This window comes from Emydura macquarii, unplaced genomic scaffold (genome assembly GCF_026122565.2).
Source record: "Emydura macquarii macquarii isolate MOO-44397 ecotype Brisbane River unplaced genomic scaffold, CSIRO-AGI_Emac_v2 contig_383, whole genome shotgun sequence".
Taxonomy (NCBI): domain Eukaryota; kingdom Metazoa; phylum Chordata; order Testudines; family Chelidae; genus Emydura; species Emydura macquarii.
In genome coordinates, this window is record NW_027130520.1 from 3069806 (window position 1) to 3141894 (window position 72089).

The 72089-nt window shown below is 40.8% G+C and overlaps 1 protein-coding gene across 2 annotated transcripts; it reads left to right on the forward strand.

The window, feature by feature from the left end:
• Positions 1-1869: 1869 nt before the first annotated feature.
• On the forward strand, positions 1870-30037 carry PLEKHF2 (pleckstrin homology and FYVE domain containing 2). Of its 2 annotated transcripts, none has more exons than XM_067536824.1 (2): positions 1870-2009; positions 26661-30037. In XM_067536824.1, exon 2 carries the CDS (start codon positions 26675-26677, stop codon positions 27422-27424), a length of 750 nt encoding a protein of 249 aa, XP_067392925.1. In that variant the 5' UTR covers positions 1870-2009; positions 26661-26674; the 3' UTR covers positions 27425-30037. The 2 variants fall into 2 exon arrangements, with proteins under 2 accessions (XP_067392925.1, XP_067392934.1); XM_067536833.1 differs by lacking the exon at positions 1870-2009 and adding an exon at positions 7622-7767.
• The last annotated feature ends 42052 nt before the right edge of the window (positions 30038-72089 follow it).

Sequence of the window (72089 nt, forward strand, 5' to 3'; positions counted from 1 at the left end):
AAAGCAATTTCAGGATCTATGAACATCCCATACTGCTTGCACAATTACCCTATAAAAATGGTGAGGTCCTAGAAATCTTAAAAATAGATGGTAACCCTACAGCCAAGGGACTAGCGCACATGGGTTGCTTAAAAGGTTGAAAATATTGTACTGGAAAACTTGGGTAGTCTATAGAAATAGTAATTTTTAACAGGAGTAAAGGATTCTGTTGTGAAAATGAGATTCTTATTTATCACTTATATAGCATTTTTGGTATACAGGGTGCAATACAATAGACCAGATTGGAGAGTCCTTATTTAAAGTCAAAATATTTCAGGACCCTCTTAAATTTACTATCAGAGTAAAAAGTGTATAATTGACAACGATTCACCTATATAATCTGTGTGTGTTTCAAGAGACTGACAGAGAATAGTTGAAGTTGAAGGATAAGGGTGTGCAGGGAGTGGGGGAACAAGATATTCTTTGCTCTAGATTTGCAATAAAATTTGCAATGCTTCATGCTCCATCCAACTCCAATTGCCTTTCATGACCTCCCTGGGGACTGCACCCCACCATGAGCAGAGAAACACAGCAGTAGGTCAGGAGTTCTTAGTTTGGGGATTTTGACTAGCTGTCAGGGTGATGCAACTACTCTCTGCCCTTCCCATATTGCAAAATAGGAGGAGGGTGCCAGATAGATCCTGGCTAGATTAGAGCAGGATCCCAGTATGGAAAAGGCTGAGAAACACTGCAGTAGATGAAGTGTGCTGAACAGTTAATAGATCTCTACCTTGAGGATCTTACAACCTAAGGGCTCAGTTAGTAAAACACACAGAATTGTGTGAGTGCTTCACAGCACAATTTCTCAGGGAAGGTGGATGCATCATCAGAAGTTTTATTAAAGAGGGAGCTTGGCATACATTTAGTATTAGGCTGTTGCAAGCCTATGCAGGTATGCAAGGAGTCAAGTCTAGAGTGGCCAAAAGAGACAAAAAGAGCAGTCAGAAAAGAATCACAGGAATCAAAGAAAGCAGGAGGAGACGAGGACAGGGTGAAGAGTCTCATTAGACTTAATGAGGAAGAAGCCAGTATAGAAAAGAAGGAAGAAATGTGTAGAGGAGCAGAAGAGGCAATCAGGTTTAACTGCGTCTTGTTAATCAACATAATCCACTTCTTTCCAAAGTTTAGAACTGACTGAAGTTGTTCACACTGTTTTGATTTGCTCCACATCAACATCCGGCTGGGATTCAACTCAAACGTGACGTTTTTCAATCTCGCCGTATACAGAGCTGTGGGAACAATGTGACTGTGTTGATGTTACGCTAAGCGTGGCATTCCACGGTACAGATTTCACTGCCACACCCGCATCAGGAGGCACCCTCCCTCAAGGAGTCTTTGAAAACGCTCCTTAGTTTAATAACCCACAACAAGGAAGCATGTGCATCAACCAGGGAGGAGACTCGGAGCAAGTCTCTGCAAGTGGCGGGGCTGGCTGGGGAAAAGCAGTTCCGCAGGGGGGAAGCCTCTCCAATGAGTGGGGGAGGCAGAGCTGTAGGGGGGACTTCCCAGTGAGTGAGAGGTCTGGGGGGAGTCGGGACGACACTCTCTCCAGTGAGGGAGGGGGCAGGCAGGTCGGGGGGGGAGGGGGGGAAGAGAACCGCTCTCTCCAGTGAGGCCGGTCTGTGGCGGGGAGGGGAGGGGAGTGACCTCGCTCTCCCTAGTGCAGAGCCCGGTACGAAGCGCCTGATCCTGCCTGAGCTTCCCTCGCCCCACCCCGCGAGCAAATCCTTCCCTGCCTCTCCCAACATGGCGCCGGCCCCTCCCCCTAGATCCCAAGGGTTGGGGCAGGGCGGGGTCCCGCGGAGCACGTCCTCCCGCAGCTGCTGCTGCTGCTGCTGCGCTGGAAGTGCGGGACGGTTGGCGATAACGTGATGTGAGCGCGGGACGGGGCGGCGGGTGGCAGGAGCCGGAGCGAGCGCGGCAGGGGCCCGAGCGGAGAGAGCGGCGCGCACCGGCCGGGCTCTCCCTGGGTAAGTGGCTCGGCTCGGCTCGGCTCAGGGCGGCGGGTCTCGCGTCCTCCGGGCTCCAGCGGTGGCAGGAGCCAGCCGGGCGGCGAGGAGCAAACTTTCCCGGCGGGCTCCCCCTGCCCGGGCTCCGGCTGCTGCTCCGCGGCCATGTTGGGAGCCCGTGCCGCCGCCGCCGGGCCGGAGAGGGAGCTGCCCCTGGGGGGTAGGGCAGGGCGCGACCTCGGGCTGCGGGGTCTCGGCCGACGAGCTGCGTCCGCGGCGGTTTGCTCCCGGGGGAGATCGGCGGGTCCCCTTCCCCCCTCACCATCTCCCGGAGCCGGCCCAGCCCGGTGCGGGGCGGCAGCGGGGCCTCGGGCGCGGCCGCGCTGGGAGTTGTAGGTGCCGAGTGCCCTGACCCCGGCCGGGGTGGCGGTGATTCCCTCTCAGCCCTGCTGCTGCGGCCGGTGCCCGTGGGCGGGACTCCAGCCCTGCCTCCCCGTAGCCGGCCGTCGCGCCGTCAGTAACCGGGAGGGGGCGTATCGGAGTCAGATGCCCCTCCGGGAGCCCCTGCCCTGGCCGGGATCCGGCCCCGAGGTTCAGCGCAGCGGCGATGTGACTCTTGGGCGTCAGGGGGGAGGCGAGTCCCTGTAAACAGCCAGCGTCAGTTAAGGGAGTGGAGGCTGACTCGAGAGGAGCGAGCAGCCCTGTGCTTATTGTCACTTTGAAGGGACCCCGTGGTTGTGACAGCCACGGATAAACCTCTCACTGGGAGCAGGGTGGGGGTCCAGAGGCTTTATCTGCCTGGTTTTGTTGTTTCCCTTCACTAGAAACCATCCTAAATACCCAAAATCTTGGCTACGTGCGTGGAAACAAATGTTTTGGGATTTGTGTGGGGGTTTGTGTGCAGTATTTCGCAGGCCATAATTTTTTCCTTGAAAACATCGTTAAATTTGTGTGACCTTGTTTTTTTCAGGGTTGTGGCAATCATGTAGGGATTAAGGTGCTTTTAAACTATCCTGCTAACTCTTTAAAAAGAGAAATTGATTTGAGCATAGTGTGTAAAAGTCCTGATGAATGTTGTAACATATCCCTAGAAGCAAATATATGTTCTATTGCTCAACAAATGCCAGCTGCCAGAAGAGGGATTTCTTGGGATCTGCATATATATATATATTGATATACAAAGCCTCAGTCCTGCAGCATGATCCATGGTGATGGACCCCTTTGCAAATGTGGAGTGCCCTTGAATTCAGTGGGTCTCCAAGTGAGTGTGGGGGTCTGCCTGTGTCATGTTGCAGCATCTGAGCCTAAGTATTATAAATACAAGGACTTCTAGACAAATGCAACAACATATAGGATTTATACTGGCATTCAGTTATGGTCACATTCTTCATGAATGCCTTTACTGTTAATATATTGAAGTTTCATAAAAGGAACAGATAGATGTTGGCTTCTCAACCTAGTATGAAGTTTCTGTTAAATACAGTCCTTAATTGGTATGCTAGTTATTGTTACTCTTCTCTCTTGTGGGATTTCATGAAGACATTTGAATAAACAAAGAAAATAGAAGATAAATGATTAAATATTTTTTACTTATTTTGAGGGAATTTACATACTTGTGACCTGTTCAAAATTTTCAGTGTTGTAGCTATGTTAGTCCTAGGATTTTAGAGAGACTAGGTGGATGAGATAATATATTTTACTGGACCAACTTCTGTTGGTGAAAGAGACGAGCTGCAGAGAGGTCTTTTTTAGGTTTGGGAAACATTGTAGGGCTTTTCTTCAGGTAGACTGCTACAGGGCACAGCTGCAGTGCATTAGCTCTTCTGCTAATCTCCCCGAGAAATGATAGCTATGTTGGCAGGAGAAACTCTCCTGTTAACGTAGCAGCCTCTACATGGGGGATTAGGTCGTTAAAACTACTTTGCTCAGGAGTGTGGATTTTTCACACATCTGAGCAACCTAGTTATACCGATATAGGTCTGTAGTGTAGCCCTGGCCTGAGAATATGGGTTAACTACTTTATTCTAAACAATCTTTTCCACTTTGTATTTAGTTGTGATGCTCTGAGTACCTTTCCCAGATTGGAAGAAGAGCTCTGTGTAGCTTGAAAGCTTTTTCTGTCACCAGTAGAAGTTAGTCCAATAAAAGACATTCTCACTCACCTTGTCTGTTTAAATTTAACCATTTGTTCATAGATTTGATTAGAAGTAAGTAGCTGCCTTGCATGAACCTAAAGAGGTGTGAAAGAGTTTGATACTATTACTAAAAAAAATTGTAAAACTGCCTGAATCTTCGTCTGTCAACATGACTGTTTGTTAGCATTTCTGTAATTTATATATTGGCATATATATTTGATCTGTTAAACCAGTCTCATTTTAAATGTGATAAAATTGTTATTCTGAAATAATTCAAGAAAAAAGACTTAACCATTATACATTTAAAATAGGCAAAAGAAAAATAGAATATTACCTTCAATTGCTTTTTTCTCTTTTGCTTTTGTAAATTCTTAGTGATGTTTTTCCATATTAGGGAACAATGAATTACACTCTTAGTAAGTACTACTTGGCCACTTCTTTAGTCTAAAATGTCCCATTTTATTCAGAAATGTGGCTGTTATCCAACTACTGATTTTAATCCTTGACTTCGTAAGTATTTTTAGTAAGCAAAGCTACTGCATGTACCTGGAACTATGGATTAAGGATTCCTTTAATACATTGACCAAATTGACCATAATGGTCCAGAAGCATCCTAAGACTTCATATTCATCCATTCAATTTGTTTGGAAGTATTAGACACTTGAGTTTGTAGTCCATTTAATGTTTTAAATTAAAACAAGATGAATTAACACAACTGGGGAAGTGAGACAAAAAATTAAACTGACAGGCTAATTTTTTGCTAGTTCCTCCCTCTTTCCAAATAAGAAACTCAAATACTTGCTCAATTTCAGTCTCCTTTAAGATTCATGCAGTTTAATTGGGTTATTGTTAGTGATGGATTTCTGAGATGGGGGTTTCTTTGAACATTGTTTTGCAGGGGTCTCATTAGTATGTAGTGTTGCTGCAGATGATCTGTAGTGCTTGGGCACTGCAATATGAGGAAGTGACATAGTTTAAATCCAGCGCTAACTATCTTATTTCCATTATGACTGCTCACTTCAATGGCTTCCTGTACTCTGGCTCGACTCATTAAAATTATATATTTCCAGGAGCATAAATTGTGTTTTGAGCATTAAAATTACTGGCTCTAACTGGCATGTAGATGGAATCCAGCAGTCTATGGTGTGCTGAATATGAATCACTGTAATCCCATCAACCCTAAATTCTTTTTTTTTCTATGTGGAAAATATAACCTATGGCTCTTACAGGAGTGTGATGGGTTTAGCCCCCATCACCTGCAAGTAAGGGATGAAACTCCAGTTAGTCATGCTGCACCTTGGGGCTGGATGATTATTTCTGTCGGCCAGAAAAGGTGGAGCTAAGCCCTTATAAGTAGATTTAGGGTATGTCTACATTGTGAAGAAAAACCCACGGCTGCTCTGTAACAGCCCACTTGGGCTTGTGGGGTTTGGGCTGCTCAGAATGAAGTTCTGCTTTCCCATTGCAAGAAAAAGAGCAGTACTGTAAATAACTACATTCCATGGCAACATGCTGTTCGTCTTCATTTGATTTCAGAATAGTTTTAATGCTTAAGCTTATATTTTTGCAATTACTTCATATGATTTGTAGTAGCTGTCGCAATATCCAGATAGGGCACTGTTGTCTACTGCATGCACAGGTAAATTAAATAATTTAAGTCTGATTAAGTTTTCAGAGTTTATTTTGTTTGAAAAGAGAATAAAGGTTATTGTATATAATTTACTTTTGAAATGGAATCACCTAAGCTTAAAAAATTTAAAATTTTATGTTTGTTGTGATATTACTTGTACTCCAAGTAATTTAGACAAGTACTTGTTTTCACAACCATAGGGGAAGGAGAAGGAGATCTGTAGACAAGTGTGAAAGAATATATTTATCATACTGAAGAACGTTGTAATGTTTTTATAAGTCATGATGATAGCTGTACTAACAAGTCAAGTCCTGCAAATTCTTATTCACATGAGCAGTCCTATTGAAGTAAATGGGACTGCTTGAATGAATATGAATTGCTTACTTTGGGCCTTGCAAAATAAGGGCTGCAGTGCAGTTTTGCACAGTAATGCTTTTTTTTGTTAGTGTTAATACTATTTTTTCTCCTGCATGGCCTCAATACATCTTTAATGTCCATAGTGTTAAAGTAAATAATTAATTTCTCTGTAGTGTGTGTGTTTTGGCTTTACAAACTTTTACATAACTTTAAAAAGCTAATTAAGTTTCTAATACAGCTGCCCCAGACCTAATGCCTTGAACATTTGTGGTACATCATAGCATACATTCTGTTGATAGTAAAGATACACCCACATCTGTGAATTTTAAAAACCTTTCTTGAAGTGAAATACTTCATTTATAGAAGTAGTTGTTTGTGTGAACTTTTCTTTAAATCTGTAGAGCTCATTATTTAGCATCTAATTCAGTAGAATGTGCCAGGATTTCTGCATATTGTGTAAACATGGAATTCAACCAGTGAAATTTGTGGACTTCAAATACTGGGATTTTCATTTTTCCTCCATTTATGGTAACTTTAGTGGGCAAGACATAGAAAAAGTTTATTGGAACATTGACATGTTGCCTCTTCACTTCAATTGAGTCACTTGATTGTACCCGTTCAAATAACTTTGAGATCTTAGCAGTGTCTTACAACTAAAGTTAGTCAATATTCAAGTCATTGTTTGTCAAAATGTTGCTTCAGGTTGTTCTCTAGTGACAAGTTTACTAAAAATGAGAGAAATCCCCTTTCCACTAATCTTTTTCCAAAAAACAAAGTAAATGTAATGAGAGTGCAATATAAACCTGTAGAAATATTCTGACAAACAACTATTGTAGTGTCAAGATACCGAGGATGCTCAAGAGCATGAATCCCATTGCCACTGGTGATGGAGCATTCTGTGGAAGTGGGAAGTGTAGATCTCGTCTCCTTTTCATCATCTTTCCTAATACACATGCATAATTTCATTAAATGTAATTAGTTATTTGCATATGTTAAGCAGATGAGAGGATGAAATGCAAGACAATTATGCTGCATTCCATGTCTTGGAACTTTTCAGAAAGCAAATTCCTAGAACAGAAGAAGACTGTGCAACCTCTTATACAACTAATTGCGTGAAAAAGGAAAGTTAAAACTTACCTCTAGCCTTCCTAATGTTGTAATACGGGAAACAAAACTTGACAAATTTTTCCTTGCCACCCATTGTGTCTGCATAGGGAGTGAGCAGGACAGACTCAGCTGTGTGAGTATGGTTGTATTATGTATAGCAGTAGCACCCACAAGCCCCAATTAGGGTCACAGCTGCACTGTATTAGATGCTGTACAAACACACAGGAAGATAGTCCTGCTCTAAAAACCTTCAAAATAATTTGAAATAAGATACAGCAAGTGAATAATAAGTGGTAGGCTGGAAGATGAAGATGATAGTAAGAAATATGATTAGAAGGGCTAGCTGTCTGCCTATTGTGAAGGTTCAAAATTATTGACGTTCTTAATTTTTATTTATCCCTGACCTAGCTATCATTAGCTGTCAATTGTAAACTCCCACAGACTGCCTTTCATTGTACACCTGTGCTGGAAATCCATATGGAAGTGATCTTAAGACTCCTACTCTAGACCAGAAGCACTGTGATGATTGAGCTATTTTTCCAGGAGAGAGGTAATAACTACCACTGTTTAAGCCCCTTCCTTATTTTGGAGGCACAGTCAAGAGGGATTGGCAGCATCATTGTTAGAGCTACCTTTTCAACGGTTGTGAATATTTGTAGCAGCTGTGTATGTGAAGGACTGGAAGTCCCTGCAGTAACTCGATAGGGTCTTTGCTTTACATTGATGATTTTGAGCTCTTTTATCAAGATAGAGCAGTACAGCATTTACATTACATCTTTAAAATGTTGCTGAATGTTCTCATAACTAGGGATTATGGGGTTTTGTGGTTGCAGCACTTAGACATTGGCCATCTCACTAAAGATGAGATATTTTAATAGTCTCTGTTTAGAGGTCCAAAAAGTGCAATATCATAATATGTGATATGATACCACTAGCAGTCAGCTCAGTCATGACTTCACTATACAATCTCTTGCCTCCTTGCCTACTCTGGTGGAGTTTTCTACCTGGTTCAGTTGAATTGGTGGGAGCCCTGGTGTGATGGCTTTTGTAGTTAGACCTGTGTGTTTACCACTATTTCAAGTGACCTGCTTTCAGCTGGCTTAACTAAAATAGTGATAAAATGGGATTGGCCATAAGAACCTCTTTATATTATGTCTCTTACCGGTGAATTAGTTTTAGCACTGGTAGGAGGTTTTTGGTTTTTTTAAACCCATCCCTGGAGTAGACAGCCACAAAGTCCTGTCCACACTATAAGGCTAATCTATACAAAGAGAGTAAATATGATTGCAAAAGGAATGACCTGGTAATCACATAATACTGCTTTGAAAGTGTTCTGCAACAATTCTTCAACTCTATTCCAACCCTGTTAAGCAGATGATTAGACTGGCCATGTTGGCCATCTAACAATATTGTAGAACTATTGTACTATGGCTGTTTTTGAAAGTAGAAATTTTTATTATACTGGTTCAGCGTTCTGTTACTATTGGCTGGTCTAAAGAGACTGATTCCACCAGGTCAGAATTGAAAGTTAAAATTGTGTCTGTTAGAGCATTCTTGCTACCGCACTTGGGCTCAGTTTAGATCTGTGGGAATGTGTGGAATCATGGGACAGGTAAGGTAGTGGTATCCTCTGATTATCATATAGTTCTGCACCCTGAATAGGTATGTGAATGGCCGGAGACTTTTGCACACTTGAAAAAAAATTCTGCGTGTGCACTGAAATATGCCCAAATCACTGGTTAGACATGGCCTCTCAACTTGTATTTCTTAGTGTTCTCATTATGTGAATTGTGGAACTGCCTAAAAGGCTGAATTAGTTCTTCAACAAAGTACGACTGTTTACCAGGATGAGCCCTTCCAGGCTACAACTCTTTTTATGTAACCAGTTCATGACTCTGATCTGCTTACAACAGACATGGTTGAATTTTGACTACACAGCAGCTTCGTAACACAGCTATGTTGAATGAAGTCAGGTGGGTCATGAGATGATTACAGAAACACTCTTGAACTTGTAATGTAGCAGAGAGCTTACTGATGAGCAACCTTCATTTGTCACAAAATTGAGTTAGGCTTCCCTGGCAATCCCACATTTTCCACAGCATGGCACCAAAGAGTGCGAGCCCAGTAGAGAAAATCAGAAGTGTAAGTCTGAAGATCTAGGCAATTCATAATGTTGAGAGAAAGTGAAGATTCTCTACACTGCATTGACCAATATAAATAACTGTATTATTTAAAGTATTCATTTACTATTAATTACTATGGATAAGAGGTCAGTTCAGGTGTGTATGGGAAATGTGTTCTTTTGGAGGTAAACATTAAAGATGATAGAGTGTTTTATTTTTAACATACAGGAAGCTTAGTTGAATGTAGGTGTGTATCGTTTAGAAGTGCCAAAATAAATAAGTATCTTCCTTGTATTCTAGATTCCAGAGTTTTATGCATAAAAGTAGAATGAAAAGATTTGCTGTAATAAACATTAGTATAACCGATCCTCTACATGCATGGTACTGTAGAGAGATTAAAGACACTGTTGTTGCTTCAAGCATACTGTCAAAGCAGTATTATCTTTTATTTTGTTCATTTGGGACAGACTTCTGTTTTTCAATAACTTGGAGTCACTGAAGGCCGTTAATGCATTTAGCCAGTTTTTGAACTGAAGTATGTGAGGGAGAACTTTAATTTGGTTTTTACTTAAGAGCAAGTTTTATGCTAGGCCTTCTATTGAAACATACTTGTATTGCATTAATATTGTGATTAGTTACATAACATAAATTGGTACATGTATCAAATCTGATTAATAAATGCCTACAAAACGGGCCTGGCAGATTTGTAAAGATAAATTCAATCTAGATGTTGCATTTTTATTCTACGGTTCAGAATGTTATGGCCATTAGCGTTGCTGTGATTCTGCAAAATGCTGCAAAAAGTAAACTTATTTTAGGATTTAAAACAAGTGTCTTGACTATGAATTCCCTTTCCTTAGCCATATGTTATATCAACATTTAGGCTTCTGTTCTGCAAATATGCATTTGGGATGCCGTCCAACTTGCAGTGAAATTCTTTCCATTTACTTTTAATTGGGTTTGGGTCAGGTCCATTTGTCACAAGAATGGAAGCGCTTGCCTGTGTAAAGTTGATCACTTGCACAAGAGTTTGCAGGACTGGGGTCTTAATTAGCAAACTTCCCATACTGAGCCAACATTACTGATGCTAGTTCAAAAGCAAAAAGACTACATTCGTTATACGCTGTTTACCAGATGTGGGCTGTTGAAGAGGGTTGTGTAAATTATCTATCTATGCTTCCTGGCTACTGATGGAATCACTAACCATCTCAAAAGATAATATTTTAAACAGAACTGTTCAGATTAAAACTTCTAACTTGTTCAGAGAAATTTTATGAAACTTGAGAACATTAAAATTGAGTGTAAAAGACATCCCATGCATGTACATTTTTGTAAAATGTACAAAATGTGCATCTGAGCACTGGCTTTAATTTTCAGGACTCTCTTCCAGACCTTGAAAAATCTACTTGCCAGTGGTGAGTAGGAAACTGTGCTCTTTTTTTTAAATTCAGCCTTCTCATCACTTCATTGTTTATAGTTCTGGTTATCCAGCTAATGTTTAACGTTCCTTTATAACACCAAAACTGGGTTGTCTTTGTGCTTCTTAAGAGTCCAGCTCTCACATTCATGAAGAAGCACTTCAGCAATCTAGTGCAGATGTGCAATTTGAACTTTCAAAACTTTGGAAGTAGTTGAATATATTTGCACAGATCGATGCAGCGGGATCGATTTGAGTGGGCTGTGGAGACCGGCTCAATCGATCCTGGAAATGCTCTCTGGTCAACGCCATTAATCCATCCCCTAAAAGCAGTAAGGCTGTGTTGACCAGAGGGCATCTCCCATCAACGCAATGCAGAGGAGATGCCACGGTACAATGTAAGTTGTAAGTAAGTCAGTGGGAGAGATGCAAGCAACATTATGTAGTTTCCTGCGGCAGTGTAGACCAGGCCAGAAATGGGATGCACACTTTTCTTGATGTTGCAATACTCGGTTCAGAGTTTGTTTTTGGCTTGCTGCTTTTGGTCCCTAATATAGGCTTTTTATTAATTGTAGATTTTGGAAATCAATATTACATACATATTTCTGGAGAATCTTCTTGTGTTGGATTTTCTCAAATGCCTTCTCAAAATCCACAATGCATGTATAAATTTCCTTTGCATCTCTGTTGCATGATTGCAGAATATCCTCAGGGCAAAGATTGCTTCCCTTGTGCCTACTCCTGAGTGGAAATCAAACTGACTTCTGCTAACTCTTGTCTCAAGATGTTGATGTATCCATGCTGACAACTTTCAACAAAACTTTGTGTGGGGCTTAGTTATCAGGCTTAAAGTTCAATGTTGTTTACGTTCACTAACATTATTAAACTTTGGTAGTGGAATTAAGACTGACCTCTTGAAATCCTCTGGAATTTCTCCTTGTGTGCATATCTGAAAAGTTTCAGCAGAAAAGTTTTTGCCTCTTTATTTAGGGATGGTAGCGTTTCAAACAGAACACCATCCTCTTAAGTTGCTTTTCCTCACTTTATACTTTTCAGCCGTTTTTCTAGCTTTCACATTGTAATGCTCAATGCTTGTTCTTCTGGTCTTGCAATGTCTGTATCTCCAATTTATCAGGATTGTCAAAAAATTCCTTCACGTCTTCCATCCATCTGGAATACTGTTGGTTTTGTGGCATGCTTTACCATCATTAGTTTTAATGCAGCTAATTACTTTTCTTGACTTCTTGATTTGTCTCATGGTTCTTTTTGTGATGTGCTGTGAATCTTTGTGGTTGTCTAGTTTCATATTCTTTGGCTTCATTGCTTTCCCCCAATACAGATTTCACAGAAAGGAATTTATACTGGATTTTGGTGACAGAGTATGTTAGCGCTTTCCTGGACAACTATAAAACTCCCTCTTCCCTTCTCAGAGTATGTTACTATAATGAGATCCTCGGGATGCGACCTGGAACTGTGGTACTGCTGTGCCCTCTGTGCTGTCTCTCACATTGCTATGCCAGTGACAAGCAGCCACACCCATCCAGGTTCTGTGATCACTCAACCATCAGCATGTGGAACCCCACACTCAGCTAAATTGCAGGAATGCTCTGAGCCATTTATGGATCCTACAGTGAGGTGCCAGCCAGTTACCCCAGTCCCCAGCCTTGCACCCCAGAAATATACCGTTTTACATTGCTCAAGACTCCCTTAGACAGTTCAAGCTTATTAACTGGTTTGGCACTCTGACAAAAGGGAAATGGACATGTAACAGCCTTTGTTAACCTGAGCTGAGATTCCCCAAGCACTTCAACCAAAACCACACTGTTTTAGGTAAAATATAAAACAGATTTATCAACTACAGAAAGATAGATAGATTTTTAAGTGATTATAAGTAGCAGGAATAGAAATCAAAGTTGGTTACCAACAAATAGAAATGCAGTATAAATTCTACAGACTAAGCAAAATTTCTACAGACTAAGCAAAGTCTCTCACCCTAACAGACGTTATACCCTGGCTGGGACCAATTCCCCAGTTCAAAGTATTTGTATTTCAGACCCAGATGATCTTCCAAGTGTTGAGATGGGGAAGGAGAGAGGCCAACTGATGTCACTGTCCCTCTTTTATACTTTCTTCCAGCTGCTAAAAAGATCCTTGCTGAGACTGGAGTCAGACAGTCCTCATTACAAAAGTACCCTCTCTGAGAAGTCTCTGGGATAGTGCATTTTTGATGGGCCATCAGCACCTGTGTGGCCAGTGATTGTTGCTCCTTTGTCCCTACTGAAAGGCCTGCTGTGTCTCCCAGCCTCACATATTTCAGTAACACATATAGCAATGCTTCACATACAATAGATAGTATATACAATCCAATAGAATATTAAGATTCAACAGATCAAGACTTTTTAAATGATACCTCACAAGGAATACTTTATACAAAATAGATCATAATCCTATGACAATAGTGAATATGGTGGTTCCAGGGTGCTACTTTGAGGTACATTATCAGTTACTACAGGCATATTTCAGTGAAAACTGTATATTTCCTCTTAAATAGATTGTATATATTACTAGACATATATACCTTTTACTGTAAAAGCGGAAATGGGATGATGATGGGTATCAAGATCTACAAGTGGGAGCAAGGGGAAAAATAGTAGTTTCAGGATATTGGACTACTAAAGTATTCCTCTGAAAAAAGTATTTGGAACCTGTGCTAACTTAAAGTGCTGAGTAGATGTAAAATAATATTCCTAATGATATGACAGTAGAAAATGGGGGGCAATATGGGTGAGGTAATGTCTTTTGTTGGACCAACATCTGTTGGTGACAGAGAAGATTTCAAGCTTACATAGGGCTCTTCTTCAGGTCTTGGAAATGTAGTCAGGTCTGGTATTCATTAGAGAGTTTTGTTGACCAAAGTCAGCTTTGGTCGCCAAAACAGAGGTGGTGTATACACTGCAATCAACTCCCTGCTGGAAAAACTGCCTTGTGTTTTTGACAAAATAAAACCACCTCAATGAAAGTTGTAGGGCCCATCCCACATTCTCATTCTATTCACTAACATTCAGTGATTAAAGGGTATGGATATTGAAGTGGTGTTGTTGAGCTTTAATGTTAAAAACAGATTCGGAGGAATCTAACTTATGCAGGTCATGTTCTGGATCTTAGGCACTGTTTGACATCCCTGCTCTGTAGTCCTGATCTCCAGCCTGGAGCTGATTTTAGGTGTGATGGTGATTATCTGCAGCAGGAGCGCTGTATAGTTCTCAGTTAGGAGGACAGTCAGAATTCAGAGACTTGAGAGGGCCAAAGTAGATAAAATTGCAGGGATGGATCTTGGGGCTCAAAACTCATCTTTGCCTCTTTCCTCCTTCTCCCTTCTCTCTCCCACCTCCACCCACACACACAGAGGCAGGGAATCCTGAAAGCTTATATGTAGAAGGATAAGGAAAGAACCTATATATAGCCATTGGCTATTATCTTTGAAAGCTCGTGGCAATTGGGGGAGGTCTCTGATGATTGGAAAAAGGCAAATATAGTGCCCATCTTCAAAAAAGAGAAGAGAGATGATCCAGGGAACTACAGACTCACCTCAATCCCTGGAAAAATCATGGAACAGGTCCTCAAGGAATCCATTTTAAGGCACTTGGAAGAGAGAAAGGTGATCAGGAACAGTCAACATGGATTCACCAAGGGCAAGTCATGCCTGACCAACCTGATTGCCTTCTATGAAGAGGTGACTGGCTCTGTGGATGTGGGGAAAGCGGTGGATGTGATATATCTTGACTTTAGCAAAGCTCTTGATACAGTCTCCCACAGTAATTCTTATCAGCAAGATAAAGAAGTATGGGTTGGATGAATGGACTGTAAAATGGATAGAGAGCTGGCTAGATCATCGGGCTCAACGGGTAGTGATCAATGGCTCCATGTCTAGCTGGCAGCTGATCACAAGTGGAGTGCCCCAGGGGTCAATTCTGGGGCCGGTTTTGTTCAATATCTTCATTAATGATCTGGGAGGATGGGGTAGATTGCACCCTCATCAAGTTTGCAGATGACACTAAGCTAGGGGGAGTGGTAGAACACCCTGGAAGGTAGGTATAGGATACAGAGTGACCTAGACAAACTGGAGGATTGGGCCAGAAGAAATCTTATGAGGTTCAACAAGGACGAGTGCAGAGTCCTCCACTTAGGGTGGAAGAATCCCATGCATAGCTACAGACTGGGGACCAATGAGCAAGGCAGCAGTTCTGCAGAAAAGGACCTGGGGGTTGCAGTGGATAAGAAGCTGGATATGAGTCAGCAGTGTGCCCTGGTTGCCAAGAAGGCTAATAGCATTGCCAGCAGATCAAGGGAAGTGATTATTCCCCTCTATTCGGCATTGGTGAGGCCGCATTTGGAGTATTGTGTCCAGTTTTGGGCCCCCCACTACAAAAAGGATGTGGACAAGTTGGAGAGAGTCCAGCAGAGGGCAACAAAGATGATTAGGGGGCTGGAGCACAAGACTTATGAGGAGAGGCTGTGGGAACTAGGTTCGTTTAGCCTACAAAAGAGAAGAATGAGGGGAGATTTGATAGCAGCCTTTAACTACCTGAAAGGGTTCCAGGGAGGATGGAGCTAGGCTGTTCTCAATGGTGGTAGATGACAGAACAAGGAGCAATGATCTCAAGTTGCAGTGAGGGAGATAGTTTTTCACTAGGAGGATGGTGAAGCACTGGAATGCGTTACCTAGGGAGTTAGTGGAATCTCCATCTTTAGGGGTTTTTAAGCTGCGGCTTGACAAAGCTGTGGCTGGGATGATTTAGCTGAGGTTAGTCCTGCTTTGAGCAGGGGATTGGAACAGATGACCTCCTGAGGTCCCTTCCAACTCTAATATCCTATGATTCTATAACTGTCCTTTTAAAATTTTGCTGCATAAATGGATTTTATATAAATAGATAATGAGTGTCAACAGTTGCATGAGATGGTATATAAACCCCCTTGCTTTAGGCATTAGATAATTACTAACTGCTATCGGAACAAATTTCCCTTCTGAGAAGGTTATTCATAATTGTCTATTCCAAGGGTTCTTGCATCTTGCTCTGAAACATCTGGTCTCTGCCACTCTTAATCAGAATAGTCAACTAGATGCCATTTGTGATCCAGAGTGGCAGTTCTTACATTCCTGAATCTGCAGACATCTTTAAGATGTAGCTATGAAAGATGAACTGTCCAATTCATGTAAATAGATTAACCTTGAATTATTTAATGTCAGCATTAATTTCTTCACTGCTAATCAGTTTAGGAGAAATATCCAGCTGATGTACACTAAGACAGAGTTATCAAGGTTTGCTCCCTCCAAACATGATCTCCCTCATCTTTGCCTAAGAAAGTGAGGAAATACCCCTCAGCTACATTATGAAAAAACCCCTCATCCTCTAGAAGAATTAAGCCTCAACTTTTCCTTAATCATTTGATAAACCTGTTTACCCCCTAATAGTTTCTATAGTATGTGTCTGTATTATCAATACAAAGACATGCTGCCTCCAAGTTTTTAGTGCTGCAGAACATTAAATTTTATATCAAAATAGACAAGGGATACTATACTGACAGGACTGGGGAGCCAGGTCTGAGAGAAGTGGGGGACTGTTGCATAATTCACTGGGCCTTGTTGCATAACTTAGTTCTAAAATGTAGGATATGACATGAGACACTGAATAAGAAAAACATGCTGATTTTGTTATGTTGTTTTTCTGTAATAGAATAGTTCTTTGTTTTAACTTGTAAAACTTAACTATTCTAATTTGAGGCATGAGGCAAATTGCTTCTCTCATGAATTGTCAACTATGTAAAATATTAACATCTGACTAGCTACTGATAACCATCAGATATTGACTTTCTTTCTGGTTTGTGTGAAATGGGCTGGATGATCTGAGTCAACCAGCTGGTAGAGAACAAATGTTCACATCACAATTATTACTAATTGACACATCTGTTGTTTAGTCCCAACAGAGAGGCCAAGGATGTAGTGGACATGGAGGATGAGCCATTCTTAACCTTGTAGGTGGTTCTCTAGATCAAGATTGAGACAGTTGGGTCAGTTTGATGGCAGTTCTGTGTCTGCCATTCCGGTTTCTGTTTGGTAGATAAATAAAGGATTTCAGGCTTAACTGCTGTCAAACTGGTATTTTTCTAAAGTATTAACCTCACTCACTTCTAAAAATTAGTTGCATGCATGCTTAGTTTGCTCTTAGTTCAGTTCTCCAGTTACTGTTTCATTGCAGCAGCATTTCTAATATAGCATCCTTTTAAGTAAAACAGTAAAATTCCCATTATGTAAACTTCTTGAACAGCACCACATACATTTGGTAATTGAGAGTCAGAACTGGAAGTCAGCTGGCTGTTGGTTGGAAAGGTAGATCTAAACAGTTGAATTTTGGATGACTGGGTTTTTGCTGTGTAACAAGACTTTTCTTTATTACCCTTCCCTCTCCTTTTTGGTATTACTTTTGGCACACAGAACAAGCTTTAAATGGCAGGCTGCCAACTTTTTGGTAAACTGGGTGTGTTACCTGAAAGCTTTTGTTGGAATATTTTCACAGTGGGAGTTGGATAAAATGTTTTGGTGTCACTCATCTTAAGAGTGGTTCCACTTTTTGTCCTTTCCTGCTCTTCCCAGTCTGAGTTAGTGGCAGAACATAAGAACGGCTGTACTGGGTCAGATCATCGGTCCCTCTAGCCCAATATACTGTCTTCTGGCAGTGGCCAATGCCACTTGCTTCAGAGAGAATGAAAAGAACAGGGCAATTATCGAGTGATCCATCTGTCCCATCACTCCCAGCTTCTGGCAGTCAGAGGCTAGGGACACCCAGAGCACAGGGTTGCATCCTTGACCATCTTGGCTAATAGCCAGTTGGGGGCCTATCCTCCATGAACTTATCTGATTGTTTTGTGAACCCAGTTATAAGAAGAGACATTTGGGGATCAAAGTATTATTTATACGGCTCTGAAACTGTGAGGTCAATGTTTGGGTTCCAAGTTTTCTAGGCTCCTAAAAGTTCCTCAAAAGACCAAATTTCGGCATATGTACAGTAGTGTTGATGTGCTTCAGGAGTTATGTTGAGCCCTCCTTACTGGAGTGGGACCATGTTGCAGAGGTTTTGGGGGGTGATTGGAAATGTCGGGGGGGACAACTTCAGGTTTTTCTCCCAAGAGGAAAAAAGCAATCTCCTCTCTTCAGTTTCTTATTCAGGAAGATGTGCAGCAGCAGTGGTCTCATGAGGCTTGTAATGTGAAGTAGCTTCATCCTTATTTATGGCTTTTCAACCCCCACTCCTCCACTCCCTCTGAAACTTTGTGTATCATATCTCATCCCAGGGCATAACATTTCTGGAAAGCTGGAGGAAAAAACAGGAAGAATTTTAGTTATGGGTTGAACTCCTGGTCCCATTGAAGTCAATGGCAAAACTTGAATTCAGGGGGGCTGATATTTCCCCCTGGTGTTTAGAATATCCCTGGTTTGGGGCTCATATCTCCAAAATGGCTTGGTCTTGCTGAGAAATGCTTTTTTAGTGTGTGGATTTTTTGGAAGAGTGGTTAGTGGGAAGGGAAATTAGCGGTATAACATAACCAGCGTTAATCTCCACATTGAGAGCTTTCACTGCAAAGTTAACTTGAGTCTCATCCTCCCATACAAACCCTTAATGTGAGTATGGTGGTGCTTTTAACTCAAGTTGGCTGACTCCCAGAGGGTTTAGAGTACAGCTCAAGTTAGCAAAATTTGTCCACTACTACCACCACTGTGTGTATCTTGAGTGTTTTGTAGTAGGGCCATTCTTGCTTGAGCGAGGCTAACTCAGAGTTAATTTGAGTGCAGACAACATGCTTTCACTGCAGCGTTCACTCATACACTAAGGCAACCCAAAGAGGGGTGTGGTGGCCAGGAGCTCATTAAAACAGGGATATACTGTAAATTGAGGGCACTGGATACCTTGAGGAAGGACCCTTAAAGAGAATAGAAAGTGTTTTCCTTGTCCAGGGTGGGAAGTAAGGAGGAATTGGACTATTTGCAATCTTACTATACTGCTGAAGAGCGTTCAAATTAAATCTCTGCCATTATGCCGTCTAAAGAGAACTCCAGTCATGACTCCCAGTACATTGGGGCCAGGATGAAGAAATGCAGAGCTGTGTGCAACTTCAATTGGCAGGATACAGTATCCTTGTTCTTTTTCATTCCCAGCATCCCCAACTGTTAATTGTGGGTACAGCCTGGGTATTGCTCCTAAAGAACTGCAAAGATGGTAATGCAGAAGGCGTTATGGAAAATGCTAATGTAGACATGGCCATCATGGCTGTTGTCAGCAAGTTAGAGTTAAAGCTAAAACCAGAAGTTACAGCAAGATGCTATATAGATCAAAAGAGAGTCAAGCCTGAGTTTTTTCTATTTTGCAACTTGTTTTTGACTCTTGCTTGATAGAATTAAGCTTGAATTTCCTGTTTAAATGTAACCTTAAGGATGAACATGAACTACATTGATAATATTTGTTGCTTGTTTAATTGGCTGATTTAATCTTTTGGGACGTTAAGATGGAGTAATGAAAATACTTGGTTCTATAGTAGCTATCGAAGCTATTTTGTGACACAAAAGCAGCAATGGTTTGGAGTCCAGTTATTACTGAACTTAAATTTCTGTATGTAATGCTAATGTGTGCAAAGGGGGAGAAAAAGCTGCTTAATCATAAGTGCAGCTTTTGTGTAGTGTTTAATGTAATGAAAAAATGTACATATTACAGCAAGATAACTAACTTAAAGAAGTCATGAGAATTAATACAAGTAACCTCAGTCATATGAAGTCTTTGCTCAGAATCTTCAATTAGATATGGTCTTACAAAGGGCATGTGTGTCAGAGTGTGAAGATCTGATAAAGTATTTTTGCACTCTACATTAATAATTTATCTTAAATTCTTCAATAAGGCTGAAATACCAAAAGGCCTATAGGAAGGAGGCAATTAACTTAATGCCCTCAAGGAGCATCAAGTGAAATCAGTGTTATTGTCTCATTGTGTACAGTGAATTCAGCTAGTGTTTGTATGTAGTACTTGTTTCACAGGAGTGTTCAGGAATGGATGCTTAGCAAAATGTAGGTTGATTGCATTTGTGTTCAGTAATTGTTACCATGTGCGTTAGGAGCAAGAGAGGAGGTTTAATTATGTGGAATTTGTGGCCAGTCATTTTGTGAAATAAAAATAGATCCATAAGCTCGAGTGACTTCGAGTATTTTCTAAAGATATTTAAAATACATTGCCCAGTGTGTTTTTCCGTTGAAAGGATTATTTACAGTATGTTGTTCAAGAGCAACATTATTGCACCAACGTAAGAATATAGTGAAATGCTACAATGGCTCAGGCTACGTGTAAGATCAGAATTGATTTGGTAGGTCAAGATTCAAATTGTTCCCTGACTTTCACAGCTACAGAACTTCTGCCTTTTAATCTGTTACATTCAGAAGGAGATCAAACCATTTTTCATATAATGTGATGGCTAACACAACTAGTAGTCCTGTTTAACTTGATTATGTATTATGGTGCATTTAATGTCACTTGTTGACCAATCCTCCAGACAAATTGAGTTGTACTTCTTGATTTGGTATACCTAGCTTTTTGTTTGAATTCCCATAGAAAGCTTTAATTAAAGATGCAAATATGGATCAGTTGAATTAAAGGCAAAGAATCACAAGCATTGCAGCATGAAGTAAAGAATTTCAAACCTAAGGTTATACACAAAAAGAGGTATTTAAAGAGCTGACTAGCCTGTGGCCCTGGAGAATTAACATTTTGGCCCTTCACAGGGACTCTGATAAAATTGTATTTGATTATGAAAAGATACACCTTGCAAATGTTAAATTGAAGTGTTTTAATCAACCCTGTTGCTATGGTGAGAAGTTGGTGGTACCATGTCCAAACGGCTCCCACTACTTCCTCTGAATCTCCAAGAACATCCTCAATTTCCATCCTCAGTTGGAGCAAAGGTCCACCTACTCCTGTCTCCTACAGGCCAACATCAAATGCTTACGAGGAAGGTGCAAGAACCCAGAGTAGGTGGATATGGGATAATCTATTTCCCAGATCAGGTCTTATCCTGTTCTTTTACAATTGGAGATTGGATTAAACCCTAAAGCATAAGGTTGAATATCTCCTATGCAATGCTTTTATTATGACATCTATAGATATTCTTGGTGTCCATATAATTATCCAATCCCCTTTTAATCTCGCAAAGGTTTTGGCCTGAACAACTTCTTGTGGCAGTGAGTGCCACAGTTTTATTACACATTGTATGAGAAAGTATTTCCTTCTATTGGTTAATTTCCTGCCATTTAATTTAATTGAATGTCTCGTCGTAGTGTTGAGATGAGGAGAATCTTTATCTATATACCATTCATTATTTTATATACTTCTATCCTGTCTCTTATTCATCTCCCTTCCAAAGTAACATTCCGATCTTTTTGGTCTTGCTTTTTTCCCATGCCCTTGATCATTTTTGTCATCTTTATTTGAACCCCTTGCAGTTCTGCAATATCCGTTTGTTGCGATAAAGTGACCAGTATTGCACATACAATTCCAGATGAGGTCACACCATTGACATATATAAAAGCCTTCCCCATATTATTCACCATCCCTTTCTTTTTGTAACTTGTTTTTTTTAATTTTTTTTAACCACAGCTGCACACTGGGTAGAGAGAGGCCTTCATTGAGCTTTGTACTATAATGACTGTGTCCCTTTTCTGAGTTCATAGTTAATTACTTTGCATTTATTTACATTGAATTTAATGTATGTTGCCTGGAGTGAGCTGGGAGTGTTTTGAGGAGCTCTCTGCGGGCCCTCTGTGCAATTGTAGAGGAGAGAACAATTCTGGTTGTTGAATACCTGCTTCCCTGCTGGGTTGTGGGAGGCTCAGGGGAAGGTAGGATAGGAGTCCTGAGGGAATACATAGGGAAGGATGGGTTCTCTCCCCCCACAGAGCCATTTGGGACAATCTGGAAGAGGGAGCTAAAGAGAAGTTGAGAATTAGCAACCACCTATAGTGCTGAGAATAGCTGGAATTCAGCATGAGTTAGCTGTTCCTTTCAATCCCCAACATGGCGCCCCCTTTTAGCACCCCCCCCCCAATCTCCTCTCCCCCCCCCCCCCTTGCTCTGCACCAGGAGTACATGGAGGGAGACACAGCAACTGAATATGCAGCTACGCAGGCTCTGCACCCACTGGGGATTCCATCTCCTTGCAGGAGGCTTGCATATGTTTTTTCGGTTTTGCTTCCCTGCATCTATCTTTAGTATTGTCTAAACCTGGAAGTTGCGCTGGTTTAACTTAAGTCAGCTTAATTAAACCAGTGTGACTTTTGTTTGTGAACACTTTTTTATATCTGTTTATAAACAGGTTACTTAGGTTGGCTTGAACCTGTAAATTTACAGAGAAATTGCACCAGGTTAGAGCATGACCTTGATGGCATTTAGAAACTGGCACAATATTTAAACACAGCATAGCGTTTGGTGTAGATGGGGGTTATGTTTAACATTATTGTGTTTAATGTTTTTAATTCTCAAGACTGCTCACAGTCATGGCTTAATATGACATAATTCTTAACTGTAGACAAGCCCCAAAGCAGTGGCGTAGCTAGGCTTTGGCCATGGTCCACCCATTTTGAAAGCAGGCCCACCTAATCGGTTACTGAAGTTCTGCTGCCAGGCATTGCCAATGCTTCATTTGACCGGAAGCAGGAAGTTTGGGAAGCGCCCAGCCAAGAACCACTAAGCTGCCTGATGCTCCAGTTGCCGAGGTAGCTTAAGTGGAGCATTGGCAGCAGCTTAGTGTGTCAGCCAGTTACTTCCCGAACGTCCTGTTTCCCGTCACGTGACTAGAAGCTAAAAGTTTGGGAAGCACTTTTTTTCGGCCAGCCCACCTGTATCAGCCACAGGCCCTACCAAAAAAATCACTTCTGGCTACGCCCCTGCCCCAAAGACTGTATCTGGCACTTTAACAAACCAGTGTCTTGTTGTTTTCAGTCTGCTTCTGCCTGTGAAAGCTCTGAGCAGCATCAGAGGCACTGAAGATGTCTGTCTGTAGATTCAGGAACAAACTCCTACATTGCTTCATGTTTGGAAAATTCTTGACCATAAAAGATTAGAAAAATATTTTGAATTACTTAAAACCTCCAGAAATTGGCTATTTGTCAAGAAACAAAATGCAAGGTGGAACAGATTAGATTGTTTAGCAGAAGTAGTTAGCACACATCGTACCATTCAAGATAGAGTGGCCCGTTAACACCTCTGCAGTCATAGGACAAAAAGAGGGAGTTAGTGGGCTACAGATTATTGTGTAAAACCGTAAATCCAGTGTGTGTGTTCAATCAATGATTTTGAGTTTAGCAAAGTATGAATTTCAGGATTGTCTTTTGAAAGTGTTGCACAGATTTCCTTTGAGGATGAGGCCTAATAGGCCAGATATAGAGTGATGGCTTTGTGAAGTGTTCTCCCACAGGTGATGTGGTGTTTTCTTTGTCAATTTTCTGTGTAAGGTCAATTGAGAGTGTAGTGTTTGCTTGGTTTCACCCACGTAGTTGTTGTTGGGGCCGTTAGTGCACTGCCTGAATACACTACATGTTGTGATAGACATATATAGGACCCATGGATCTTTAAAGGTCTGTTGTGGAGGGATGTTGATCATTGTAGCAGTGGAGATATGTCTGCAGGTTTTGCATCTGTTCTCGCAGGGTCTGGTGCTGCTTTGAGATGGAATGAGCTTGGAGAGGTTACCCCTGTTCTGAAATAAATCTTTTTTTGAACCCCCCATTTCCGGCCCAAACAACTCCCCAACCTCTCCAAGTTCATCATCAGAAGCAATCTCCCCACAAACCAGAACACACCAACTCAAAGCGGCACCAGATCTAGTCTGCTGCCCTGCATAACACAGGCCACAAAACTTGCTGAACTGAGCCTAATAACTTATTAGGTGGAGTCTCTAGGGCTCATGTTCTGCAACCCATACATCTTAAATTCTTATCTTTTATGACCCTGGTTAGAATTTTCTCTTTGACTCACACAGAGAAACTATCCTATTAAACTTTTACCAAAAAAATTTGCTGAATAAAGTACTTTTTACAGGCCTGTTTAACTTTTGTGAACTGGATCAGTGAAGCTATGCTGTATTCTTCTGTGGGCTAGTTAAAGCATGCAGCCAATTGGGCACAAAAACGATGAAATATATAGAAGTATCAATTTTTATTCCATACGTTCTCATCGCTTATTTTGTGTCCAATTGGCTGTATGCTTTAATGTTCTTCTGTGAACTCTATAGATTCCTTTTTGACCAAATCTGTGACTAACTTCTGTTGCCTTGTAAATTTAATAATAAATGGCTGCTGGAATGAACATGCCTCAGCTTTTGGCATCTAATCATTCACAAAAGGCTGCTTATTACAAGTATACCATTAAGCAAGAGTGGCTACACACCTAACCTTTACACAAACAAGAAATTTATCATGTTCTTCAGCAGTCAACAATCTGGACTGGTGATTTGATCCTTAAAGAGAACAAACAATCATAACACACTTATTGGTGTCAAACCTCATTTGCATTACCTCCCCAATACTAGCTGTCCTCAGAATGGTATAGTCAAGGCAGCATTCAATCTTATTACTACTTGTTGCTAGTACTTCTTCAGAAGATATAAATGATCTTCATGCTGAGCAGCTGTGAAGCTGATCACAAAGTTTGAAACCCTACTTACATTTAGAATTCTTTTATGAGTTGGTGTACTTACCCCTTGGATTTAGGACACCTCCGTGGCGCACGTGTCTGGCTAAAATAAATAACTGTAGGTGGAACTTAATGCTGAACAAGAATTGTCTTTGTGGAATATAGGTGCATGCTACACAGTAGTAATTCAAGCAGTATATTTGGATTCCTTGAATAGGAAAAAAAACCCCAAAATTGTGCTATTTGGATAAACTTGAATAAACGAAAGAAAGTGAAGAATGTAAACAAGTACTGAAATATTTCACTTTATTGTCTCAGGCATTTATGGGTTCAAAATAATGTGAGATATGGTGGAATTGTAGTTGTTCCACTATCCAGGAACTAAGGACTTGTGTACAATACAGATTGTCAGTATGACGTATGTTGCTCAGGTGTGAATAAGCCACCCACTGAGCAACACAAGTTACACTAACCTAAGCACCGGTGTGGACAGTGCTATTTTGGCGGGAGAGCTTCTCCCACCAACATAGCTACTGCCTCTCGGGCAGGTGGCTTTATTATGCCAACTGGAGAGTTCTCTGTAGCGAGCATTTCACCAGACATGCTATAGCAGCACAGCTGCATCAGTGCAGCTACGCTGCTGTTGCGCTTCTAGTGTAGACTAGGAGATGCCATAAGAGCAATTATTGCAGTATTTAAACCTTATAAATGGCTCACTGATTATAAAAGCCTGTGATAAATCTAAACAAAACCCAAGAAACCTCTCTTATGATGCGTCTTTATTTATTTGTGTCCTCTGAAGCTTGTCATTGTAGCATGAGGCCCTCCACCAGTGAGAACCAGGGATGGTACCCTGGTGAAAAGCCCAATCCACAGATGCGAAGATTTCTGCCAGTATGCTGTCTTTTAATCCTACTTAGGGAAGTGGGGCTCTGCTTTTTGTATTTATCTTTGACTGTAGAGGTCCATAAACCTTTTACCCAAACACCCTTTAACAGCTGAAAGAAGAGGAGGGGCTTTCTATTCTCTCCCTTTGGTGCCTTTCTATGGGAGGTGGGAGGAGAACAGGTCTCCACTCTCAACCCATTTTGAGTAGGTCAGTCTTCTCTGTGTAGGACTCTTATATCTGCTTCTGCTCAGACCTTTCCCAAGCATCAACAAAAAGACATAATTCTTGAAAGTTTACTGCTTACCATAAGGTTCTGAATAGCAATTGTGAAAGTAATCAGTCTTCATTTCCTTTTTCTGTGTGCTGGCAAAACTCTGAACAAAAGCTGCATTGAAAAACTGTCTGCAGATGCATGAAAACACCATTGCAACAATTTACTTTTAGTTCATGTTTGAAAGACTACTATTATCAGTGCAACCATAAAGGCTAGAAAGTTTCTTTAATTAAAGCTTCAATTCTGTGAAAATTGATGGTTTAGAACCCTATCCTCACCAAGAAAATACTCAACATGGGGAGGAGGCAGGTGTAAAATTTTTAGCCTATGACTGAAATGTGTATATAACACAACTTAGCAATACTATATATACATGTAAGAAACTATACACATTTATATGCTATACATATAACAATACTACATACAGTTAAGAATTAAGATAAGAGCTAGCTGTATTAACAATATTTATGCTAGTATGTTCTATGCAGTTCCTATTGGTGTTAACTCAATTTCTAAACAAACCAATCAGTTATATCAAACTTGTGAACATTAGAACTTGTGAATAGTGTCAGACATTGTCCAGAGAACATGTACAGCTGAGGAGTGACTGTGTAAGTCTTTCTATGCTGGTCTACCAATGTGCACTAATCCTCACCTGGAGAAGCACCACCTCTAGGGATAAGGAGGGTAATTCAGTCTCATACCCTGTCTCCTAATATGATCAACAAGGTTTCTATCACTATGGTTTATAGTGGTAGTTCCTGTGATGTGGCCACCTGTCCACTGGGAACTAGATAAATCAACTTTCAACGAGGCTACTAAAAAGTCATCAGTTGATAGAAACTTTTAATTGTTACTGAGCTGGGCAAGATTTGAACCAAAAAGTGCTATCAGTTAGCAGTGCCTGGAGCCATCTAATCTTCAGCTGTTTCAAGTAATTTGTTTTACTAAATTATTTGACTATAGAATGCTTTTGTGAATCAGTCTTATTCTAACAATGTTAATTTTTGTTTTAGAATACTTGTAAAAGATGGTGGATCGCTTGGCAAACAGTGAAGCAAATACTAGACGAATAAGTATAGTGGAAAACTGTTTTGGAGCAGCTGGTCAACCTTTAACTATTCCTGGTCGTGTTCTGATTGGAGAAGGAGTGCTAACAAAGCTGTGTAGGAAGAAACCCAAAGCAAGACAGTTTTTCTTATTCAATGATATTCTTGTCTATGGTAACATTGTTATCCAGAAGAAAAAATACAACAAACAGCACATAATTCCCCTGGAAAATGTCACTATTGATTCCATCCAAGATGAGGGAGACTTACGGAATGGGTGGCTTATAAAGACACCAACAAAATCTTTTGCAGTTTATGCTGCCACTGCCACAGAGAAGTCTGAATGGATGAGCCACATAAACAAATGTGTTTCTGATTTGCTTTCCAAAAGTGGGAAGACTCCCAGTAATGAACATGCCGCTGTCTGGGTACCTGACTCAGAGGCCACTATTTGTATGCGTTGCCAGAAAGCAAAATTTACACCTGTCAACCGTCGTCACCACTGTCGCAAATGTGGTTTTGTTGTATGCGGACCCTGTTCTGAAAAGAGGTTTCTTCTTCCCAGCCAGTCCTCCAAGCCTGTGCGGATTTGTGACTTCTGCCATGATCTTCTTTCTACTGGGGAGATGACTACTTGTCAGCCTACTAGATCAGACTCTTACAGCCAGTCACCTAAATCCCCTTTAAATGATGTATCTGATGATGACGATGATGATGATAGCAGTGATTAAGGACCAAATATTGTTTTCAGGTGTTGCAATTGGTGTTTTGAACCATAAAGAGCTGCTTTGGGGGAACCTATAGCCAGACTCCTCTGAAATTCTATTCTAGCCATAAAATTTGCCTGAGTATCTTCTACTACAATGTGCCTCATTATGAATGCTCTAGACAATAGATTTTTTCACTCTTCTGCAGGGATAGACTGTTGCAAATATATCAGATCATTTTCCAACTTCTTATACTTGAGTTATGTCTAGAGTAGACTTTTTGTTGAAGATTGGAAAATTCACCATAGCTTTCTTTGTTATTTAACAATAATGCTACATTGTTTGATAGTGATATTTTATCATTTCTGTTTTTTATATGGGAAAATAATAAACATGCATGAAAGTATGATAAATATATTTTGGTTAATTTAATCAAATTATTAGCTTTTTCTAACAATGTCATGTAGTGATAAATTGAATTGACATGCGTAACATAAATGCATACTTTAAATTTCACTAATTTGGGGAAAAATATTTTGCTTTAATTTATGACAAGCAGTGCCTTGTAATGATTGTGCTGTTTCAGGAAGAAACAAACCTGTTGCATACTGTCTGGATTTGCATGACCCAGATTGAAGAAATTGATGGTGCTATTGAAAAAAATTGCTGTGGTAAAATAAGAAAGAGCATTTAATGTAAACACACCAGCGCAGTGAGTGACTATGGCCCCAGTCATGTAACCTGCTGTTCAAGGGCAGGTTCAGAACACATGCAAATTCCCATAGACTTCAGTGGGGTTCCGCAAAAGTATGGAGACTCACTCGCATGCATCAAATTACAGGGTCATTGTCCCTGGAGGATAAATTTAGTGTGATCTTCTCCACATGATTATAAAAATCTTGTTTCTTTTCAAAATAGTTTTAAGATTTCTTACACTTATATTTTATACGCATCAAAAATAGTAATTGGCAATTGCATTGTTAAATTTTGACTGATGGTGTAAGTAACATTTTGTTTTGGAAATGTATTAAGTTGTTCTGAATCGCTTCCCAACATGACACTAACTTGTTTATTTCACATTAGCTAGAGATATTTTTAGGTAAAGATTAGAATTTATTTTTAAATAAGCCAGTGTGAAAAATTTCCAATCAACAATCTGTGAACACAGCTGACCTCAAATTAAAAGTGGAATGAAGATTACTACCTTTTAAACACATATACCCAAGACCAGGAAAGCTGTAACTAAGTTACAAAATGGTCAGTGCAGAAAATGTCTCTAACAGGGTGTTCACTTTTCTTTTAACAAGTTCTTGTCTACAGAAATTTGATATTCCTATATAAATGTAAAAGTTAGCTTTGTGAATATTTGTAAAATCCTAAACATTTTGACATGTCTATATTTTTATAGTAGTCAATTTTTTATGTGAAAAAACCTCTGAAATAATTGTATGGGACTGCAGTAGCGACTGATTTTTATGGGGGGGAAGAATTGTTAAATTTATATAGAGATCTTTGTTTCTTAAGTGACAATTTCTGCACTGTTTGCCTTGACTGGCAATAATTGGGTTAAAAGTATTTATTAAATAAACAGTCAATGCTGCATATTGCACTAGTCTCCCAATTTGTACATTGTAACTGTATAGGAGGCATGTTTTTAGCAAAATTACAGTCTAAAGCAATAATTCTTAATTTAGTGTCCAACTAGCCAAAGAGTGCAATTAATATAAGAATTGCTGTAATTTTTAATGGAACAAAGATGCTACTTTCTTTAAAAAATACAGAAATAAAGTTTGATTTGCTTTAAAATAAGTATTGAAATGGGAAAACACTTTCTGTAATTAGAATTTAGGGGACAGGCTCTCTTTAATATTACCAGAGAAGCAATAAATGGGACAAAATGTACTCAAAATGATAGCTGAAATAAGTTAATGTGCTCATACCTTGATACATAGGAAACAATGATTTGCAGAACTAAGGAAAAATGAATTGTTCTGAGAAATTTTCAGGCAACAAAACTTACTTGTACTTTTATGCAACAATATTTCTGTTTCAGAAATGGAGACTAAATTATGCTTCTGCAGAAAAACTTAAGACTTTCTATGTAAATATCTGTGCTAAATGATTAACAATGTAATTTAGATATACTTAGTTTCTTTTCTTAAGCTGTGATACAAGATTAATATTCACTTGTCTTGTTTCTGAATTCCATCCTTTTGTATATCTTTCCAGTATTTTTGTATGTTGCACATACGTCTTCAGCACTTTTATTTTTTTTCTGGGAGGAAACATTTAAATGTATTCCTAAATTATTTCTGCACAATGCTCTTGCACCTACCCCAAATTCATCATTACCCGTTAACAAAATTTGTACTATGCTGCACTGATTCCTGAAGCTGTAACCAAACTGACGTTAAAATGGGAAAAAGTCATTGTTTCATCTGAAACGGATGTATACAGTCATACGTTTTGGTAATATGCATACTCCATTGTGGTGTTTCAAATAATTTTTAAAAATGGGTGTAAAGTAAATAGTCTTGTGTACTTTTAGATTCTTGAAAGGGCTCAATACATGATTTGTAATCTTGTTTTCTGTCAAATCTACTAATTTTACTTACAAATATATGGTGTAGCTTCAAACCTTTGTGTTAATTCTTCTTTAACTACAGGGGCCTTCAAGGGTGACAGAGGGTACAGCAGTAGCATGGTAAAGATGAGTAGTGTGTCATAACACAGTAATAGCGTACTTTATTGTGCTGGCTTAAATACATTTAACTGCAAGTAAGTTCAGTTTCAGAAGTGGCTCTGTCTAATTGGTGCAGAGCAAGTAAATACAAGGGATCAGAATTAAGAGAATTCAGAATAAGCAGAATGTGGATTCATAACTGATTTATATGGCTAACTAGAGTCGCATTTAAAAATAAGACTAAGCAAGAAGTGAACACCAGCAGGTTGCATTGATTTAAATCACCAATTTTAATAATTTAAATCAGTAAGCAGGAAGCCTTGATTTAAATAATTTGTACTTAGGTATTGTCCTAACAAGAGGTTGATTCTTGTTGGTAACCATTAAAGCGTTGATTTGCAACTAAATATAGCCTTCACACTAAACTTGGTGCTTTTTTGCTAACCAGGAAGATACACTGTAGCTATATATGTTTATTTAAAGAATTATACAGTTTAACTCCTATTTATTCAGATTCTCGATTTTTATATTTTTGTTAGAAAAATGGTGACCTATGCAGTTTATTGATTAGAATTAGATTAATCTTTTGTTTATTTGTGTCAAGATGTAGATGGAAATTCAAGTAAATGCACAGAAATGTCATTTTAATATTTAAAAAACCTTAAGTGCTGGATACATAAGAGAAAATTTATCAATACATTTTATATTTAAAACTGATTTATTAAACAAAGGAAGTACAGTATGTGTAGTTAATGAATTGAACTGATTGTTCCTGATCACCACTTCCTTCGAGATTTTAGAACTAGTCATCCTCTCGCACCTACTTTTAGTTTAGATTGGAAGACGAAAACAAGCTTTCCTGCTTTTCATCTCCCAATTGGTGTATGAACTTGAATGAACTAATGATTGAACTGAGCATCTTGAATAAACTGAAGAAATAAAGAAAATATTCTCTCTGTGCCTGCAGAAGAGGCTACTGCTGTCAAAAGCTGTTTTAGTACTTGAACAAACTCTGGTTCCAGGTGCTTGGCCAGTGAATTTAGTGGTTTGACTTGGCGGCACACATGAATTGCTAAATATTATTTTATATATAACTTAAATGATCATAAAATAGTAAGTTTAGGCCTTAACATAGGTTGTCAATTTTAAATATTTTAATTTACAAATAACCCTGTATTTAATTTAAATAAGAAAAAAACAGTTTAAATTTAAAAATACCAGATTTTATTTAAAAAGCCATAGATTTTTATCCATTCTGCACACTAAAAAGTTACTTTTCTGTGCTGGAGTACCACAAATTGGGTCACTTTGAATAAGTTGTCTATATGCTTTTTGAAATAATACTACTTGTTGGCTTACATATTTGCTAGAACATACAGGAGTATTCCTAACCACTGATACTGAACTTTGTTCACCTCTAAAAGTGGTGGTAGCTAGTTCAGTTTGAAACAAAGCAGTAAACAGCACTCTTGTGAAAGGAAATTGGAGAATATCTACTAATTTTGTGCCTTTGAGCTTGTCTATTTAAAAAGCTGTTGTTGCAGTTAATACATGCAATAGATCTCTATTACATGCAATAGATGCAGGTTAGTACATGCAATAGATTGTATATTTCCAGTTATTCGCTTGTAGTAGGCCTAGAATTGTTCTCTGATATATCCTTAATGTCAGCTTGAAACAACTGGAGCCAGTGCCTGCAGCAACTATCCTGCAAGGCTTTGCAATCAATTTGATTCATCAGAGGGAGAACAAATCCAGCTTCTCAAATTTCAGAGTCCATGTTAAAGAAATACATGTTTTTAACTTTTAGTTAGAGCACAGATTTTGAACCTTAGGGCTTTTGTAAGTGATGCTGTATAAAGACACTTATTAAAAGATTTAAAATATTTCATAATTCCCTTGCTGGAAAGGTGAAGGAAAAGGGATGTCTTCTGTTTTTGTGGTTTTAAATTGAATCTATTAACTCAGGCCTCTGCATTTAAACAACACTAACTCTGGGCTGAAAGCCCTCTCTTGAGGGGGAACATCAAATACGGCTTTTTTTTTTTTTTTTTTAAATGATTACAAATAACTCATTAACTAAGGCAAATTTCAGATGTATCTAACCAGTCACTTAAATTGCTCCATTTTAAAAATACTGAAGCATAGTGAAAATATGGAAGTGAGTTTAATAAAACTTGGGGCTCTGTCAAGGCAGACAAGTGAGTGTGAAAATGATATGGAGAAACTAGTTTTTTAAAGCTTAAATTTCATCTAGCAAATGAGGCTGCAGATGCAGTTAGTATTGGTAAATATTTAGAACGTAGAAACAGATTATGGTTTGTATTATTGCAATTTTGCTTATAATATCTCTAAATTGATATAAACAGATGGACCTTGTTTCTATTAGCACAAAGACTGAAGTGGAAAGGAGCAGACACTTTGTAAGGATTAAGTATTGTGTTTTAACCGCAAGTTATTGTAGTAACTGCAACAAGTTGATTGGTGTGTGACTGCCCTTCATTTGATGGATTCAGAGCTGCTCTTTTGTGTCCTTAGCTGTCTGTTGCTGACATTTAAGTGGAATTCTTCTATAACTCAAATTGTAGTTATGCTTTTGAAGCAGAGAATCTCTTTATACCCTCTGTTACAATTAAATTTTGAGCGGCTGTGATGTGTAGCACAGTGACAACTGCGAAGTCCTGACCAGCCACAGATTTGTTACAGTATAGCACTCCATATAGTGTTTCTCCATATCATTTTCACAGAGCCCCAAGTTTTATTAAATTCAGTATAGCACTCCATGCTACATCTAAATGTGTTCATTACCAATCTGAAAAATGGAATGGAGATTGTTAATCAATGGGCCACTCTAAAAGAGCTTAGTGATTCCAATAGGAGTGTTGAGGATGCTCAGTTACTAGTAGGATTGGGCCCCAAATACACACAAGCAGCAAAGCTGTGAGCAGTGGCAAATACTCTGGAACATGGGATCAAAATGGTCTATACACAATTGAAAAAATGAGCAGATTCCCATAAAATGAAGTTGGATAAGGACAAATATTGCAGTTCATGAAAGACTAATAAAGTATGTAAATACAGAATGAGAATTTTGAAAAGGCTCTGACACTTATAATTAATGATAAATGGAATCAGCATTGCAATGCTGTTGCACAGTGCAGATCCTGTATGGGAGTGTCTTACGTAAAACAAGTGAGTTAGCTAGGGAACGTAAGGTATGTAAAGCTTTACTTTAGGATTCAGCGTACTACATTCTGTTTTTTAGATAATCAGTTTGACAGATGGGTTGATATCAAAGGAAACAAGAAGTTCAGAATATACCTCAGGAAAAAATTGGCCTCTTTGGTTCTAGAGTAGACTGAGGGACACGCATGGAGTACATCTACACAGCAACTGGGAGGTATAATTCCTGACTTGGGTGGATGTATGTGAGCTAGGCTGTGCTTGAGCTAGAGTGCCAAAAATTAGCAGTGTGTAGCCATGATTACACAGGCAGCAGGTTGGGCTAGCTGCCTGAGTAGAATCCCACCCCTGGGTACAAACTTAGGCAGCTAGCTTGAACGGTGGCCATGCTGCTGCAGCCACACTATATTTAGACATTAACTCAAGCAGATCTAGCATGTGTCTATCCAAAATGCGAATCACTTCCCAGCTGTTGTGCAGAGAACGGACAGACTGTTCTAATTGCCTAATGAATAATATCTGTGCACCGAACAAAAGCAACAGGCTTGAACTGCAGCTGGGCCTAGGTAAGTTAAAAATGAAGAGCAGTATCATCACTAACAGACAATGAAATACACTAAGCAGGGGAAAAATGGGATTTCAGAAATACTCATTTATTACTTCTAGTTAAGAGCTCAAATTTTGCACCTTGGAGCTCTTGAGAAAGGTACCGTAAAGAGTATCTCTCTGGGCAGACTCTCGGCCCTAACAAGCATCCCTCTGGATCAGGATTGAGGCACACTATTCCAAATCCTGACTAGACAGCTATTTAAAAAAAAAACCAAAAAAACCCCCAATGTTGCAGAATGATCATGATGACCATGATTATACATATTGCAAGCTGTATATTTACGAACATGTACAATTAGTAGTGTGATCTGCTTTAGTAAGTGGTTTTAGTATTGTAATGTAGATTCTACTTTCCTGCTGTACAAAAACAAGGTATCAGATAGCCAGGCCAAGTGGCCAGTTTTTGGTTATGACCCCCTCACCACCTACCCCCAGCTGTGCAAAGGCAAAGGGAGTTAAGTGACTGTGAAGGAACTAAGCCTAAGGGGAAGGCTGAGTAGAAAAAATACCTACAGAGGGCCTCTGATGGACATGTCTAGAGTGTCTTACATGTGAGGCCGTGACCCAGACTGAATTTCAAGCTGGACAGCAAGACAATTCATGTGATCTCAATTACCTTGAAGTATAAGGCTAGAGATCAAGGGCTTTATCTGTAAATAGCAAGATATTGAAGGGTGTCTGTTAACTTGATTATTCTGCTGATTTAAAAAGTGAGTGGCCCTGTGGTAAACTTGGTAGCATGTTTAAATTAATCTACAGTGTAATGGTAAATATCTGTTTAAAATTAACTAGCAGTTAGGTTTTAAACATTCATTTTGAAACTCTGATAGTTGCTACTTACACGTATGTTCATCTTAGATATGTCCAGAGTGGGACTGAAAAGATTGGGTTTTTTTGCTAGCTGCTTTGCACAAGATATATCACCAATATGCAGTTCTACCCTTTCGGCCTCTCACTGGCTCTGTGGGTGGTCTTGAAACTTCTTGTGATAGACTTGGTTAGTTATGGGGAATGGGAACCCACATGTTCCACTGCTTGTAATATACATCAGCTCTGCTTCCTGTGGGGTTTTTGTTGCCCACAGTTTGGATTCTTGCAGTGCTTCAGAAATACAGCTTTGAGATGAGCTGTGGTAATTGTTCCCTTTTTCCATATTAAGGGTTGATCTGCCTGTGAGTTCTCTTCAGTACTTGCCTAGACCATGGCATTCTTCTGGAATTCACATTACATAAATGAGGCAAGATCCTCTCTCTCCTGTCTGACACATTAGCCAGACATTCAACTAGTGCTGGGATGGAGGGTGGGAGCCATCTGGCATGTAACAAATCACATCTGTGATTGGGGGGAGGATTCTGGAGGAGGATGCCATAGCATACTCCTTGCACTTGGAAAATGAATGCATTAGGATCTTTAACAACTTATGTCTGAAAGGACCTACGTTTTTAGTGCCACCTGAAAAATCAACACTGAAAAACTGAGGGCCCTTCAGTTTTCTGTTGGGAATAGAATGAAGGGCAGATAACTCCTGTGAAAAAGAGAGCTTGAGGGCCATGCACTATTCTAGGAATTCTCTTCTGAAGCTGTTACTATTTAAAACAAAATTAAAACAGGATGTACAGTGAGGCTGATTCTGTAATAGTATTATCATTGAGCTCACACCTATTCTGACCTTAACGTTATTTATAACGTTTTTTGAGTCCAAGGATTTTGAGTCCAAGGATCTTAACAGGCAAGAAGAAAGCAACTTCCATAATTGTTTAAAAAAAAAAAAAAAAAAAGCCTCCTACCCACATCAATTGATGGGGCTGGCAGTGAAAAGAGGACCGCTCTGGTAGAAAGGGAGGCAGGCACTTGCCAAGGGACTATAGGTAGCTCCTCCCATGGAGGAGTCTAGCTGATCTCCTGTTTAGAGGGTTAAGGAGCAATTTTTTTCTCCCATGGGCCGGTTGACTGAGGACCAGGGAGTTTTGCCTTCCTTGCAGCACCTGCAAGCAACAGTGAGTTATGTAGGCATGCACATGGTAACTAGTAAGTAAGGTACTGGGGTGGTGCTGCTTACTTTTCTCAGCTCATGGCCATTTTCCAGGGTGTTTAAGAATAAAATGAATGGTTCCCAGAGGTAAAAGATCTGGGATTTTGGTGATGGGCCTTGGGCTCATGTGATAGGGTGATTGTGGCCTTTACAGGCCAAGGTCCCTACCCTGCTATACCCTCTGTCCCCCTTGTTGCGGGAAAGGTGCTAGGACTTGGAAAGCTGAGTCCTGGGAGGTAGGCTGAAGAGATCCTACCCTGCGTTATGGATTATATGGTAAGGAGCCCTGTAACTCTTTTGCCAGTTACAGTTATATGGTACAGAGCACTGTAAACTCCATGCTGGAACCAGTTAAATGCCTGGTGCAAAACTGGGTGACTGGGCAACAAAATGCAGATGAAATTCAATGGTGACAAATGCAAAGTAATGCACATTGGAAAACATAATTCCAACTATACATGTAAAATGATGAAGTCTAATTTAGCTTTTACCACTCAAGAAAGAGATCTTGGAGTCATTGTGGATAATTCTCTGAAAACATCCCCTCAATGAGCAGCCGCAGTCCAAAAAAAAAAAAAAAAAAAGCATACAGAACATTGTGGGTCATGGGGAAAGGGATAGATGAGACAGAAGATATCATTGCCTCTTTACGAATCGATGGTATGCCCTCATCTTGAATACTTGTGTGCAGATTGGTTGCCTTATCTCAAAAAAGATATATTGGAAAAGGTACAGAAAAGGACAACAAAAATGATGAGGGGGTATGGAACAGCTTCCATAAGAGGAGAGATTAGTAAGACTGACTTCTCATCTTGGAAAAAGACAGCTAAGGAGGGATATGATAGAGGTCTATAAGATCATGACTGCTGTGGAGAAAGTGAATCAGGAAGTGTTATTTACTCATAACATATGAACTAGAGATCACCAAATGAAATTAAAAGGCAGCAGATTTAAAACCAACAAGGAAGTATTTTTTCACAAAATGCAGTCAGAGTTGAACTCCTTGCCAGAGGATGTTTGAAGGCCAAAACTATAACAGGGTTAAAAAAAAATCCCAACTAGATAAGTTCATGGAGGACAGGTCCATCAATCGCTATTAGCCAGGATGGGCAGGTATGCAAAACCATGCTCTGAAGAGTCCCTAGCCATAGAATCATAGAATATTAGAGTTGGAAGGGACCTCAGGAGGTCATCTAGTCCAACCCCCTGCTCAAAGCAGGACTAACCTCAGCTATATCATCCCAGCCAGGGCTCTGTCAAGCCTCAGCTTAAAAACCTCTAAAGATGGAGATTCCACCACCTCCCTAGGTAACCCATTCCAGTGCTTCACCACCCTCCTAGTGAAAAACATTTTCCTAATGTCCAACCTAGACCTCCCCCTGCAACTTGAGACCATTGCTCCTTGTTCTGTCATCTGCCACCACTGAGAACAGCCTAGCCCCATCCTCTCTAGAACCCCCTTTCAGGTAGTTAAAGGCCGCTATCAAATCCCCCCTCATTCTTCTCTTTTGCAGACTAAACAAGCCCAGTTCCCTCAGCCTCTCCTCATAAGTCCTGTGCTCCAGCCCCCTAATCATTTTTGTTGCCCTCCGCTGTATTCTCTCCAACTTGTCCACATCCTTTTTGTAGTGGGGGGCCCAAAACTGGACACAATATTCTAAATGCGGCCTCACCAATGCCGAATAGAGGGGAATAATCACTTCCCGTGACCTGCTGGCAATGCCCCTTCTAATGCAGCCCAATATGCTATTAGCCTTCTTGACAACCAGGGCACACTACTGACTCATATCTAGCTTTTTATCCACTGTTACCCCCAGGTCCTTTTCTGCAGAGCTGCTGCCTAGCTCGTCGGTCCCCAGTCTATAGCTGTGCATGGGATTCTTCCTTCCTAAGTGGAGGACTCTGCACTTTTCTTTGTTGAACCTCATTAGATTTCTTTTGGCCCAATCCTCCAGTTTGTTTAGGTCACTCTGTATCCTATTCCTACCTTCCTGGGTATCTACCACTCCCCCCAGCTTAGTGTCATCCGCAAACTTGCTGAGGGTGCAATCTACCCCATCCTCCAGATCATTAATAAAGATGTTGAACAAAACCGGCCCCAGGACCAACCCCTGGGGAACTCTGCTTGTGACCGGTTGTCAGCTGGACATGGAGCCATTGATCACTACTCGTTGAGTCCTATGCTCTAGCCAGTTCTCTATCCATTTTATAGTCCATTCATCCAACCCATACTACTTTAACTTTCTGATAAGAATACTGTGAGAGACAGTATCAAAAGCTTTGCTAAAGTCAAGGTATATCACATCCACCACCTTCCCTACATCCACAGACAGCCTTGGTTTGCCAGAAGCTGGGAATGGGCGATGGGATGGATCGTTTGATGACTACCTGTTCTATTAATTCCCTCTCAAGCACCTGGCATTGGCCACTGTCAGAAGACAAGATACTGGGCTAGATGGACCATGGTCTGACCCAGTATGGCTGTTCTTATGTTCTGGTATAGGAAAGGATGGGTGGGTAGTGTCCCTCCCTTGTGTTAAAAGTTTCATAAATGTTATGGCCTGAGAGCTATGAAGGGAGTTTCTAGTATCCATCCAAATAAAATTAAATTCAGCAGACAGTGAGACAGAAAAAATACTTTAAAATCAAAATATTAATGTCCTCTTCACAGAGTGCATTTTGTACGATCCTAATGTACATAAGAATTGCCTCACTCTTCCTTAAAATTCAGCTGCCTTGACATGGAATGGGGGGACCGAATGAGTGTGGGGATTAAGATAAGTTAATAGCTCTTTTAACAGCAGGCTATATAGCAGAACAGCTGGTGATGAACACTGCATCCAATTGAAAGAACAGGGAGTATTTAGGTAGGAACTATGTATGTCCTGAGTTGGATTGGGTTAGGACATCAGAGTTAACACTCATAATTGTCTGAAACCTGCTCTGTGGCCTATTGATCACAAATATTCAGGATCTCGGTTATATGACTCATTAGAAAGTCCTAGCCTCCAGCAGCACAGTGCCACCTGCCTAATTCCATGTTCAGCAATTGGTTCAGTAAGAATTCAGTAAGAAAGAACAACACCACCTTCTGAAAAGCCAGTATCACTTTCTGTGGAACCTAGTGTATCCTGGGGTGAAGGCCTTGCAGAGCATGATTTGTATTACTATTGCATCTAGGAGCCCTAATTATAGACAGAGTCCCCATTATGCTAGGTGCTTTATTGGTCAAGCCCTGACATAACAGGGCATAGCAAACTTGTCACTCATCTACCACTTGGGTGGTCTAAGGCTCCAAAGTACAAGATTGTGTGACGTGCTATTTTGACAGGAAATGGTTGGTTTGAATTCTATATTCATTGCCAGGGAGTATTTTGATTTACTAGTTTACACAATAGCAATTAAAGAATGTTTGTTTTCTCTTTCAGACACTGCCTCCACTGTTGGAGAGCAGAGCTAAATGGGGACTCCAGGGAGTGCTGTTAGGCTCAGGCCTTGGTACCTTACAGCCCATTTCCCAGCATAGACCACTGCTTGCAGTAACACTTTAACAGGTAATTGCAGTGCAGTTTCGGAAGGGAAAAATTCAAAGATCCAGCTTCTACAGATGAAGAGAGTCAAACTCCTAGCAGCTGATGTGGAGTAATGGTGTGGTCCATGTGTCCAAACAACTTGAGAGAGGGGTGAGACGTGTGCATGCTGACAGGTTGGGGCCATGTTTGTTCACAATAGCAAAAATGGGACTTGTAATTTACTGGTGGCAGAAGCTTGTAGTGTAGAGAGATCTCAGGTGTGTCCATTAGCAGGTCCCATGGACTTGCTCTGATCAGGATTAGATGGCACAGTATTAATAGTGCTTGAGCTCTGCAAAACTTTCATTGGTGGAACTGCATCAGTTATGTTGGCTGTACTGGCAAAAATGGAGATTAAGACTGAAGGAGACTGAATGAAATACAGGGCAATGGGAATGTTGAATCCAGTCTTACTGTGGGTGCGGAGAGTTTCTTTCACCCGAGGAGTGATGATAGCTTGTCTTTTCTCTATTCTCCTGTGCCAGAAGTGGGTTAAAGCTATGCTGGGTCCTGTGAGCTGTGGCCTAGCTACTGTGCCATTAGACTAGTGGTCTGACTTGACTCCTCCTGTGGCTTTGAGAAAGTTGCTTCACCTTTCTACCTCAGCAGCTTTGCCAAATGCAGAATTTTTTTGGGGGGGGAGGGGGGGGGCGGGAGGGACGGTAGAGGAAGGGGGAGATAATCCCTGTCTACTTCAGAGAGGGTGTTTGGGAAGATTAGGCTGTAAAGAGCTTTGGAAAAGGAATTGCTGTTTATAATTCCAAAGGGGTAGCCATGTTAGTCTGTATACAGCAAAAACGGGAGTCCTGTAGCACCTTAAAGACTAACACATTTCTTGTGGGCATAAGCTTTCGTGGGCTGCAACCCATTTCCTCAGATGCATGACATGCATGACATGACATGCATCTGACGTAGTGGGTTACAACCCACGAAAGCTTATGCCCACAGAAATGTGTTAGTCTTTAAGATGCTACGGGACTCTCGTTTTTACTGTTTATAATTGTCACTTTCTCAATCTCACTCTTTCTAAATAGTAAAAATTCAAGATTCTATCTCCCACTTCTAGAAGCAAGAATAAAGAATTAACTGTTACTTTTCACTCTCCCTCATTTGTATCCAGAACGCCCTCAGTTACAAAGATGCCCTTCCTCTCCCCCCATGTTTCATCCTGGGTGAAAGAACTAGCATCCAAGCTCCCACCAGAATGATATTTTTCATGGAGTTTCATAGGCATCTTGGATTTAGAACTTTCCAAAAACAATGCTGGATCCTTAAGTCTATCACTGCCAAGTGCCAAAGTGATGCAATAACTTGTGACTCACCCCAGCCTTTAGATCATGTGTGAAATGCTCCAAGCTTGCCTAATGCCTGTTTGTGTCCGTTACTGTTCCATAGGGGTGCTGGAACAATTTGTAGAGTGGGGGAGCTGAGAGCCATTTGAACCCAACTGTAAACCTAGTATATAATGGAAACCACTTCAAGCCAGGGGGTGCGGCTGCACCACCCTGCACCTCTAGTCCCAGCACCTAGGCTGTTATATAATCCAACATATATCATGTTACCACTGTTACTTTATCCATGACCAAAGTAAGACATCTGCTCCAATTAGTGATCTCGAGCTGCTCAGTATAATTCGAAGAGGACTTTCCTATTCAAGCTTAAGTGCTTGTTCTTTATGTCAAAAGTGTTTAATCCCAGCATAAGCATCCTGTGTCTAATGTTGTAATTAACTTTCTCAGGATGATTTGCAAGGCTGTCACACGGCTGATAATCCAGAAGTTTGTAGGTGCAGTCAGCTGAGTGTCCCTGCCCTCCGGCGGAATATTGTCTCTTGCCCTGCAGTAACTCATGGTAATTCTCCCTTAGGTCTCTAATGCTCCTGTGAGGTAGTAACATCGATTAACTTATATTACAGAAGTGCATACAGGCCCAGTTGGAGAGCAGGGTCCTGTTGTGCTACACACTGTGCAAACACATAGTAAGAGACAGGCCCAGTCCCTGAAGAGCTTACAAAACTAACAAAAGGTGGAAGAAAGGAAGGAATATCATCACTCCCATTTTACAAATAGGGTGCTGAGGTTCAGAGAGAGAAAGTGACATGCCCAAGGTCACATAGGAAGCTGGTGGCAGAGTTTGGATCTCCTTACTCCAGTCTACTGCCTTATAACCCCAAGACCATCATCCTTCCTCTTATTGAGGAGATTGATTATACAGCCTCTTATGTTCCTTCTCAGCACTATTTGACTGTAGGTGACCAGGTCTGCACTTGTTGAAATAAAAATCTCATTTCCCTGAAAGTGGATCCTTGACTATGAAGTGTGGGAGGCCAAATTCTGCCCCTGGTGACACCTGTGCAATCCCATTAGTCAATGAAAGCAAAATGATGTTGGTTGTGGAGCATCTTCTGAGACTTTGCTAAAGCCCTGCTGTGCTAGCCTCCATGCATATCTCCATTGTACAATGTGCATGAGCTAGTACAGCTAAGTTATTTTAATTGCATTAAGCTACAGTAACAGATGAGATGAAATGCATCAGTATTAGACTGTGAAAAGGATTTAAACCTCAGCTGAAGGAGGTATGTACCAATGTTACAGATTTGAGCCGTTAAGATTCTTTTCTTACACATGAAGAATGCAAACTGCTGAACTTACATTCAAGCTGAACATGAAAATGCTGATACACAAACAATAAATGAGCTGTGATATGGAGCTAGTTCTCCATGAACAATGTCTGCTATGTACGCTTGGAAAAATGTATTTACAAAATGGAAATGACTTTTGCAGACGTGCACAATGAAATTTTAAGCTGTGTAACTACGTGTGCTATTGAGTTGTCATATATTTTGTTCAATGTGATCCACGGGCACTGGAAATACTGCGAAAGTGGGTGACCGACATGAGGCCAGGAATCAGAAATTAGCATGGCACTATGCAGACACTCCCCTGGGAGGTCTAGTCTCAGGCTTCCCCTCAACCTGTCTCATGATAGAGAATGAAGAGCCCATCTGCGTACCCCCACAAAAAGCACCAGCCCTGGGTGTGCAGCCACATGTAAGCGCTCACACCTGCTTTCCAAAGCAGGGCAGCATCACAGAAGAAACCTTGTACATCCTGCTTGTGTCTCAAAGGTAACATGGGCTCAAGGACTGGAGCTTGCAATGCAGAGAACAGCTGTATACTGAAGGGCACTCTGGCTACCATAAGTCAACATCAGAACCATGCTCCCAAGGTGTCCCTTGGTTCAACCCTGATGCAGGCTTCAGCCATTCCTTTGAGTGCACCAGGAGTGCATGAAAAGCAAAGGCATGTCGAAAACTGAGGAAAGCAATGCCATGGCCCCTAGGAGAGCCCTTCATTCCGGGCTGGTGCATGCGCTAGAGCAGGCTCTCAGATACCATGATGCCCTAGAAGAGCCTGGGTAGATAGTCTCTCTTCTGATTCAGATCCTGCTAGATCAGGGCCTCTCAGATTTGAATGTTGTGGCAACCCTGTGTGCCAGGTCACAACATCATGGGCTCAATTTTCACCCGGCTACCCCTCTACCATCCAACAGGGAAGGGGCTTTGCCATTATGTCACCCAGCTCCAGTCAGAGGCTGAGGGGGGCCCCTCAGCTCTCTGTCCCTCCCCCCCCTTGTTGTGCCCTGCTGACTTCAGGTTCTCAAAATGTGTATTTGGGGAAAGAAAGGGGCAATGGCCCTTTGCCTGTTCCTATTTCCGGCACCCATGATATGATCCAAGAGTTAGTGAGGCAAACTGGAAGTCAGGGATTCAGGGTCTTATTCCAGACTTTGCCATTTACTTCCTGTATGACCTTAGGCAAGTTCATCTAACTTTGCTCTGCCTCAGTTTATCCCTTTGTACCTCAGCCAGGTTCCTGTGCTGGCTCTGCTTTGCAGAGGTTGCTTCATTGGCTGTTTGCTGCCTCCAAAGTCCTAAATGTGCTAAATCCCAGTTACATCAGAGACTGTCTTTGTCCCTATATGACACCTAGATTCAACACTGTAGCTTTCTGCTCTTGAGTGGGATAGGCCCAGGAGACAGGGCATTCTACTGCCTATGGAATTACCAGAGGTATTCCTAGGACTGGTTCTTTAGCTATTCCTGGCCAAGTTTAGCATGCAATGTAAGAGACATCTCTTTAGCCATGCTTTCTGCTAACTGCCTGTTGGAATTTCCTTGCATTTAGTCTGCTGGCTAGGTTTTCCTGTGTCTATTCGTCTTAGTTACACTTGTTTGGTGCAGTGGCAGGTTCTGAAGTATGTGCTCTTATAGGGGGAAAACACTATTTGCACCTAAATTTAACTCTGCAAAGTGATACTAGCTATTAGGGTCAGGGATTAGATTGGAAGAACAATTAACTGTGCTCCAAGATTCATACATTTGTGATGCTACTTACAGTAGATTGAACAGATCTTTATAACATGGTCATCCCTCTCCTATCTTATGTACTGTGATCAACAGAGGAATCCCTCTTCTATCTTATGTACTGTGATCAACAGAGGCTAACAATTTAAAATCTCATCATTAGACTTCTGAGATAACACCACCTTAAAATGAACTGGGACAGTTCAAACTGCTACAACTATTACTGCAGCCTGGCTACAGAGTCAGGCAGATCTCCCTGCAGTAGCTTCCATTTGGCTCCCATTTTGATGGTTATCTTCAAAACCATAATGACTAAAAACTTCTCTTTAATGAAAACATAGGTTTTGGAGCACAAGGTGCATTAATGAGGGAAAGATATTGGCTTGCAAAGCTGTGTGAGCCCAATTCAACCTCTCCTTATAAATGTGTAACCACAAATTATTATTTCACACTATTTTACTGAGCTGCCATCCTGTTGGAAAACATACCCTGAGGATAAGCTCCCCTAACATGCATTGTATAGAATGACTTCTGTTCAGATTTCTTTCGAAGAGACAGACAAAAGCCAAGCTATAAAAACAAATGGAGCAGTTGCAAGATTGAGGCAGCTTTTGGAACCCAGGAATCCTGTGACTGACTCAGATCCCAACATACCTTACAGTCCTTAATTTAATGTGAAGCTGAAGGGCTGTGCTGAGTGCATTCATGTATAGGCATGTGGAAGGAAGGGGAAAGAGAAGGTTCCAGTCACTTTCTGTCCTGAGCAGGGATGGCTTGTGTGGGGAGTTAAATGCATAAATGGTATTGTGGGGAAGGGAGGCAAAAATCCTAAAGGCAGCCCAGCCAAGGGGTTAGCCACACAAGCTCCTCCTTTCTGGCCAGTTTGAAGGTGTTTAAACAGTTGTTTTTGGTGGTGGTGGTGAAGCATATTTGAACACATGCCACAGTCAGATTCCTGAATCCCCAGAAGCACAGTAAAAATTCTCAGTTTCTGTTGGATCCTTTTAAAAGTTTCAGCCAACTGGACAACTGAATGTCTCTGGGCCCAAACGCACTTGCAAGCTGTGTTGTAAAGCTAGCATGAGAACAAATGAAGCTTTCAAACCAATTGTACCATTTTATAGGTGAAAAGGGAAGATGGGGAAAAATGGTGAAATGTGGGTAGGAAAGATTATCTTCCAGATCCAAGATTGTTCAATGCATTGACAGTGCTTCTGGATTACTTAGCTACTGCAGATGAGAAGAAAAGCTACTGTTCTTAGCTGTTCTTAGTTTTCAATAGAAAATAAAATTCAAAACATTTAAATGGGATCCCTGTTCCCCCATGCCCCAACCACAAATGTAGCTATAACGTTAACATTTGGGAGGAGAGAGGGGGAAATATACCTGCCTCTCTTCTCCATGGGATGACAAACATAAACTGAACACTGCTATTCCCCTTATTCAATTGCCTAAACAGCAAGTTAAATTACCATTCATTATCCCTCCCTCAGGAAAATATCAGATTCTGAAATGTAGCAAAAATATTGAAGTTCATCCAGTGGATCTTGATGTACTGACTAGAAAAACTGGGACTGGAATGATCAGACTAGAAGGAACCATTCCAGCAATATTTAAAATTGGGTGATCAGCCAAAGCAAGTCTTAAAATATGTTGGGTTAATTTTAGCTTTCTTTCTTGTTTCATCACTTCACAGATGAAGAAGCTTTAACGCTTTCTGTGACAGCTTGATTCAGCCATTAAACACTTGCTTCTTTGGCAACTGACCACAACTCCAAATTAAGGCTTTTGTTTATTTAAAGACTGCATAGGGTTCAGGAACTTTGTCCCACAGCTGTAGGGCGAGAGCAAGCCTGCCTCAGGCACAACGCATTACAGTCAATGAACATTTTGCCTAGTCAGACCCCGAAGATGGGGATTGTCCTCAAAGTCAAGAGTTTTTGTTGTAGTATTTTTCTGTTATAGTGCGCACCCCAAGCCAGAATGACTGAGTCTTCAGTGCATTCTTGTTCTTTACTGTGTTTCTTTCTAGGGTAAATGTGATATTTGTGAGATATTTCTTTCCTCTTAAACTCATCATGTCTGCTAATCTTGACAAGTGCCTCTTTTATCTTCCCTTCATCCCTGCCCATTCTTTCTGGTATCTTCTCACTCCCACAAGCTGCTGCCTCCCCTCCTTACTATAAGAAATCCTTTATTGCACCTTCTTGACACCCCTTCTGGATGCTCTCCTATTGTCTCCTACTATCTTAGCTTCTTCCTGCCAAACCTGGTGCAGAAATCCACTTCCTGCTCCCTTCCATTGGCTCAATTCTCTTCCCATTAGTTCTGTTTGCGTCTGCCACTAACTCAGCACATGCCCGTTGAAACATTACATGATTTCTGTGCTCAGTCTCCCCAGCTACAGAATAAATACCACCTATCTCAAAGGCCTCATTCATTAATACCTATACCAGAGCTTTGATTTAGACAAAAGGCTCTATAATAACGTAACTCTTTGTATAGAGGTTTCTATCTGTAGCTCTCAAAATGCTTTATACGGCAAGGTGAGCCCAGTTATGGATGGTAAAACGGAGGCTCAGAGAGAAGTGACTTTCCCAAGGCCCCTGGGGAATGAGTCCCTCACACCAAGTCTTCCTGACTGAAGCCTGAATAGTCTGCTTGCATGTGTGCTTCCTATTACTGGATCAGAAGATGGACATGCACAAACGTGTGGACAACATCCCTTGCCCAAACCTCAGAATGCTCATGTAAGCTCATGCTAAGGAAAATGTGAAGAAGCTGCTGCTGCTGCCGCCTATGTTTTGGTACCTCTAGAATCAGGGAAGAAAATTTCCACCCCAAACTCTCTCTCCTTCCCTTCTCTTTATTTTGGACTTGCACTGGATAGCCAGAAAATTTATCAGAGCCTATTATGCTAGTGCTTATCAGTGTGGTAGATGGGTGCCTAATATGGCCTTATAATTCAATATTTCTTCTTTAAAAGGACAGAGGTGACCATATACAACTGCTTTTTAGCCTGAGAGAAGTTGATCACAGCTGATATCCCAGACCAGCAGTTCCCAAACTTTTCGAGGGTGTGGACCCCTTTTCAACCTCCAAACATTTTGCAGACCACCACATGCTACTAATTTTATTTGAAATAGTACATTTTCTTGGTGAGGATGTTATTTTTCTTTTCCGCAGACCCCTTGTAATAGCCTTGTGGACCACAGGTGGGGAACCGCTGTCTGAGACACTGATTGATTAATGGAGCAACAGAAGGCTGATCGAAACAGCAATAATAGGATAAATGATTGGAAAAAGAGGCTAAGGGTGTGGTGGCAAAGTCTGCAGATGATACAAAACTACTAAGATAGTTAAGTCCAAAGCAGACTGTGAAGAGTAACAAAGGGATCTCACAAAACTGGGTGTCTGGGCAACAAAATTGCAGATGAAATTCAATGTTGATACATGCAAAGTAATGCACATTGAAAAACATGATCCCAACTGTACATACAAAATGATGGGGTCTAAATGATGTGGTATCATTGTGGATAGTTCTCTGGAAACACCGGCTCAATGTGCAGCAGCAGTCAAAAAAGCTGTATAAATCCATGGTACGCCCACACCTTGAATATTCCTTGCAGTTCTGGTCACCTCATCTCAAAAAAAAAAAAAAAAAAAAAACGGAAAAAATACAGAGAAGGGTGACAAAAACTACTAATGGTATGAAACACTTTCCAAAGGAGGGGAGACTAAAAAGACTGGGACTTGTCAGCTTGGAAAAGAGTTGGCTAAAGGGGGATATGATAGCTGTCTGTAAAATCATGAATGGTGTGGAGAAAGTGAAAAAGAAAATGATATTTATTCACATAACAAGAACTAGGGGTCGCCCAATGAAATTAATAGGCAGCAGATTGAAAACAAACATAAAGAAGTATTTCTTCACACAAGGTACTGTCAAGCGGTGGAACTCCTTGCCAGGCGATGTTGTGAAGGCCAAAAGTAGAATTGGGTTGTTAAAAGAATTAGCTAAATTCATGTAGGATAGGTCCTCAATGGCCATTAGCCAAGATGATCAGGGAGGCAACACAATGCTCCATGTGTCCCTAAACCTCTGGTTACCAGAAGGTGGGATTGGATGACGGGATGGATCACTCGATAATTGCCCTGTTCTGTTCATTCCCTGTGAACCATCTGGCACCATCCACTATCTGAAAACAGGATACTGGGCTAGATGGACCATTGGTCTGACCAAGTGTGGCCATCCTTATGTTTTTATGATAGAAAGCAGGCCTCCAAATGCTTTAATATCATCAGTCCTAAAATTACTATGGTATACTGGGAAACAACTGCTTGTTTTCACATTAAAAAAACTTGTTCTAGATGATTTATCTGATACGTGGGAAGTGCTAAGTGAGCAACCATTTCCCCTGCGGGCTGTATATATTTTTTAAGATGGGAAGATAAGGCACTTATTTTTTTCCTCCAGTTTAGGTTTTAGTGTTGGTTTAATATTTATTTTACCGTGTATTTATAGTTAGTTGAGTTTTTAGAAGTTGTCTTATCAAGAAAGGAAATCAGAGAGAAGCCTTACAGTTCTGATTGCTTGCGGCATGCCTACGCATTAGAAAGAGTTCATCTAAAAGTGAGAACTCATGATTATTGATGTTATCCACAGCTTTTGCACCCTTTTTTCCATGATGAAAAGTTCAAACAGATTCAGTACAGTTCAAAGGTCTTTCTACACATGAAAACAGTACTGCTCTAATTATACCAATATAGTTAAGGTGGTACAACTCCTTTAGTGTGCATACAGTTCTATACAGAGTATAGGAAGGGGAATAAGTTACACTAACACTTTTATACTGATCTAACCGCAGAAATCACATCCCAGAATAGTTATAAAAACTGTATAAACCAAGAACAGAAAAAGGCCTTGAGTAAGAACAGCAGGATTTGGTCTGAAGATCTAGTAGCTTGTGATATTCAGCAGCATATTTTGCATTTATTTCTGGTTAGTGATGGTGCAATGTAGCTTTATAGCAAAGTGCTTCCTGGTTAGTAAGTCAAACAGAGATCCCCCTTACTTTTATTGTCTGCAGAGAATGCAGCACAGCAAATACTTTGGCTTAATCAGCTCCATCCTTCCTTAGGTAGGAGAATCATCTGTGAACATCAGAATTTGCAGCTGACTTTAGGGTGCAAAATGTTGCCAACTTGTGATATTTGTGGGTTTGTTTTTTTTGTAAAGTCCCAGCTCCTAGAGTCATGTGAAGTACATAAAAAATCTCAGCATTTTTTTTTAAATGGTAAATTTCTAGCCTTTGTGGTTTTGGAGAAAAGCATGAAAATGACCCCAGAAGGCAAATGAAGACCAAAAATGTATTTTAAGTCAGTTGCCTGATGTTTTTGGAGGCGGCCTAACTCATAATTTTTGGAGATGGCCATATTGTGCTGCTGATCATTTTCACTTTCTCTTTTATTTGGCATGTTTTGTAACTTTTGATTCACTGGGGTTTTTTGTACCCATGGCATTCTTTTATGGTTAATACATTTCTCTGCTTCAAACATGGTGTAGCCAATGCATTTAAAAAGTGATGCACCTGAGTAAAGAGTTAAGGCCTGATCATTCATTCTTTCCTCAATCAAAATTGCCGTTGACTTTAATGGTAAATTACATAATGGACTAAACATATACATTTTTAAAGCAAGCAGAAAGTCCCCTCTGTATAATAATACTCAGTACATGTATAGCACCTTTCATTTTCAAAGCACTTTGCAAACATGAATCAGACTTAACATGCCATGCCTCACACCTGGATGTTGTGATTCCCACTTTACTGATGGAGAAACAAGAGCAGGGAGGCTAAGCCTGACATTTTCAAATGTAGCCCTCAATTTTAGGTTCCTAATTTGGGAGACAGATTGATCAGGCCTGGCCTCAAGTATCTTCCGGATCTCCCAAATAATTATTCACTTCTTCCCTCCTTCCCCCACCTGCCAGATAGGTAGGGAAGGAAATGACGAGTCCGCTAGTGTGAGGTGGCAGTGACTAGGGGAGGAATTCCTGGAGTTGTAGCCAGAATCAGGGAGAAGAAGCAGATGCTGGCAGCAGCAGCAACATCACTGAGGCCTTGGCTAGGCTCCCAAACTGGGGCAGCAGGCAATAAGACAAGAGAGGGCTCTCCTCCCCCACGATGCAAATACACAAACATCACTGGAGCTACTGATTTGTAAGCAGTCTACTAACATCACTTTCATGAGCGGTCTCTTGTCTGTAGTAGTGAGGTAAGGAGGGGAAGGAGTGGCCATGGCTACTGGGGAGAGGCTCAGACTAAGGAGGGGGAAGAAAAGGGGTTGAAATAAGAAAATAGGAAGGAAAAACAGGTAAAGGCTAGAAACAAACAAACAAAAACAAAAACCGAGCAGCCAAGAAATTAAGAACCTGCACAAGAGGCAGGTATTTGCTAAACACCAGATTTCCTCCTCAGCTGCTGTAAATTGATGTAGCTCCATTGAAGTCAGTGGAGCTACACTTGCTTATGTAAGGATGTGGCCTTTCTGTTTAAAAATTAAATTTATCTGCATCCCCTCTTCCACCATCACCCCCTTCCTTGCCCGGTTTGTTAAGAATACACCGGGAGTAATGTGCTGGTCCTGTAATGTGGTGCGCTCTGGTCCACTGAGTGAGATTCTACGGGGGCACAGGAGTCTGAGCAAGCAGATAACATTGCAGGATTGGGCCCAAGTTTGTTTTTTAGCGCTTTTTTTTTTTTACTGACATTTTTAAAATAGCGTCAGTGACTCCCTTGCAGTACTAAGGCCCAGTCTTGCACTGTGTAGCATGCAGACAGACTGCTGCCTTCATGTGCTCTGTGTGGGCTCAGCCGTCTGCCGCTGTGTACCCAGGATAAGATCAGAGCCTGGGTTAATTGTGGCATTGCAGCTGGGTAAACTCTTATTCGTGCTCATGCTTTATTTTAAAAATGTCTTTGTTTAAAAATGTCTCACAAGAAGAATCTTGATTTGTCAAACTGCAGGGAAAAAAGGACCCAATGTTTTTCCAAGAAGAGAGGCAGGCCCCATGGTCCGTAAAATGCCAACAACAACCTGGGGTCCAGCTGTCAATGCAGCCACCCAAGGAATTTGCCATTAGAGAAAGGGATGCCCTAGAGGGTGACAGGGGGCAGGGGGAAACCAACCCTTGGCCCTCCAGCCTCTTTGGGTCTCCCCCTCCCTACACCATTAACGTTACTTCAGCATCTTCTGTCAAACATTCTCTCTGCCCAGAACAATGGGCCATCACAAATTCCTCATTTGTTTGTTTTGATTAGAAATTTTGTAACAGTAGCTCAGAGAGAGCTCATCTGAACTGGCTCCAGTATTTCCACAGGGGCACTTGCTTCTTGTTTATTATAATTATAATTATTATTGGAATTGAGGGTCTGGTGTTCATCTAGTTTCCTTGGCGCGTGCTGAGGCATACCATGGGATCACCAGTTCTGCACATTCTCTCCAGTTCTCTCATTCACTTGGGTGAATAAAATAGCTTCTCCTGTAGAGAAGAACTTTTAAAACTGCCTACTTGTTTTGTACATGTGCAAGGCTATTGCAAATCCCCCAGTGCAGTTCTATGTTGGCTGGACTTGCAGTTTGAGTAGTCAGCCCACTGCCCTGTCATTGTCCATGAAAAAGTTGCATGGGTGAGAGTCTGCATTAGTGATGGGAGGGTTCTGTTTCTGCACCACCTTTCATACTGTGGGTTTTTTTTTTATTAGGTCTGTTGCTCTTTAGTTTGTGATCCTTTACTTTTAGTTAGGCCCCAAACCCGCATTACTAACCCCAAACACTCAAAAATTATGATTCAACCTGAAAATAATCATGGTTTTTACCTGTCTCTGGTTTTAAACAGTTCTGGCTATGGCTCCACTGGAGAACTTACAGTGGTGCAGTTGCACTGATGCAGCTATGCCCCTGTAAGCTCTCCAACGTAGCTGCTCTAAGCTGATGGGAGAACTCTCTCCCATCTGCTTAACTACTCCGGCCCCTGTGAGTGGCCGTAGCTAAGCTCTCCTGCTGACACAGCGCTGTCCACCCCGGTGCTTACGTCAGTGTAACTTGCGTCACTCAGGAGGGTAATATATTCCTCCCCTCCCCCGAGTGACATGTTGGCATAATTTAAGCTTTAGTTTCGACATATCCTCGGGCGGGGGGGGGGGTTTACATTTTCATACTTTTCTCTGCAATCACAGGTTCTTATGTAATCTTGACACCAGGAACTGAGGCTTCAAGCAAAACAAATAGTGTGAGAGTTGCAAAATGGAAAACATCACAGCTGGAGATAAACAGAGGGTGGGGTTTTCACTCCAAAGGAGTTTTCATACATACAGAAGGAAAGATGATAGATTTCAACATACTAAGATGACACACCTGTCTTGCAGCTTTAACTCTGTGACCAAGATGTTGGGCTGCCTTCTGCAAAGCTGGGTGAATGCTGGAATGTAATGGAAACAGGACATCCTACTCTGATCAGAAACTTAGAGCATTCCTGCTGTGATGTCCAATAGGGATAAAATGCATATTAGTCATTTGGCCTGGCAAATAAGCTTCTTCAAAAACAAAATTTGAATTTTATAAGAAATTGAACTTGTGGGATTCATCTAGATTTCACAGCAGATAATTGCTATAGATTACGATAAAGGCTTGAAAAGCCCTTGTCTTAGTTTTGTGGGCATTTAACAATACAAAAAAGGCTTAATTTTGCCCTCCAAATAGTTTGTGCAATAGAAAGAACACAGTCTAAACCTCATCTCAGGCTGATTATGTGATGAATGGATGTGACACCAGATCTGCAGTTATTTTGGTCAGTTCACTTTGTCTTGCTACATGTGCTTCTGACAAGCTCAGAGAAAAACATGGTTTTAAATCAGACCTGCACCTGGTGCTAAAAGATTACCCTTGTTAAGGAAGCTGAGTGCCAATTAGAGGGAATAATTTGAACCTTTATTACTGAACTGTAGCCACTTCTCTTCTCTCCCACCTCCCCCCATTTTAAAAAATAGCGGTATGCACAGTTTCTGATAATGTGATTGAGTGCATGGTGGAGATCAGACTACAAAACTCATCCTATAGAGAGCCGAGTTTTGGTTGAGTCATCATTCTGCCAAGCGGTAGATCATTGCGATGGACTGATTTCTTTTTGACCAGATAACTAAATTGGCCTGAACTCATTGCATTCCTGCCATAAAGCTTATTCTGCAGCCCATGTGCATAGTGTGGTTTGGGTGTGTTCAGTAGAGCTTTGCAGACACATATGGAAAGCAGAAGTAATCATGGTTGCAAGGTGGTGATTGTTTTATAAGGCAAAGCCACACAAGCCTGATCCTGCAAGCGTCTCAATCAGAACTATTAGTGAAGTCACGGGAAATTTTGCCCGAGTAAGGCATGCAGGATCAGGCTCTGAACATTATACCTGGAATAAGTGTAGACAGTAAACAATAGAATCTTATTTTGCAGAGTATCTTTCATACAAACCGCCCTCAGATGACATAAATTACAGAAACAACAATGCAAAGTACACTGGCTGTGGGCCAGGGAGGTCAAAGTAACAGCTCCATAGTTAAAGCTGGTTCTGTACATCCTAGGGAAAAACATACAGCGGGAGGGAAAATTATAAAGGTCAAAGGGCAGCGTAGGCAGAGTGGAGGTGGAGGCTGTAACTGGGTGCATTGCTGCCATTTTCCCAATGGACTTTTCTTGGTTGGGGCCTCGAGGGGGAAGCTACTGGAAGCCAGCATAGACCCTGGGCTGAATTTGGCCCATTACATATTAAGGCAGGACATTCAGTCATAGTTCCACTAATAGAAGAACAGAGAAGTTGAGGCATAAAACAAAAGGTTTAAAAAAATAAAATAAAATAAAATGAGACAATGTTATGGGTAGGTATTTCTAGAGACATCAGGCACTGCAGCCACGAAGCCTCTGCCAATACCAGTGTCAAGAATAGAAGATGGAGTATAGAGGACATGAGCAGAGTGGTATGACTCACTGATTTTTTGGTTTGCTTGTTTCAGCTTGAACAAAACGTTTTGTTGTACTAAAACGTTTCTCTTTAGGTTTTGCGTTTTTAACTTTTTAAACTAAAATTGAGGTAAAATTTGAAATGAAAAGTTGTTTCAAATAAAAAAAAAAACCAGAATGTTTTGTTTAGGAAATGTCAGAAAGTTTTGTGTAGAGATTTCAGATTTCTTTTTTTCAACTGAAACAATTAGGGGAATCTAACATGAATTCATGTTAGGGGAATTAGGGGAATCTAACATGAATTCACAAAGTGTTTTGATTGACTCAAGTCTGCATTTTTGTTGAAATAAAAAGTTTTGCCCAGCTCTAGCTGTGAGCAAGGAGGGACAAAGCCCAGGGTTAAGTTGAGCAAGATTTATGTAGAACCATTGAGCATACCTGTTGACTAGGTCTGCTAGTTGCAAGCCCCGATATTTAATATTCAGTCTCCTTCCCCTTTACCTGCCATAAATTCCTAGGCTATGTCAGCTGTATGTCTAGCAGGTGGGGTTCAGTCCTACAGCTGTGAACTTCTTATATCTTGTCCAATTTAACACACTGGTTTTGCTGCATCTGTGGCCATATAGCAGTGGAAAAGGGAGTAAGATTTATTTCAATCCTGTATGTTGAGAATACAGCTAACCCCACTATGTAGTCCAGTTGTTGTAGTGCAGTTTGTTTAAAGGTTATTGGCTAAGAGTAGACCATATGATCTAAGAGTGCAGTGATAAGCATGAAACCACACATTCAAGGTCTGCTTCTATTTCAGAATAGCCAGAAGCTTTTTTTATTTCAAGTCCTATAAATAGCATTTGACATCAATGAGAGCACTTGCATGATTAAGGCAAACAGGATTTGGCCTGAAGACCTCAAAGGCTGCAATATTCAGCCATGTGTAATGCTGTCTGCTTCTAGATGTATTTATTTTTGGTTTGTGATGGAGCAATTTGGCTTAATAGCAAAGTGCAAGATAGTTGCCTGCCAGTAGAGAGAGAATTCTGTAGCGTCCTTCTCCACCTTGTACCTTGGATAGCCAGTTACACCTCTGCAATGTGGGTGTGATGCACATCCGGTTTGCTAGGGTTTCATACCTACTTTGCTTGCATGTAGATGGCTATTTAAGGCACAAAGCATTGGCGAATCAGGCCCTGAACTTAAAAAAATGTATTTAAGGCTAACTACGTCTGAATTACATAAACCCAAATGTGAAGCTTACACTAAAAAGTAGTATTCAGTTGAAATGTTTCCCTTAGTGCTGTCAGGAGTTGGAGTTGGCCCGCACGTAGCAATAGGCAAAGAATCCTTTAGGGGTCCCATTGGTGTCTGTCAAACCGTGCTTTCATTTTCAATAAATGAATAGGTTTCTGGTAACTGACAGTAATTAGTTCTAGCCTTCTGGGTCACAAAGATAATGTTCCAGCTGTGACCCATTGTACTGCTGTCTTCCCAAGTCTGCAGAAAAACTCTTCCCTGCCTCATGGGAATTTGCACTGGTGTAAATATACCTGTGTAGCTACATCTATACAAAGCCCTCACACAGAAGACTGGCTGGGGTGCAAGGTGGCACACCAGTGCTGTGAATGTTAGTAACTATATCAGTGCAGAAACAGGGACTGAAACAATGGGCCAAATTCACCTCTGCTGTTTCTTCACTGAAGCCATTAGAAATATGCAAATGAATTTGGCCCAAAGAGCTCTGAGATTCATCTCAGTGGGGCATGATATAGTTGAAATATCTACCTGCGGCCCCGTTACTGTGGAATCTGGGCACCTCACAATTTGTAATTATCCTCACAACACCCCAGTGAGGTAGGGAAGTACCATTATCACCATTTTACAGCTAGGAAACTGGGAGACCTGGAGACAACAGCCTGTATCCCTAAATTCACTTGGGTGTTGTTCTGCTCAGTGCTGAGTACCTAATCCCAAGGCAGCCTGCACCCAGTGGAGTTCTCAGCCCTGAGCTAGGTGCCCAGGCTCCCCATATGGTGCATGGGGAGAGTTAGGAGGGACTTTTCAGCAGCAAGCTGAGTTAGGAGCTGCCTCAATTACCCAGGAATGAAATATCTAGGTGAGAAGCTTAGGTGCCCAAGCAGCTGGCCCAGTGCGCCTGGCTGATGGGCCAGAGATAGGCGCCTCCCTTTGCTCAGGATCCTCAGCTGAAAAACCTCTCCTGGAGTTGGTCACCTACGCCAGGACAGCCGCTTAGATAGCTCACGTCCTAGCAGCCAAAATCAGCACACTGGCTCCTGCGGGATACCTCTGTCATGCTCAGCCTGTGTTTCCTTCTACCCCAACCTGTCTTTTGTGAGAGTGCTGTGCTGCCCCTCCATATAGTGGGGGGCCTGCGTCTTGCCCTTTTGCGGTGGGGTGTGCTTTGAGCATGCCTGCAGGCTTGGGCTGCACTGGTGAGAAAGACTTTGGGGCCTCTGGGGATGTGGTTTGCGCTAGGGCTCTGAGCAGCTCGTTACATGCAGGGCAGAAGTGATGCTCAGACGGCTTTGTAAATGCCGACTGGCAGAAATTTAGGCACCAACGCAGCACAGCCAGCACCTGAGCGGTGGGTTTGAAAATGTCAGTGGCACCTAAAATGGAGGACTTAGGTGCTGAAAGATCTGGAGCTCAGTGACTTGCCTGAGGTCACACAGGAAGTGTATGGGGGGGCAGGGAATTGGCTCTGGTCTCCCATGTCCCAAACTAGGACCCTCAACACTGAACCATCCTGACTCTTGGCATAGCTACAGTGTTAACTAGTTCTCTGCTGATCATTTTAGCAGGAACAGCCAGTTAGTAATGGGCTGTGAGTGGAGTTTGGAGGGAACCACTGTGACCCATCCGTGCCTAGGGTAGACCATCTGGAAATGCCAAGGTCAGGGCAAGCTGCAAAAGGAGAGCAAATTCTCTCAGCACTGGTGGGTGACACTGAAGTCAAACTTCCTAAGAAGCCACAAACAGTGCTTCTAATTCCCCCAAACCCTTTATCAAGAAGCTAGCACAAAAATATACACAGCCCCCTTTACTGCATTTCAGTCTCCGGCTCCCAATCAGCCACTAGATCCAGTAAAGAGACCAGTTATTTAAAACTCTATGCTCTTTACTAAAAAGGTTTCTTCTGACTCCAAAGGGTCAGTCACATTACCAGATCAATATAAGTTTGGATCTTATCCAAAATACCACGCTGCCAGCCAATCCTTTAGTAACTAAAACTAAAGGTTTATTATAAAAGGAAAGAAACAAACTATAAGAGAAATGTTAAATGATTAAAGCAATCAGATACATACAAATTTGAAAGTCCATATATATATCAGGTTTCTAGTAGAATTGTGGAGTTCGCAGGCTTGTATAGTCCCTCTGGTGTACATCCAGTACCTGGATGGGTCTCAGTCCTTTGCTTCACAGCTTCAGTTGTAGATGAGTTGATCCAGAGGTAGGTGAAGACTGAAGACAAAATAGATGTGAGTGGTGCAGGTGCAGCTGCCTTTTATGTCCCTTGGCCTTTGCCATGCTGCTTGTGGAAATTTACAGGGATAAAATGGAGACCAGGGTCACATGAGTAAGTCCTGGTGACTCATCAGGTGTAGCCCCAGCTTCTCTCCCCGGGCACATTGTACCTGTAAGTTTCTTTAAGGGGCCATTAAGCAGCTTATTGCTGCTGCCATCCTGTCTGGGGAGTCGCCCAGAAACACAGCACAAGTTGAAATACAGATACATCGAACATATCCATAACTTCCAACACAGATATGACATACAAAATATCATCATCTCTGGCAAACTATAACCTATCTAATGGTACCTGACATGGCCTATCTCATATGAATTATTGTAATTTTGAAATATTGATGTTAAATAGTATCATAAATGGCCCCCCTAATCCAGCCAGTATCACAACCACCATGGCCCTGCATCTGATCCTTGTGCGTACGTGTCTCCGAACAGTAAATGTTAATCAGTACATAGAGAATACACAGGACAGTCTTCGGCAACTACTGCACGAACTGTGTTTTTATCCAGTTATGAGCAGGTGCTATTCTCACCCTGCTTCAAATAACATTCACACTCCCTGGATAAAATCACATTCATCCTCTTCCTGGATTTGGATGTATCGGCATGCCAGATAATAATAGCCATATTAACCTCAGCCTAAACTTCCTCCCCAAGCCTGGTCATTTCTCAGGTTTCCTGCACCACCTCTCTCCCGCTAGTTCCATCTGATTGACAGCTCATGCCCACTTCTCTTATAGCCTAGCAGAATTACTCATCCCTGCCTGCCACAATGAGTCACCAGAATTTACTCAACAGTTTTAGGCAAAGTTTTAGGGTGGGATCCTCCAAAGTGCTTAGGTGCCTAAGTCCCAATTTTAGGCACCTCTGATCCACAAAATTCCCACTCAGCTGCCACCTAGACCTGTAGACACTGAAAGTCACTCACGACCTAGGTTTTTGCAGTAATGTTCCGTAGGTGCCTGTTTCTGCCTCTGAGCATGAGCCCTGCTGCCCTGCATTAGTCGTCCGGGTGTCTATCTCCCAGATCAATTCATGGACCAGAGGAAAGGTAAGTGTATGGCTGCCTTTGTTGCATGTGGGGCCCGATCCAGTGGGTGTGCTCAGAGGTTACCTAACTTCACATAAAACAGCCACTAGGCAGGAGGACAGCCTTTCTAATCTTTAGCCTTTATGCTGCTAGGGTGTAAAGTTATTCAAACTCTTTCTCTGGTCAAATTCATATTTCAATATTCAATTAAAGTGGAACAACTTCAATAAGAGAGACTGAGGGAGCCCCACCTCAGGATACCCCTGGGCCCTGTGGTTAGGACACTTCCTGGAGAGGTGGCAGATCCCTGTTCAAATTCCTTCTCCTCATCATATAGAGGGGGACTTGAATGAGGGTCTCCCACATTCCCGGTGAGTACTCTACCCTAACCACTAGGTTAAAGGCTGTGTTCTTCCTTCTTCTCCATCCTCACCTCTTTTGTGTAGTGTTAGGCAGTTTTTGAGACACCTGTTAGACCAGGCTCTGCACATGATTTAGGTGACACAGGAACTCTGAGAGACGGGCAAACACTCCTCTTGTTGGCATCTCCCATTGGCTAGTTTAGATAGCTCCCGCCTAGAGTGCTGGCTTTGTGGATTGCATTTTAAAGTGCTTATCTCTTCCCATTCATTGAATAGGGAGCCGAGGCGCCTTAGGCTTTCTGGATCATGTTGATGTTCCTATGATTTTCTAGGTATCTAAAAGTTAGGTGTCCTCAGAGCCTAAGTCCCTTTTGTGGATCTGGGTCCTAGATCCTGCTACAGCTGAGTGAGGTAACAGCAGAGCCCTACATCTCTATGTGGGGTCGTAGATCTTGCCAACAATCTCTTTCCCTACATTCCAAACTTGAATCGCTACATCAAATCTAATTGAATAATCAATGATATTTATAGCATACCACAGGATCTATGCACCACTATAATTCTACACCAATTACTTCTATACCTGAGTAATCTTAAACTCCTGTATGTACAATTCATCAGCAAGGTCATAGCAGAATTTGGTTATTGAAGTGTATGCTGAGTTTTACGGGAAGGTCCTATGAAAATATCCCCAGACTGTATCTACGATTTCACTTGACTATAATGTGTAACAAGTTAAAGTAGAGCTGAGGGTTGGATTTTACTCCACCCTATTTTATCTTGATTAAAGAAGTTGGTTAAAGCTGAGTCATAGTTAGACTGACCTATTTATGAAATACCTTCTCTATTCACTAACCAAAAATATGAGCCAAGAAAATGACACATTCATAATTTTACTGTACATAGTGGTGTTCAACCCTGAATCTACCCTATCATTTCAACCAGGTCAACTGGTGAACAAACATGAATAGATTGCTAGGAAAACATGCTCCCTGCTAGAATTCATTTAGTGTTCACTAAAATAAGAGGAATCATAATGAATAAGTGCCATGTTAATGTAGCCACCATACACATTTCCTGGAGAATCAGGAACTAGGAATCAGTGAACATTTCTTTTCCTATTTGAACATTTGTTAAAAACAGAGAGTGGGGAAGAAATGGAGAAGAGACGCAATACGGTAAGGAAGGAACAGCACAGAACCACTTCTACTAATCATAGGGTTGACTTTCAGCTGGTCCTGAAAAACCATAGGCCATCTGTGAATATCAGGTCCTACATGTTCCCACTACTATTATGTATTTTGTACTTCTTGAGGGTGAAATTCTCCCCTGTGCGGAGGGCTGGCACCAACTCTAGGTACCATTTAAATAGCACTTAAGGCAAAATAGAACTTAAGTGATGCCTATGTCCTTTTCTGGTCTGTGGCCAAAAGGTGGATTTCACCCTGAGTGCCCAAGAGCATGTTAAGTGCCATACAGACATATCTGAAAAGATCTGGTCCCTGTCCTGAGAGCTTACAAGCTAACAACTAGATGGAGGCTTTAGGCTCAGTCATATATAAGGGGAAGCCTTGGGCTCCTAAGTGCTTAACCCACCTTTGAAAATGGTCCTTTGGATAATTATACCCAATAGCTCCTACCTATTTTAATACATTTCTTTGTAATCTTCTTAACACTTCCCTTGGCTAAAGTTATATCAAGAGAGGCCTTTTTTAACTAGCAATTGAAATAACAACAAATTGCCTGCAACTTTTTCTTAAGCACACAGATATTAATAACAGCTCTCATACGGACTGAGCTTTAGACAAGGCTGAATCACCTTCAGTTTCAGTATTTAAAGCAATGGTTTTAGGAGCTGGCAAATGCAGGCTGTGTCTGAATGTCAGCAACTACTGCAGCAAAGATCAAGTGCTTTTAGAAGCCAGCCCATTGGCACGGAGGTGCGGTGATAATTAAATCTGCCTCATGGTGGCAGAGACCTACGCAACCCCTACGGAAGCTCTGCCAAGACAGTCATCTCCTCTCTGTTTGATCAGAGTCCTGGGCTCCCCACCTTCTAAAACAGGAAGGATAGTGTGGCTCCTGGGGAAGAGTGCTGCTCAGGGGCTGCTTCTCAAATTTGGAGAGCCTCCCACTCGTTTTTATCCAACTGGGTCTGTAACCATTATAGTCTTTGTGTTGTAGCAAAAGAATAGAATTTGTGTCAATCCCCTTTTTGCCCTCACTACTGCAGTCACATGGTGCCAGAATTCAAATGCCTCATCAAATATACAGTGAAAGACTGGACAGGTGTGCTTGTTGTCTTTGTGCTGTCACTTTAATAACAAACTCAGACTCGCAATCCCCTTGGCTGGGCTGTTCTCCAGATTTGATCCTTTGATGGTATTCTTGGCCAAGGTTCCTCTGTTTCTTGTTTTCCCAGTCTCTATTTCTGCTGGATTTTCCTCTCCTCACCCTTATTAGTTTGTTTTGTAATTACAACTACAGCATAATCCTACAATTTGTTGACAGAGAAGAGGGATGTAGGTGCATGTGGGGGCACCCTGGAAAGTTGATGGGGGCAGAGAATTTGTGTAGATTAGACACTCCAGTTACTAGAGTCCTGTCAGTCCAGTTACTAGAACCTGAATTGCTTAGTGGTCCATTTCATTCGGTGCATTCTCAGAGTCAGAGCACTCTTGAAAACCAACAGCAGCCTAAAAAACACAGTACAAATTCTTGTGCATGCTCTCACTGATCTGAGAAGTTAATCTTTCTCTTTCCTCCCAACTTCAGGGTCTTGTCTCACTTCCACTGCTGCAAGGCCTTATCTGTATTTCTCTCCCATTAGTTTCCTGCCCTTATGCAATAGTTTGCTCAGGTCACTACTAAACCAGCTTTCAGAAATGTCAGTATCTTATTTGTAATGTCCCCAACCTCTACTTACTCAGGAAATAAGAATCTAAATATAGAATCTCACATCACTTTTTAATCTGTTTCCCTGTGTCAGAGCTCTAAAAGCCTGTCACATACAGAAGCAATTTCAGGGGCTGTGATCAGAAGGATACATCTGAAATGCTTCAAGGCAAAGTGCAACCAGCTCTGCTGTTCTGAAAGTCTTCTGAAGAGATGAAGGAAAACGAAGCAGTAAGCATTTTCTCGTATTTTTGTCATAAGCAGAAAGCCATTTTCCCCAATATTAAAACAAAGCTTGTGTATCAGAGCAGAAGGAAGATGAAGATCAAAGGATAAGTGTCACTTGCTCTAGCATCTGTGAGTGCGTTAATACCCGTGAAGTCAGAAGCGTTCACAACCCAGGAAAGAATCTTAAAGGGTGCATGTGCAGACTTAGAAATAAATATAACTCCTGCTCCTACAATGTGCATGTGTCTCTGTACCTACAAACTTGAGATGTTCAATAGATGTGTCTATGTAATATCTGGAAACTTCAGTGACATGCAAATAATTAGAAATACAGTGAGATTTAATCAGGCAGTTTTTCAAAACCGCTGCAGTTGTTTACTACTGTAGATTGATAAGCATTCTCTACTGCAGAGATAAGTGGTGTAAGAGTGATAAAATGGCATGCTAATTCATTCAGAGAGGCATGTGTATAGCCTTTTCCTATGATGATGCTGAAGATTGCAAATCCCACCAACAGGAAAGGGGCTAAAAAACCTGTGATTGCATTCAGCTACTATGGTGATGGACAGCGGTATAAAACTCTCTGATAAGATAGGTAGAATGGGCTGCATGTTCCTCATATGCAGTAATCACTCGGGAGGATGAAGGACAGAACTTTCAGCAATGTCTCATCTTAATAATAAGATAAAGTTATTTCTATCTCAAGAGGACCAGGTCAGGCGGATTGATTCTAATGATGAAGATGCTGTTTAGCTGTCACAATGTTGACGATTGGTTTCTCTTGGTCGTAATCACTGAAAGCCCAACAGTTACCATAATGTCATCAATACATAGCTCATAGGAAGAGAATATTATATCTCAGCTTATGGAACTGATAAGGAAAGGTGACAGGCTGAGATAATACAGCTAGATAGAACTGTGCAAAGACTAAGGCACACTCTAAGGCGCCTGCTTTACTGAAAATTTGAGCATGAAAAAGAAAACATTTCATGGACTCCCCACCTATTGAGCTTCAGGAAAGGGAGCCTGAGCACAGAGAGTGTTACGTGGTTATTATACACAACAACTGAGCTGTTGCATTTTCACACACATCTGGATAGCTATAAAGACTCTGTGGGACCGGTGACATTTTTTGAGCAGCCTGATATTTCAAAGTGGAGCTCAGATTTTAGTATTTAAAAATAAAAAAATGGCAGTGAAAAGAGTTTTCCATAGTCAAGGGTATTATCTGCTGATCCTGGTGTTTGGCTGAGCACTGATGTGCTTGAAGCACATGGCTTGGCAAGGGGAACTATGTGGTTTATAAAAACAGGCTCTGGTTTTTATTTTCTGTTTTAATTTCTGTTTATCTTCTGTATTACTGGCCTTGTATTTTTCAGTATTCACTTTTTAAGTAGTGATGGCGGTGTCTCAGTTCAGTGGAGTACAGTAGGCTGCTGACTGAGGACTCAAATAGAAATAATTTCTAAGTGGCCCAAATATCAGCCTATTCAGTTCCAGGTTTTCTTACTGCATTCATTCCCATGGTATCTGAGCCCTCAATTAGAAACTGGAATATTCCCCATAGGAATCAGAAAAAACTCAAGCCCCTAAGAAATTTATTGGAAACATTTCTAAGCCCTCATCCCCATAATGTTTAGGAACTACCAACAAAATACATAGTTATTTGACTAGTGTGTTCCCCCCATGTCCTGCAGAGATCTCCTCCTCTGCTCCAGTTTGCTGATGAATGATAACTTTCCCCCAACTCCAGTGAGGCCGAAATAAAAAAAGAAAGATGAGTTTATATTCTTTTGCCTTTTGCAGATGGTGTGAAAAGCAAAAAAATTCACTGGTTACATTCAGCAATCTATAATGCTTCGCTCAGCTTTAATCAGCACTACTGTGTGTAGCTCCAGATGGCGTCTGGACTTTTAGAGGGAAGACACAATAGAAAATTATGATTTAGGCTGAAATTGAAGGAGGGAGAAATACATGGAGTGGCTGAAAAGACCATCATTATTTCCTGTATGCCAGAGAAGAGAGACAAAGAAAGAACTTAATAGACATTGATTCTGAGATGTAGGAAACCAAATGCTCCTTTGTACTTTGTTTATAATGAAATTAAAGGGTAGTACATTTTAAATGAAAAAGCAGCAGGGAAATATTTCATTTAAGCCTGGATTTAAAAACTGTGTGAATAACTAAAATTGCAGCTCTGCACAATAAATTACAGAGATAATTGAAACCTCCTGATTCAGGGTGTGAACTGATAGCTTGTGAGGTTCAAGAAGCAATTTATTGGCCAGGTGCAGTTATTGGTTTATTTTTGCTTTTCTGTGAATCATTAGGCATTACGCTACTGTTGGAGGAAAGATACTAAAGGGGATGGAGTTGTGGCATGATCCACTATGGAAGCACCTATGTACTTATGCAACGTGTTGTTGACATGTAACCTAATATTCTTGGTGGTTTGTGTAACAATGCTTTGTCCCTGAGCTCTTAACTTGTAAAGTTTGTTTAGCAAGAAGAGCTGTCAAGCTGTTACACCATAGGTTACATACATGGAGAGGAATGTAGTGAGGAGATGGTTTGGTTTGGATGGCGCTGAAAGAATATAATGCAGTAGAGACAGTTTAACTTGCAGGGTTTTTCCGTCAGGAAGGAAAGCACTGGAGATGGGAGAATGGATGTGTGCTCTCTTATGGTTTGATTTTATAATTTATTTTGACTTATTAGAGATGCTGCCTCAAAACTCCAAGTACCTTTATGAATAATTGAAAAAACAACTGCAAAAGCCAAAATACTTGGTGGACCAACACTGTTCAATAATACAATCCTACACTATGTAATAACTTACTTAGAATCCAGTTATCTGAGAACCTCTTCAAGATAATAATGCCTCACAATCAGTCACCTCAAACACCTCAACTCTCACCTCCTGGAAAAGCCTGAGAAAATAGATGAGTCTTGTGGTAGGCAAAGGTCAACAAATCAGATTCTCTTGAACTAAGGTGGGAAGTGCATTCAAGAGGGAAGGATCCCTTGTAGTCCCCACTCTGTGAGTCTGTTCCCTTCTGTGGAGTGGAGAATGCAGCTTCAACGCCTTGTAGTTTCCCCTCTCCCACTGTGTTTTTTCTGTGGGAAGGGGTCATAGGCCCATGTTCTAACAGGTATTTAAGTGCCTAACTTTCATTGATTTCAATGGTAGTTAGATGCCTAAATATCTCTGAGGATCTGGGCCTTACTAACTAATTCACCAGACTTAGTCAATCTCGTCCTTATTTTTGATAGTTACTAAAAGGAGGAGGAGGAGATATCAAATGAGTCTAAGGTAGTTCCCCTTAGAAAATCCAGCTTAACCTGTAAAGGAAAGACAGGCAGTACAAGACACAACAGATCCTCTCGCCTCTCCTGTAGCTCTCTTGAATCTGAATGAAAGCAGGGTTCACTGCTGTCACTCCTGTAATTCTAAAATGAGCAGAAAACACCTTCCACAAAATAAATAAATAATGAAAATAAAAAGAGGAGGCAAGGGCTGAAATTTAAGATAAACGTGACAACAATTTTATCAGAGCAGCACATTCATAAACATCAAGCTCCACCCACAAAAGAAAGAAACGAGGAAAACAAGCCAGCTATTGGTAAACTGGCAAGATAACCACAACTTTAAAATGTACGAGCCCCGATGTTAGGGGCTACAGCTGACATGATAGTGTGCAAAGCCTCATGAGGCGCTAGAATTATGCACAAAGGACCTTACACTTCAGTCTTCATGAACTGCTGTCACTAACACAAAACAAATGATATTCTGAACAACTCTGCTGAGGTTTGCTTCTCTTCCAAGGGCTCTTATATTTCTTATCACTACACACTGTCTTTTCAGTATCTATTGCAACTTTCTTTAGATAATCTTACCCCGCCCCCATGTATTTCCTCTATAAAGTCAAAGGTGTTCACAAAGCTCTATGTTTCCCATCGCCTTTTGGCTATTCCTCTCTGCTTGCCACAGTATGTATTATTCCTTGATATGTTTGCTAATATTTATTACCTTATTACTAGGCTATTGCTTTGCTCATTGGGTATCAACTCCTATAATTAAAATCACTTAATATTTATTATTTCCCCCCAACAAACCTCCCTACACTAATCATATAAAACAGCAGCTGACAATGCTGCCTCCATGTATAATGAACATATCTGTAACAGACGTGTTTTTCTGCTCTAACACCAATAGAAATGGAGTCTTGTGCACTTTCGAGGATCAGAGGACACTGTCTGCACAGCCATATTTTCATTCACTACATTTTTATTGTCATTGCACTGATAGTATTGCATTTCAAACGCATTATGCTTTTTAAAAAAATGCAAAAGCACTTCAGAAATAGCTGGATTGCCTTCCCCAGACTTTTTTTTTGAGTCACCTAATTAACAGCCAGGTAAAAGGACATTCACATATGTACCAGTCCAGAAATGGTTCTCTCTCCCAATACATCTGGCCTCATTTCACATGCCATTCTCCTTCACTTAGGGGTGTCAATCAATTCAAATGTGATTGATCTATCTGTTTTGTATGGAGCATGCTTTGTTTATTAATCATATAGTTAAATACCAATTAATTGCAAATGGAGATACAGTAAGGACAGAAAAAACCTATTAGATCATCTTGTTCATTTTCCTGCCTGTGCTAGATACAGTTCCTAGATAGAAGATGTTTCAGATAATAAATGCTAAGATAATACAGTATTTGAATTAAAACTTCATGAGGCAGATTTTCAACTGGTGTAAAGTAACATTGCTACATTGTGGAGTTATGACACTTTATACCAGCTGAGGAGCTGCTCCCATTTTTTTATTTATAAAGGTCTAAGGGTTAAACTGACTTGTTTATTACATTAATAGTATGAAGGCAGTTTAATCTGAACAGCTTTATTTTTTTAAATCTCTGATCCTGTCAGTCACTTTGGGTTGGGATCAGAGGCTTGAAACAAAAAAATGTGTTTATATTTTTTTTTAAAATATCACGATTTTTTTAAAAAAAAGGGACTGGGCGAATAGCTTCCATAAGCCACTTCATCATCTTCAAAAGGGTCACTGCCTCTGGGCTTCCCTAAACTTGCCAGGTGGGAGAAGGGGAATCTGCAACACCTCTTGTTCCCATAAAAAAGTACTATTGTATAAAGTGTCCAAACTATGTTAATTTTGTTTATGATGTGTCTGTGGGAGGGGGGAGGTATAAGTTATTTGCTATATTTTTAATTCACAAAGAACAACCATTGGCTTTCAGAGTAAAAGACTTTTATTTCAGACTAAAGAAAAAGTCAAATAAGAAATAACAAAAATAAAATGTCCAGGAGAGAAAGAGAGCACAGTGTGTCTCCATTATAATACCTTTTCTTACAAAATAGCAGCAGCCCCTGCAGACTTGTAAAAATTCAAAGATGCACAGATAAAAATATAACGGTTACAGAGATATGGCCATTATTAAGAATTTAGTCCTAGTATGCCAAGATCTTTCTTCATTAACACTCCGTGTTCAGGCACCCTTGGTATCTAAGTGCTCCCAGCAGAACTAAAAGCAGAAATCAGCAAAGATCTGGCAGTCATTACCACAGGCTATTGTGAATGTGTATAATGGGCAAAGGGTGAATTCAGTTATGATTTTGAGAAATATCCAGTGTAGGGGAAAATAAACTAAAGGGCGGGATTCCACTTTGCAGCTATTAAATCTCCACATCCTACTGGAGTAAAGCCCAGCATTTGCAAGCTGCTGTTTGGAGGAAGTTCACGAGGTGACTCTATGAGTCCTGCCAACACAAGACCTGATGTTGTTTTCAGAGCTGTGATAGGAAAACAATAATGGATTGTTCAAGGAAGTGAAAAACATCCTCAAACTCAAACATGATATTTTTAAAATGTGGATCTCAATGAACAGTTAAGTAGACCGGATTGTAGCTATTCCAAATATCTGTTATGTTACTGTTTCCTTGTGCTCCCCTTCACTATTGTCCACCTCTTGTCACATATTTGAATTGTAAGCTCTTTGAGACAGGGACTATCTTGTTAGATGTGAGTACAGTGCTTAGCACAAGTGGATCCTAATCACTGACTGGAACCTCTAGGCCAGCGGTTCCCGACCTGGTCCGCAGATCCCTGTTGGTCCGCGAGGCTACTACAGCGGGTCCGCAGAAAAGAAAAATAATAACATCCTCACCAAGGAAATGTACAATTTCAAATAAAACAAGTAGCATGTGGTGATCCGCAAAATGTTGGGAGGTTGAAAAGGGGTCTGCACACTCGAGAAGGTTGTGAACCGCTGCTCTAGGAACTATTGCAATACAAATAATACATAAATAGATAGGATTGCATCTCAGTCCTTTTCTACATTACAAAGTTGCAGTGGTTTTCCTTAGGCTTTGTCTACACACAACTGGACTACTTTAATTAAACTGGTTAATTAAACTGGTAAAAAGCTCTATGCAGACACTCATTTCAGGCTAAGAATAACTCATTTTGGTTTAGCTTAAACTTGTTCCTAAATGACTTAAACTAAGGGCTAGTCTACACTTAAAACTTACAGCGGCACAACTGTATCAGCTGCAAGAGCACTTGTGTAGCCGCGTTAGGTTGACGGGAGAGAGCGCTCCTGCCGTCATAATAAAACCACCTAAACAAGCGTTGGCAGTTATGTCAGTGAGGGAGTGTCTCCTGCCAACATAGTGCCCTCCACACAGGTGCTTATGCTGGCAAAATGTATGTCGCTCAGGGGTGTGTTTTTTTTCACTCTACTGAGCAATAAAAGTTTTGCCAGAATAAGTGCTAGTGTAGACAAGGCCTAAATTGAATTAAGCCTGGTTTAAATAAAAAAAAGAGCATTCACACAGCCTTTTGCACTGGTTTAACTAAATTGGTTTAAATTCACACCTTAAGTTAAACTGGTGCAATTCTATGTGATTTTAAAACTGATTTAGTTAAACTGGTATGAAAGACTGTGGATGCTCTCCTTTCCATTTAAAATAGGCTTAAACGACAGACAAGGGCCATACGACTTCTGAAAAAATAGCAATGTCTACAAGTGATAACACATCTTATCTAGATTAGAATTTTAAGATGTGATATAAAATCATGTTAGCTCACTTGATCTAACTAACACCTTGTACAACTCTAGTCAAGACAAGGCAAATTGTACTTTAGCATGTGCTAAACTGGTCTAGTTAAAGCCCGGAAGCGAGCTGTGCTAAACAACTTTTTTGTTTCAGTTTTCACCAAAAAGTTTAGTAGCGATTGTATGTCTAACATAGTGAACACCAATGAAAATGAGGTAGGATCTGAAAATTGAAAATAGTGAAAGAACAAGTTAAAAATGATGTAGGCTACATCTACATGACTGCCTGTGTTGGCATAACTTATTTTGGTCAGGGATGCAAAAAAAACATCCTCCTGAGCGACATAAGTTTTACCAACATAAGCACTCGTATACACAGTGTTATGTCAGCAGGAGAGCTTCTCCCACCAACATAGCTTCTGCTGCTCGTGGGGGTGATTTTTTATGTTGATGGGAGAGCTCTCTCCCATCAGCATAGAACGTCTTCACCAGATGCGCTGCTGCGATGAAACTGTATTGGTACAACTGCACCACTGCAGCGCTGTATGTATAGACATGGTCTTGGACAAGTTAGATATCTTCAAGTTGCCAGGGCCTGATGACATACATCCTAGAATACTCAAGGAGCTGACTGAGGAGATATCTGAGCCATTAGTGATTATCTTTGAAAAGTCATGGAAGATGGGAAAGATTCCAGAGGACTGAAAAGGAGTAATTATAGTGCCAATGTATATAAGGGCAACATGGGAAATTACAGACCAGTCATCTTAATTTCAGTTCCAGAGAGACAATGGAGCAAATAATTAAGCAATCAATTTGCAAACACCTAGAGGACAATAAGGTGATAAGTAACAGTCAGCATGGATTTGTCAAAAACAAATTGTGTCAAACCAACCTGATAGCTTTCTTTGACAGGATAACAAGTCTTGTGGATGGGTGGAAGTGATAGATGTGGTATATCTCGACCTTAGTAAGGCTTTTGATACTGTCTCACATGACCTTCTCATAAACAAACTAGAGAAATACAGCCTAGATGGAGCTACTGTAAAGTGGGTGCGTAACTGGTTGTAAAACTGTTCCCAGAGAGTAGTTATCAGTGGTTCACAGTCAATCTGGTAGGGCATATAGTATGGTAGTGTAGACACTTGCAGAAGGGAGAGAAGGGTTTTTTCCATTGCTGTAGTAAATCCACCCCCTTGAGTAGGTAGGTAGACAGAAGAATTCTTCTGTCGACCTAGCTGCATCTATAGTGGGGATTAGGATTACCTAACTAGGTTGCACAGGGTGCAAAATTTTTCACAGCCTTGAGCTTCATCGCAAGGCTGACCTAAATTTTGGGTTTAGATCATACCTAATTTGCACAATTACTGCTACTGCATGTGCAAGTTGGTATGTAAGTGGTGGTCCTTTAGCCAGTTTGCACGAGCATTTGTCATAATGGTGCCTACAGATGTGTGCCCATTTTTGGTATCCAGACCCAGAAATCTGTCCGTTAGAAAATCTGTCCCCAAAGACTGGCTGGACAGAAATTTGATATAAATTCCTAGGTTTAATGCTTTCTATAGTAAATTTAACATTCAAGTTTAGAACTTGACCCTAGTACCTAAAAAGCTGGAGAGAAATACCTTATTGGGTGAACTCTAAAGCATTCTCACTGCAGTATTTGCCCTCAGATATGTCACAATATACATCACAGAACAAGGACTGAACAGCTTTTCTTGTTGTCAGATACTGTAAATTACTTATATTTCCTGCTCTTCTGTTTGAAGGAATGAAGATTGAAAAATGGATTTCTTTAACTTTTCTGAAATGAATGAAACATTTTATTATGACTTAGAATCACTTCATTGTCATGTTTAAATGAAGTGAAGGCCTGATCCAGCTCACACTGAAATCAGTGGGAATCTTTCTTCCGACTTCATTGGGTGTTCGATTGGGCCTTTAAAACTTGTGAAAGGAGAGCCCTGGGAGCAGACATCCTCTGTGTGTCCACCTCAGAGTTCATCCCAACAGCAGCGGTGCAAGTTCACCCTTACTAACCTGTCCACCTATGTCCAATCTAATATACGGGCACTGCACCATATTTTAACCAGGAATAGCTGTGAAGGGGAAGATTTTCCAAGACAAAAAAGACTGAAAGTCAATGGAATTTAGGTGCCAGATTCCCATTTGTGATTTTGAAATCTCCCCCTAACTGAGCAAAGGCATGGTGGCAATTTAACTGATCTATTAATTTCCAGACATTGTTTCCTTCCTGCCTTTTTCCTTCCTATTAGCTCTAATGTTGCTTGAAGGCTCCAAACTGTGATTATTGTTGTTTAAAAAAATGTTGATCTCATTCTGGCAGAGTGGGAAAAGCTCAGAATATGTTGCAATGTAGTCTTTGAGGAAGTTAAACTGGTTTCTGAATGAGTCTAAACTATTTAACAATCTTGTTTACAAGTGTTAGTCTAAATTTTCAACTGAGAAATATATTCTCACTCTTAGAGGGAGGAAGCATATTCTAATAGGTAGGCCAACGGGTTGGAAGTCAGGAAATGTTGCATTGCATCTTTCAAATGATGCATGCAAGTTTTAATGGAAATGCAAAGAATTTTGCATGCAAATCATTTCAGTATAAGATATTAAAATAGAGCAATTGTGTAAAAAGTAGATTTGTGAATGGAAATGGCTTGACTTCAATTTACTGCCATTCAGAGGGTCATATGATTCATAATGCATGAGAACTTGAATTCATATTGGAAGGGCATTATTTGTTACTCACTATATGTCATTCTCCTCTTTGCAAGTTTCACTCATCCAATCAGGGAGCTCTAAGAATACCGTGACCAACCCCACAACACCTTAAACAATGAGTAGGGAATAGCTGTAATGAACAGTTTGAGAAACAACCTCGAGTCTGAAAATTATCCCATTTCCAACTATATTATTTACAAATAATTAATATATTTACAGAAATCAGGAGTGGTCTGTGATGCATCAATAAAAAAAAAAAGCTTTGGCAATAAAATATACAGGTCCTATAGGGCATGTGAGGGGAACTGCTCTGGGGCCAGCTCTGCCTTGTACTGGAGTTATCTCTGACAATGCTTGTGGGAGA

Coding starts and splice junctions, on each gene's coding strand:
- PLEKHF2 (XM_067536824.1), top strand. CDS start 26,675: ATGGTGGATCGCTTGGCAAACAGTGAAGCAAATACTAGACGAATAAGT.